The sequence below is a fragment of the Crotalus tigris genome, unplaced genomic scaffold, assembly GCF_016545835.1.
Source record: "Crotalus tigris isolate CLP2741 ecotype Arizona unplaced genomic scaffold, ASM1654583v1 scf7180000017582.600645, whole genome shotgun sequence".
Taxonomy (NCBI): Eukaryota; Metazoa; Chordata; class Lepidosauria; order Squamata; family Viperidae; genus Crotalus; species Crotalus tigris.
The window spans coordinates 424,643-496,731 of NW_024096492.1; the positions used below are offsets into that span (position 1 = coordinate 424,643).

Here is a 72,089-nt window from a genome sequence, read left to right on the forward strand (position 1 = left end):
TTACTTCAGAGGAAATTAGTTTTGCTATTAAACAGTTATTGGAAAGGCTCCGGGTACAGATGGATTAACGGCTAAGTATTATAAAATGTTATGTCAAGAAATGATAGAGCCATTAAAGGAACTTTTTAATGATATATTGTTGGGAGCTTCGATCCCTCCTTCTCGGCGGACGGCTTTTATATCATTAATTCCTAAGGAAGATCAGGATCTTACCGAACCTAAAAATTATAGACCTATATCTCTTTTAAATGTAGATTACATGATTTTTTCTAAAGTTCTGGCAAATAGATTAATGCAGGTTTTAAAGGATTTAATTCATAGTGATCAATCAGGATTTATAACAGGAAGGTATATGAAATACAATACAAGACAAATTATTAATTTAATTGAGTATTTCAGTGTTTCCCAAACTTGACAATTTTAAGGCATGTGGACTTCAACTCCCAGAATTCCACAGCCAGCATTGCTGACTGTGGAATTCTGGGAGTTGAAGTCCACATGCCTTAAAATTGTCAAGTTTGGGAAACACTGGAGTATTTGAATAAGAATAATCAGATTCCAGCAGCTTTTATATTTTTGGATGCTGAGAAAGCCTTTCACCAATTAGATTGGAAATTTTTATTTTTATTAATTGAAAAAATGAATTTTGGAGATAAGTTTTTACATGCTCTCAAAGCTATATATCATCAGCAGTCTGCTCAAATTATCATTAATGGTGGATTGACAGAGACTTTTAATATTGAAAAGGGTACAAGACAAGGCTGTCCACTATCTCCACTGTTATTTGTGCTGACAATGGAGATTTTGTTAATTCAAATTCGAAAGTCTACACTACTTAAGGGAATAAAAATAAATAACAATGATTATAGATTGAGAGCTTTTGCAGATGATCTAGTTCTAACTTTACAATAACCGATTCAATCGGTTACTCATTTATTAGAACTTATAACCCAATATGGAAAAGTTTCTGGTTTCAAAGTTTATAAGACTAAGATATTATCTAAGAATATGACTGAGAAGGATAATGAAACTTTAGCTAGACTTACAGGTTTTCAGATAGTGAAGAAGGTTAAATATTTGGGAGTGTATATAACTGCTTCTAATGGAAAATTATATAAGAATAATTATGAAGTATTATGGACAAAGGTACAAAAGGATTTAAATGATTGGAAAAAATTACAATTGTCGTTGTTGGGGAGAATTTCAGCTGTTAAAATGAATGTTCTACCAAAGTTTCTTTTTTTGTTTCAAATGATACCCATTTTAAAAAAGGATGCTAATTTGGATGAATACAGAAGAGTATTAATAAATTTATATGGGCTGGGAAGAAACCAAGGGTGAAGTTTAAGATCTTGCAAGATGTTCGTGAAAGAGGAGGGCTTAAAGGACCCAACTTAAAATTATATTATGATGCAGCTGCATTAACTTGGATAAGTGATTGGCTTAATTTAACAAATAAAAATATTCTTTTCTTGAAGGGTGGGACTTATTATATGGCTGGCATGCATATTTGATTTTTAATAAGAAAGTTGATTGGGCTTTTAAATCGCATATTTTAAGAAGTGCCCTACTTCGAGTCTGGAAGAAGTATTATTATAGATTAAATTATAAAATACCTATTTGGGGGATTCCTGAACATGCAATAGAGGGAATATCGAAGGGGATGAATTCTGGGAAAATTCCGTATAAAGAATTACTTATCTGGTTTAGCAATGACTGGCAATTAAAGTCCTTGGATGTATTAAGAAAAGAAAATACGTTACAGTCATGGTTTCAATATTTACAAATAGTGGATAGGTGGACTTTAGATAAGAAAGTGGGGATAACATTAGGAGATGAAAGTTTGATAACACAGATTAAAGATCAGAATAAGGCACATATAAAAAGAATTTATAATAGTTTAATAGAATTGGATTCGGAAACGGAATTGGTTAAAGATTGTATGGTAAAATGGGCTCAGAATATTCAGGAAGCAATCCCATTGGATTTATGGGAGATAATATGGATCAGAAATGTCAAATTTACACAGGCTCAAAATTTAAGAAAAAAATTTTACAAAATGTTTTATAGGTGGCACTTGGTTCCTAAAAAGTTATCTTGTATGTACCCTAATTTACAACCCAAATGTTGGAGGTGTGGTAGTTTTGATGCAACTTTTTTTCATATTTGGTGGACTTGTAAAAATATTAAGGCCTTTTGGATCATGATTTGGTGGAACATTCAAAATATTTTCAAAAGGAAGATAAAGTTTACTCCTCAACTATTTTTATTAGGGATTTTTGAGGATTTTGATGTTATACTGTTTTAATGTTGAATTTAATTACAGCAGCAAGGTTATTGATAGGTCAATATTGGAAGAAGGATTTGTTGCCTACATTAGAAGAATGGACATTTAAGGTTTCTAACTTAGCAGAAATGGCTAAAATTTCTGCTTATTTAAAGGATCATACACAAGAAAGATGTATTATGGTATGGAGAAGATGGATAGATTATATTAAGACTAAATATGGAACTGAAAAGTTCCACTTATTTTATGATTAAATAAGTATTATTAATAATATTTAAATTATTATTTTTATTATATAACAATTGATTATAAACTGATTTGTTTATGATATGTTATTAAGGTTTAAAGGGAGTTAAGGTTTAAGTATGATTTTAATTGTTATATAAATTGTTAAACTTGTTTAGCTTATGATTAATATATTTGTTAATTTAATTAGATTATGTTTAATATGTTTGAAATACCCTGTATTTGGCTCCGGGAAGTCGGGGGATGGGGGTTGGGGAGAGGGCAAATGGGTTTATTTTGTAACTTTCAATAAAACTTTTTAAATAAATAAAAAAAAAACAATGGGGCCATCAGCTTTCATCTGCTCCTCTCTGAAGTTTCCCTTCCGCCGGCAGTGAGGGAAAAGGGGGTGGAAATGTAATGCCTGGGATTGTCACTGGAAGGATGGTGGGGTGGGGTTGCTGGGAACCCCTTAAAAACTTGAACTGTAGGGCTTGGCCTCCAAGTCCTGTCTAGAACGCCTGCAACCATTTTCTCTTAATAAAGATGCCTGTTGGAAGAAATATTCCAATAGTTCTGTCTTCTTAAGATGTGCATTTAGTGTCTTGTGATTAACTTGAGCCAATAAAAACCCACTCATCCTTTTTAAAAAATTTTATTTATAAACAAAATCATCAAGAGTAAGTGCAGAAGAGAACATTGGCAGGATTCTTCCTGCTACCTGCTGTAGGCAGTGCTTACAGAAGTGATATTCTGCAACCAGGCAGTAATAGCAGAAACGGGTGGCCTGCCCCAAGGGGCTAAACTGGACAACCAAGACGGTGGCCGAGTCACACCATTCCAGCATATTGCAGTCATTGTTCGATCCTCCTTTCTGGAACTGGTTTATTGCCTGTGAATTTTCATTCTTTGTTTTAGAGGCTCTCTTGCCTTGTCTTCTGGCCCTTGTCTGGGAGAGAAAGAAGCAACCAGAGGAAGGAGCAGCGGCGTGTGTAATTTGGCAGAAAAAAATGGTACGAAAGGCCTGTACCTTTGCCTACCCCATCTCCCAGTTCAGGAATCAGGGCAGGCGAACAGCGATGGGCAACTGAGTCTCAGCATTCACTTGTGTGCATCCCAAAGGGCAAACTGCTACGGTTATTCTGGAGGAATGAAAAAAGCATTACACGCTTGCTTTCCAGACACAAAGCACATTTCAGTGGAGAACCTAGAGAAAAGCAGAATGTTGGGGCACCAGGTTATGACCTCCTCTTCCTCTTCTTCTCATTTGCCAGCAGCAAAACCTCTCTAACTACAGGACAATGGGGCCAACCTCTCAAGTGCCATAAAAATAAATACATTAATTATTTTCCAGCATACACGTAAAATGATTCCGGTTTCCCTACTGGAATTGGTGGAGAAATATGAAAAAGGAACCTATTTCAGCATCTCTTTGCTATCCCATGTGCCTGTCAGGTAGCTATCAAGGAAGGTCTGCCAGGGTGAAGTGGAAGGTATATTAAGTGGTACCACTGTAGAAGTGGAGACGTGCAATTGCCCAGGGGAAAAGTTAAAATGGTTGCCATCTCAAGGACAAGTAGAAAACGTTCAAGCTTGAGGGCAGGAGGTTGCTTAATTGTGTGCCCTGTGCCACTTCAGTATAAGACCACATGCCCCCCATCCTCCTGGCTCACTTGTAGTGCTGGAATGGTAAATAACACAAACACAGAGCCTCTGCTTGTGTCGAAATAAATATTAAGAATTGTCTGCTTATCAGCCAGCAATGTGAGTGTGTGGGGAACAAAGCCAGCTTGAGTCCTCAATACAGGAAGAGATTAACAGCACCTAGTGATCTGCAGGCAGGTAGTACAGCTCACTGGATAGGGCTCCTGCCAAAACTCACACCCCACCCCGCACCCAAGGGAGTGCATCATCTGGAGAGCAACAGCCCTCGGCTGGCTTCTTCTAATCTGTTTCTTCTGTATGGCACAGAAGAGTAACCTCTTGACGTCTTCTTCCTATTGCATGAAGAGGCTTCTCAAAGAGAGCCGCAAAAGAAGATGCTGTGATTAAAAAAGGAAGGACCAAACAGCTGAGTCTAATGCAAAGGTGGCCCTGCCACAGCTCCACACACAGGAGGCATCATCGCCTCGGTCAGGTATGGTCCCAGATGCCACCAGCGGAGAGCTGAAGAAACTTCTCCCTTTGTGAGAATCCGTCTGAAGCTTCATACAATGGTTCCTGATGCCTAGGACCTTCCTCCTGCAGGAAGCCACCTTTCTTTCACTGGTTAAGAAAGATGTCCTAGTAATTCTGTGACGCGGTGGCTGCAGAAGGGAGACACGTGTTACGTGCCCTCATGGAGAGCTGAGAGGGCCGTGATTGTGCCAAGAGGAGTCTTTTTCAGAACTTGCCCTGTTTCAACTTATCAATGTGGTAGGTGAGTTTCAGCGCCGGCCCCAGTTTCAAGCCCATGTACTTCATCATCATGTCATTACGCAACAAGAGTAAGGCCTTGCCATCAATCTCCTGTAGGCAAAGAGCAGAAAGAGCCATGTTTGTGCCATGTCAGAAGTAAAAAGAGGCTGGATTAGGGTGACTGCTGATCTATGAGATAATACATGACAGAGGTGCCTAATTTTGCAACATCAGTTGCATAGAAAAAAGAATTTCTTTGACATGCCTTGACATTATGAGTGACACTTAACAAAAGCCCTTCATTTGCATAAGCTTTACATGGAAATTAGAGGATTAGGGTTTGGCTTTTTTCTTAGCTACTTGGAGAAAGTCTTTAAAACTGGAATTCAGCCTTTTTATAATACTCATTGAGTAAAGCAGCTATTTACATCTCTGCACTGTATTACTCCGTCTCTTTACTTCAGTTCTTATGCTACAATTGATGTCAGATATATTCATCCTATATTGCCCAAATAATCTTGTTTACTGTTGGAAGGCACCAAAATTTTGCCTCCTGTGTCACTGAGAGATATTGATCTTCTCAGATGGAAAAAACCTCCACAGAATTATTAATAATGTGTTAAAAACTGCCTTATCAGCAGGAACCATATGTTGGGTGACAGCACTTCCATCAGGAGGAAAATACTACCTAGGCAAAGTCTGATGATCCCGAAGGCATATTTACATGTTTCCGGAAGAGATCTGCATGGGGTCCCAGCTGGGGGTCAGCGTCTCTTACAAACTGCATGACATCTTCTACTGTCCAGGCCGAGGGATCCCGGGTACCCAATCGTGAAGTGTCTCGAGAACTCAGGTATCTGTCAGAGCCTGGGGGCATAATGAAAAAATGTAAATAAATACTGGTGCTGCAAAAGCTCAGGGATCCATGCTATTGAAATAGCAGTTTCTGTGACACTCTTTAAAAAGAACAACCACTGTCAAGTTTAATGAATTACAAGTAGTCCTCTACTTATGACCACAATTGTGAAAAACAGTCATAAGTCACTTTTTTTCAGTGCCACTGTAGGTTTGAACAGTTACTAAATGAATTATTGTAAATGGAGGACTTCCTGTATTTGCACCAAATGCTTTTAGAGGGGTAGCAGGAGTGCCACTTCATGCCCAGGATTCATCAAGTCCCTGCCTTGCTATTAGTAGGACAAAGGTAAAGCTAGACTGCCTCACAGAAGAAGAGTTTTGAGGTCCCTTACCCCCAGCACCCAGTCTATGCCCAGCAGGGGCGCTGCACTGAGTGAGGCTGGAGGGCTGATGAAGGTGTCGGTATCCCTGAAGTCGGAAGTCCCTTGAGTTCCGGATGGGACTAGACACGCTAACGGCATTCAAGGCTGAGTCGATCGGGTCCAAGCGAGGCTCCAGAGGAGCAGGGAGACTGTCATTCAAGACAAAGGTTTCACCTGAAAGACATAAGCAACTGGTGAGAGAGGTGCAAGCAACAGTGACACTGTTGCAGTGTAAACAAACATCTTGAGTTGTAAGTCAACAACGTGGAACAAATTTACTCAGCTAGAAAGTTGGGGAGGAGGAATTATTTTCACCATTTTGTATCAGGTTCTTCGAGATAATTTTTCTCTACATAACTAAGTTCATTCATTCTCTTCATGTCCTAGAACAGAGGTCCCCAACCTTTTGGGCACCAGGGACCGGTTCTGTGGAGAGGTTTTTCTGCGGACGGGAGGGTGCATGGTTTTGTGTGCTGCCTGCATCCCGTGGATGGGGCTTTGTTTGTGTGGACCGGTTGCTGGCATGCCATGGCCCGGTACTGCTCCATGGCCCAGGGGTTGGGGACCCCTATCCTAGAAGTACTTCTGCATGGTAAACAGTACATATGTTCATTCTGGAGCACTTCTGACCAGACAATGCAGTGGAAAGGCTAAGTCTTTTCTTACTAAAAGAGACCATATTTTAGCATTCCCTAGGCATGTTATGGTAGGACTGCATTAAAATAAAGCACCAAGAATCCTGTAACCTTGGTCCTGCTTTTTCTTTTACTATGAAATAGGAACCTATCTAGACATTCCTTCATCTAAATTCTGTTGCTTTTTTGTACTTAGGTGCTAGTTCTTGGACAGAATAAACATGGAGTGTTGTCTGGCACCCATTCCTCATTTCATTCTGGCAGAAAAGTAAATTGAGGTTAAGGAAGAAACTTTCCAAAAACTCTGAATTTCTTATGTGCTGCTGTTCGTTCAATGCTACATGAAGGATGTACAGAAACGCTTGTGCCAGTAATGCTTCTCGATCATGTATGCTATCAAACCCTCACACCTTCTGTATGAGACTTGGATCTGCTGAGATATGGCATTATCTTTAAAATATTCCCAAAGGGGTGTCACACATTGGTCACCCAATGGAACCAGGATTTGTTCACAGTTCAGCTAATGAGATAAGTTCAAGTCATTTTTTTTTTTAAAAAAATCTCATCTTACTTGAACTACTCACCATAAGCCTTTAAACAAAGTAAAGAAGCCACAGTCCATACAAACTTTCCCTTTGTTGTACAGAATGCAAGAGTTAGAAGGGACTTCGGAGGTCTTCTAATCAAGGAGGAGATCCTATACCATTTCAGATAAATGGCTGTCCAATCTCTTCTTAAAAACCCCCAGTGTTGGAGTACCCACAACTTCTACAGCCAAGCCATTCCATTGACTAATTGTTCTCACTGTCAGGAAATTTCTCCTTAGTTCTAGGTTGCTTCTCTCCTTGATTAGTTTCCATCCCTTGCTTCTTGTCCTGCTTTCTGGTACTTTGGAAAATAGGTTAACCCCCCTCTTCTTTGTGGCAGCCCCTCAAATATTGGAAGACTGCTATCAGGTCAGCCCTATTCCTCCTTTTCATTAGACTAGACATACCCAATTCCTGCAACTTTCTTCATATGTTTTAGCCTCCAGTCCCCTAATGATCTTTATTACTCTTCTCTGCATTCTTTCCTCAACAACATTGTTCATCTTGCTGTCTGAATCACTGGAGAATTATCTTTTTGGTGACCAAAACTGGATGCAATATTCCAACTGTGGTCCTCCTTTTCTTGCACTTTCCCACTGAAAGCAAGGCAAATTACTGCAAGGATAAGAAAATACTATTTTCCCTTCTGAAATAGTTCTGAATGCTTATATGCCCATAGTCATATGGCAACATACGTCCATAAATGAGAGGAAACCTTTTTATTAAGAGACTATGGGCCATGAGTGGCAAAGATTACTTGTGTGACAGAAGCTGAGGGACTTTCAAAGAGGTAAAATGTTAAAAATGTTGATGGCTCACTTACTTGTCTTAATAAAGAAAAAAACAACATTAATTACAATAAGAGTTCAGCTAGTTCAGAATCCTGTTCCATCTAGCCATGAATCCTATTCCCAAGTACTGTATGTCCTTAGATGCTATCTGGGAAGCTCACTAGAATATGAAGACATTGTTATTGTCCTCAACAACTGGTATCCAAAGGTTATAAGAAACAGACGTTTCATGCAGTTATCATGGATAAGAAATAGTGACAAAAAGTCATGGGCAATAGGCCTAATTTTGCCTTTCAAACCTGTAGGCATAAACATCAGATGGGAACAGAACATTCATCTTCAGCCTATGACGCCTCTTGCAAGCAGGTCCTTCTTGTACTTGCACTGAGAAATAAGATTGTGCTAGAGAAGACCATTCATTCCATCTTCACATAAATGGTAGAACTGCTCACATACAGGAATCAAAGCATATTTTGTCCGCCTGAACACAACCGAATAATGTCTTGTATGGGAATGGGAGAGGCTGATATTTTATTTCAGGATATTGTGATTGCTAGAAGAGCCATGGTGGTGCAGTGGTTAGGAGGTAGTATTGCAGGCTAATTCTGCCAACTGCCAGCAGTTCGATTCTGACTGGCTTGACTCAGCCTTTCTGAGCCCGGTAAAATGAGGACCCAGATTGTTGACTCTGTAAACTGCTTAGAGAGGGTTGTAAAGCATTGTGAAGCAGTATATAAGACTAAGTGCTATTGCCCGAAAGTGTAGAAAAAACCCTCAATTCCAGTAATTTAAATTTATAGATGGCTTTTGTTCTCATAGTTATGCACAGATAATGGGGAGCATGTAGATTAAGAAGCCCGCCAAAGAAGTTAGAAGTAGTGAAGGAAATGCTGTGGACCACTGCTAGTACTTCTGCTTGACACAGAGGAGCAGAAGGCATGGTCAAGATGGCGATGTCTACAGTGCACAGCTGAGCCAGAAGCAGAACACAGACATGAGTTTCAACCTATGCTGCTTGTTAAAGGAATAATATCAGAAAGGCTGGGAAAAGAGGCTGTGCTCACCTTCCAAAGGGTGATGGTCATTCTTTGGTAACTTGGGGGACAGAGGAGCACTATATGGAGGGAAATCTTGGGAATACCTCTTTGTACCCCGGCCTGGTCCCTGCAGAGAGCCATGTAACGAAACACTCCTGTCTAGGAAGAGAGAACAAGCCCTGCTTAAGATCAGCACCTTCTCTGGGAAACAAATGTTCTGCCTCATAGCAGCAGAATTGCCATACTCTATGGACTGGTCATTGACTGCCATAATTCTTTTTCTTCTCTTATATAGTCTACCCCATGATCTATAAGTCCACCAGCAGAAGCAGCTGTATTGCTGTACTGAAGGATGATTTTGAAATCTCTGGGTGTTACCAATTATCTCATCATGTCTTCTGTTCTATGCAATAACTGAAGAATTTTATGAAAGAGACAGTGGCATTTCCAGGGCCGATAACGGCTTCATCAGATGTTTTTTTAAACATCTTTTTGTTCTCCTAAATGAAAAAATGGTGTATCATTTCCAGTACATCTTAATTCTTATACATGAAATGGGGAATCTATTGCATGCTCTTAACAGAGTTGAGCAATGACAAAATGCCTCTTTATAGTTAATTTAATCTCCTTAGTTGTTTTGTGCAATTGCTGATTTTAAGCTTTCTGCACATCATTATTCCTTGATTGTTTGCAGTGGTGCTTTTCAAATGATTCTTAAAAAGTATTTGCTCATCACAGGGAAATTTCAGGGCTCTTTGTTTGGCTGAAATGGGTAAGCTTCAGAATATGAAGTTAAATGCCAAGACAACTATTTGTGAAAATCATGTAAAGTTCAATATTAAAACACAAAAAACAGCTACAGGATATTCAACATTTCCTTGTTGATTATCAATGCGTACTTTTCTAACCCAAATTTCTTAAGACTGGCAGTTGCTGATTTTAAAACATATGGGACCATTACCCCAGGAAATTGATAAATTAGATTTAAAATTTACCAGTGGTTCTGTAAGTTCATTTAGCATCTTCTGTCAATTTCAGATGTACAAGAAACACAATCCCCATCTTTTTCATATTTTGTAATAAAAACAGTCATACTTGTTCTAATGTTATTTTATTTTCACTGGAATCATTGGCTGTTCTAATCAGAAATGATTCAGAAACATGTACATTTCAGTCTATGTAAGATGGATCAATAACAATATGATAAAAAGAAACAACTCAATAATATTATACAACCTACAGATAATGCCTGGGTATCTGATGATTGGATAACTTAACTGGTCAAATGTGATATCTCCAAGTCATTCTAGTAACATAATCCTCAAGTATTATGTCAAGTCCCGACTGGGAATTCACAGTTCAAACTCACTATGATTCTGGTGATCAATAAACATTGCAAAGTAAATTAACTCAGTAGATGTGTTTCTTGATAATATGCTTATCTGTAATGTGGACAGGGTTAGCAGGTTATGTCTGAAGGCCATGTTGTCATCTGTTGCTTATTTATTTCAGATAGATATATAGATAGATAAAGAGAGACATATATATATATCTGCAAGGCAAAAGAGATTGTAAAAAGTAAAACTGCAGTATAGCAGTTAAAAATGTCAAGGTGTAATCAATCAAATGTCTGTCTGAAAAACTCCCTGCATATACTCCCTTGACACTGCCTAGTATGTAAACTGCTCAGGTTCAAATCCCATAAAGGGTGTGGCTAACTGAAGAGAGCAGAATGAGCTTGAAATGGCCATCTTAATCTCCCAATTTAATTCTTTAACTCTTTGTCAGAAAAAGAAATTTGGATTTGTAATGTTTCGCAGTTGCAACTTGAGCCTGCTTAACGCCCCTAGTTGGGGGGGCTGCAAGGCAAAAGAGATTGTAAAAAGTAAAACTGCAGTATAGCAGTTAAAAGTGTCACAGTGTAATCAATCAGACATCTCTCTGAAAAACTCCCTGCGCACACGCGCGCGCACACACACACACATATATGTAGGTCTTTGGTTATTCGGGTTTTCTCCCGCATCAAATTGGAAGTGTCTTGGCGACGTTTCAACGAAGTCCCACTTGTCATCTTCAGGCTGGTGTTTTCTGCTTCTCGCTTGTAGGAGCAATGTGTGATCGTAGCTGTTTCTTCCTTTTAACTGCTAGTGGGGGTATGAACTGATTGGATGGGAGCTTGGCTGTGTTCTGATTGGGTGGAGGTGTGTTCCGATTGGTTAGGGGCTTGGCTGTGCTCTGATTGGATGGGAAGTTGGCTGTGCTCTGATTGGATGGGGGAGTGTTCTGTTTGGGTGGGGGCTTTGTTGTGCTCGGGTTAGTCTGAGTTGCAGGGGGATTTAAAATGGTGAGCTGCATTGCTGTTGTTTGGCTTCACGTTCATGGTTGTGCCTCATCTTCATGGTGGGTGTCAGTTTGCTTCATGTATGGATTGGAGGGGTTTAAAGTGGCTAATGATGCAGCTGTGGTCTGGCTTCTGGTTTGTGGTCATGCCTCATCATTGGTGTGGGTTTGGTTTTGCTTTTTGCGTGGATGTGTGGTGGTGACATCCTGTGTGATTTTCGTGAGTGTGGGTCTGGTGTCATTCTTTGTGTTATTGACTCGTTTGTCAATAAGGGCGGATTTCCAAATGGCTGGTAGGCGGGAGGTATCATCTCGTTTATTCATGCTGTGTGGGCGTTTTTCTATCTCGATGGCTTCTCTGATTATTCTGTTATTAAAGTGTTCAGTTTTGGCAATAGTTCTGGTCTTTTTAAAGTCAATTTCATGTCCTGTGGCTTTAAGGTGTTGGACCAGGGAAGAAGTTGATTCCTCTTTTTTGACTGAGTTCTTATGTTCTTCAATGCGTGCACTTATTCTTCTGTTGGTTTGTCCGATGTATGTGGTGGGAAAAGTGGTGCATGGGATTTCATATACTCCTTGATTTTCTAACTCAATTTTGTCTTTGGGGTTTCTTAGGATGGTGTATATTTTTCTGTTTGTGCAGAATGCTGTCTTGATGTTGTGTTTGTTGAGGATCTTGCTGATTCTGTCTGTGGTGCCTTTTATGTATGGGACGAGGGCTTTGCCGTTTTCTTGTTCTCTGTCTTGGATTTTAGTGGGGGTTTCTTTTTGGATTATTTGGTAATCTTATTTCTTTGGAATCCATTGGATGTTAGTACATTAGTGAGAGTGTGTAGTTCGGTTTTTAGGTGTTGTTCATCAGCTAAGCATTTTGTTCTGGAGATGAGTGTCTTGGCTACGGAGTTGATCTGTGCTGGGTGTGGTATGAGAGAGCGTGCAGATAGCGGTTTGTGTGTGTTTTCTTCTGGTAGATGGTGTGTCCTAGGGAGCCATTGGATTTTTTATAGACTAAGACATCGAGGAAGAGAAGTTGGTTATTAGCTTCTGTTTCCATGGTGAACTGTATTTTGGGGTATAGGCTTTTAAGGTGTGTGAGGAAGTTGTCTAATTTAATTTGGAGAGGTGTTGGAATTTTTAAGGGATAGGTTTCTTAAACCACTTCAAAATTCTAAGGAATCCAAAATGTTTACCCGCAAGAAGCCCAGGACTTCTTTAACTGTGAATTACAAGTTATTTTAGTATAAATAAAAATATGACTTGAGGGCTGATATGGAAATGTTGTAATCTTTGGATGCTGTTCTCTAGTCTAATATGACAGTGTATAAAGTGTAATTGACTATCAACCTGGACTATATTTTCCTATATCCATATGCATTCAGATCTTCTATAGAGCTGTAACAAGTTGGAGAAATATATACACTTTGAACAACCGTGATTTATTGCTGATCTTTGTGCTGGACTTCACCTGAACTGACTACAGTACTTCTATTTCATTTTGTGAAATCAGAAGAGTTTTTTTTAAAACGGAATTAGTAAGAGGGGAATAAGCTCTGAATATAATTCTACGTAGTTTTTGAGCTGACAAGAATAGTTTTATTACATACATTATTCTATGCCTATATTTACAGTATCTATCTTAAATTCAGATTTCTTAAAGCTTTTTCACTCTATCATGCTTAATTAAATAACGGAACAGTGATGCTTAGATTCAAAGTTAAAAGTCAAAGTATAAAGGGCAATGCTTAGCTTTGGCTAATTAAACTTTCACTGATGTCAGTGGGTTCACTCTAAATATGATAATGTCTGGATCCACCAATAGCTACTAAAACACTAGGAATTTGAAGATATTAGGGGTACTCAAATAGGGTAGTAAAATGATCTCTATAAGTTTGTTTTTACAGTGAAAGCCAATTCTCTCTCTGAATGGTTTTGTGTAGTTCAAAAACTACTACAAACCTGGGAAATAATCTAAATTATTCACTTCCTAGCCCAATACAGACTACAGGTAGTCCTATAATTACAATCACAATTGAGCCCAACATTTCTATTGCTAGACAGTTGCCCCATCTGATGACTTTTCTTGACACAGCTGTTAAGATTAAAGAATCGCTGCAGTTGTTAAGTTACCATGTTTTCCTGAAAGTAAGGCTTACCCTGAAAATAAGCCCTAGCCTGATTTTGGGGGGTAGACCTAATATATGCCCTATCCCAAAAATAAGCCCTAGTTTTGGGGTGAGGCACACACTTAAAAATCAAGATGTGGATCTACCCTATGTGCCTCACACCCACCACTTTGCAGCCAGGTCTCTCCTTGCCGGCCCACTTCTTCTGAGGCCTCTTCTTCAGCCAGCCCTGCATTTCTCAGTCACAGGCCTTTCCTGAAGGCCTCTGCAGCCAAGGACCTACGTTCTCAGCTGCAGTGGCCTTTCAGAAAGGCCTACCTGCAAAATACAGGATGGAATGCAGCTGCAGGATGAAGCTGATCCTTCGGTCCCAGAAGGAGTAGGCTTGCTGGGCGGGGCTGTTGGTGCCAGAGGTGAGTAAGGCATCCCCCAAAAATCTGCCTCTTTTTTTGGGGAAAAAAAAAGACCCGGTCTTATTTTTGGGGAAACACAGTAGTAACATGATTGTTAAATGAATCTGGCTTCCCCATTGACTTTGCTGATCAAAAGGTCACAAATGGTGATCACATGACCCCCAGGACACTGCAACTGTCATAAATATAAGTCAGTTGCCAAGCGTCTGAATTTTGATCACATGACCATGGGGTTGTCACTTTTTTCAGTGCCGTTGTAACTTTGAATGATCACTAAATGAACTGTAGTAAGTCGAGGACTGCCTGTATTAAATAGAAATGCATAGCTGGAGTACGCCAGACAAATTAGCCCAATTAAAATACTGCTGAAGGCTCTGTGGACATCATTGTTAGAATGAAAAAACAGCTAAGCTGCACAAAGCTGTCAGAGGACCAAGACAAAAGACCTGTATATAGTTATTATTCCTTGCTTCATTGCCTTTGCTAGTTATATATAATATCATTACACATCATCCATCTTACTTTTCCTTCTGCCATCCCATCATAAAGAGAAAAGAAAAAAAATGCATCCGTAAAAAAGAAATAAAAAGGGTCAGTTTTAAAGCAGCTTCCACAGGGTCTATCAAAGGTACTGGATGAATTCAGGGTTCTTTCAAAAACCCACATACCAAACCTTTGGCATTTCAAAGGGAATTCAAGGGAAAGCATTATTTTTCTGAAAGCTGTTCAAAAATAAGATAAAGTGAAACTTCAACTTAATGGAATCCCAACTTAATGGACTTTGGATGCAACCAATTTCCATCCAGAGATTCTCCTGAAATAACTGACAAATTTATGACATCTGAAGTAGTCTGTGCAAGGCACCGACATTTATGCTAATGTTGCAAATGACACAAATGAAATAATTGCAATGAATGATATAAATGTCCATTTCAACAGACATTTGGAGTAATCGGTACCCTCTTCCCCCAACTGGTCTATTCAATTAAGATTTTACTGTTACACTTTGCTTTTTAGCTTTCAAATCATATATCATTGTTACCCCCAACAACAAATCATGAACAATAGTAAGTCTGTCATTGTATTTTTTGTCTCAGATAACGTATTTAAAACATAGACTCTGAGGCACTTAAATAATATTATTAGAAGGAAAGACCCTATCAACATGTTCAGCTTTATATCAGGTAAAATAAAATGCATACAGATAGTTCTGGACTTACAACTGGTCACTTAGTGAACATTCAAAGTTATGATGGACTACTCCAAAGGTATTTATGACCTGGTTCTGAAGCTTGGACAGGCACTTCTCCCCCTTATAATTATGTGATCGCATGTCAGGTGCTCAGCAGCCAGGTTACATTGCAGCAGTCCATGGCCAAATCACCACGTTTTATAACATTTTTGTTGAAAACTAGTATTTACTACTGGTTTTCAGGAAAAAAATGCCCCAAAGTGAACAGTGGGTTCGCTTTATGACTACAATGTTTGCTTTAAGACTCCAGCAGTTACTTTGAGACATGGCATTTGCTTAACGACTGATGAAAAAAAGGTCATAAAATCAGGTCTGTCATGTGGGTGATCTGTTTTTATGACTGTTACGAATTACGACTGAAATGGGTCAGACGTTGAGAACTACCAGTATAAACTTTGCTCCAAGTTTTAAAAAGGCACACAAGAATAGGCAGGGGTAGGAATAGGTTCAAAATGATTAATGAATCTGTTTGGCGAAACTTTATTCCACCTGCAGAGATTAGCATGAAAACTCTCCAAGCCAATTCTTACCTGGCAGGTATTTGTCATGGTCATATTCTCTGGAATGATGCATATGGTGCTGAGTGAAGGGCTGGTTCCCAAAGAGGTTGTCACTTCGCAGGTTGTGGCACAGTTTCTCAAGGAAACGGAGGACGTAAGTAATGCTATTCACTGCTGGTAAGTTTAGAGTGTGCTGCTCATGATCAAACACAGCTGACAGAGGAAACCAACAAAGCCAAATATATAAAAAAGTTACAGAGATGACCAGCAAAGCTCAACCTCCCCCCCCCCGATGTCCACTTGTCATTCAATCTAATAAAATGCTTTCCAGATTTAATGACTATAACAGTGGTGGTCAACTGCATTGCCACTATTAGGACCTCATGGCTAGATTGTGGCTAGCAGACATGTTTCCTGGGAGATATTTTCCCAAAAAGTAGGACAGATCAATATGAGTGTTACCTGAAATAATCTCTCCTCCATGGCCTTGTTTAAGAAATGAGAAGACAGTTTTCTGGTGGTAAGCACAATCAATGCAAGCTTGGACTGCTTGCTGCAGGACTACGGACGCTCGAGCTGGACCAAAATGGTCAGGCAATTGCTGGATTTTCTTTTTGTCCAGATGAGGCCCAGGGCTACAGTTTTTATTCAAGTAGATGCAAACTAGTTGGGGGGGGGGACAGAGGGGAGAAAGGGCAAGCCAACACATAAGAAGTCTTCAATACTTAATTTGAAAAAACAGAGGACTGTAATAACACTTATCCTCTATTGGTTATTTCCTAATGCATGAACATTTGTAAACATAAAATGGCCTTTTTAAAACAATGTTTAGTCTGTGAGATTGCAACGAAGATACACTGTTCTTCATATGCTTATGAATTCATCTTGAAACACTGCCTCATAATTCCTGGAGAAATTGTACACTTAAACAGGTCAAGCACAAAGCACTCCAATATTTTTAGCCTGATGCCAGTTAATGAACAAAAGAATCACCTTGGGCAATCATTCTTTTGCCCTATTTTTTCTTCTATCATATGGAGTTGCTATCTAAAAATCTCCCTCATTAGGTTTGTCATTCATTTATAGATTTGTTCATTTATGTGATTCCTAATTCCATCCAGGTGCTAAATGACTCCAGGTGGCTTTCCAAGAGTATGAATTTGAAAATGTCAAGGTACTATAATAAACTATAAAATCAAGATAATAGAACAGCCACACCAGGGGAAGACAAAACTCAAAATACATTAAGATTGCCATGAGTTCACTAATCATCCCAGCAGAATGCCTGCAGGAAGAGCCAGTTTTTTTTCTCTCAGAAGAACTTTCAGAAGTAATAGGAAGCAGGTCCTTACCTGTAGGGGCCTGCATAGCAGAACTGGGAATAGTAGCTGCATCTTGTGGTACCGTACTTGTGTCAGGCTCAGGAGTGCTAGTTGTAGGGGAAGTGGGTGCTGGATTTAGTAACGTTCGCGGCTTTCTCTGAAGATCAAAAAAGTTTAATGGCTTTCAGTGGAAGAACAAAGTCTACTGGGTACAAGGAAGAAGTTGTTAAGAACTGATATTACTGCATCAAGGACAGGCTGTCAGGAACATAAAGAGGAAATGGTGTCTCTGACAAAAGTGTATGAAGCCTAATGAGCGATAAAAATATCTTGAGTCTACAGCAACCACCAAGGGGAGTGGCATAAAATTTGCGATTTATAGCAGTGACAAAGATTTTAAGCAGTTGGCTGTCTTTGCTTTCTGCTTTTCCACTACAGCAGTGGTCCCCAACCTTTGCGGGTGGCCTGGCTGGGGGGTGGGGGGGAGAAGGGAACTGGTCCGTGTGAGCAGGCGTGTAGTTCAACTTGCGCAAGCAGTGGGCCAGCGCACTTGTGCACATGCGCACTTGTACGCAGGCCCACGGTCCAATTGCAAAAAGCCCATAGCCCGATAGTGCGCCGTGGCCCGGGGATTGGAGACCCCTGCTCTATGGAGCTTGAAAGTAGCCTACAAAGAATCCTGACCAGTCCACAGCCTATTCAGATTTAGAATTAAAGCTCTTTCAAAAGTTTCAGTCCTGGAGAGTCGTCCTTATGATTTTAAGGTAGTAAGCAGGAATATAAGAAAAGTATATTGTATCTAGTCAAAGGGTTTTAATTAATTAATTAATTGCCAGTTTGGCCTAGTAGTGGTTAAGATGCTGGCCTAGAAACCAGGAGACCATGAGTTCTAGTCTTGCCTTAGGCATGAAAGCCGGCTGGGTCACTTTGGACCAATCACCAGGAGACTGTGAGTTCTAGTCCTTCAGTAGGAATGAAAGTCAGCTGGGTGACTTTGAACCAATCACTCTCTCAGTCCAACCCGCCTCACAGGATTGTTGTAGGAAAATTAGAAGGAGGAAGGAGTATTAGATATGTTTGCCAGCTTGATTTATTTATACAAAATAAAGTTGGGATAATCAGCAAGCAAACATTCTTCTTCCATCTTTGGACATACAATAATCTTGCTGCAGTGACCATATCAAGGAAGGAGGACTATGCTTGATAGTTCAGCCCCACACATTGACCACCTACCTTTCCACCAGGCTTTGGCCCCCTCTTTTTGGGGAATTTTAAAGGCTCCACTGCCTTGGAAAGGTTGGGGTTGGGATGGCTGGTCAGCACCTTGGGTGTCCGGCCTCTTTTACGACCAGGTTTGCGTCCTCTTTGTCCAGGCGGATGTTCCAGGATACTCTTTGTGCTGTTGTGTATGGTGCTTTTTTCAGAAATCACATCAGGGGCAGGGAATGGGATCTTTGGAATGACTACTGGCATAAAAGAGGAAGGAGAGGAGATGATCAAGGACCATCAAAGTTTCATTCAAAAGTCTGTCTGGAAGACCTAAGGCATGCAATCATTCTGCTGGTGTGCTTGTACTAAGGTTTAAACTAGGGGTGTCCAACTTTGGCAGCTTTAAGACCGGTGGACTTCATTAAAGCCATCTCTAGGGGGCTAAGTCTCTGAATAATATTCAATAGTTTCAGTCAGCAGGAGGGTGCATATCTACTATGAGTGTATGAAATCCACAAAACCAGCGTTTCTCAGCCTGGGCAACTTTAAGAGTGTGGACTTCAGCTCCCAGAATTCCCCAGCCAGCACTGCTGGGGATTTAAACAATTTTATTTTTATTCATCAAATTTATATGGTTGCCCATCTCATACAAGGTGACTCTGGGCAGGGTACAATACAACCAATTATCCAAACCGATTGTCATCACTGATACCATCTAGATAAAGTAATGACAGTGGGCAAGCACATATTTTTAACATGCTGCCATTTAACTTGTTTTATATATTCTATTTTCACTTTTCTGTTGTTGTTTTTTTAATCATTGAAAGCTTTGCTAAACAGCAGTCTGGATAGCTTTTAAAACAAGCCACACAAAGAAAATGTGTAAAATGGAAAGGACTTCATTTCAGAAGATGCCAGTGGGTGGGGCACAGAGTCATCTAGGTCAACATACTTACGCACAAGAGCTAACTGTTCATACATTTCCCATTCATACTCAAATGCAAGTATGTTCCTGAAGCCATAATACTCAAAAACAAAGGCTACAGAATGACTCTAGTTCCCGCATTACATATTCTGCTACTATACAATACAGTAAGGTACCAAGTTTTCTGTTCAACTCTCAAAACAGGCAGAGAACTGGGATTACTAGAAATACAACTCCCGAGAAATGGTGAAGTCTGGACAGACAAATCTATAGTTATGTTGGGGTTTATCTTCTGGTATTTCAACCAAATGACAAGGAGGAACAGAGGTACACGTCTTTTGACAGAGACATCATTTTTACCAATTTCTGCCTGAAGCTATTCTCCCTTCCAGCCTGAAATATCAAAGCTGACTAAACCCTTAATTTGATCACAAATATTTGGAAAAAATGGTTGACAGGTACAGGAAGAATGTCAGGTGCCATTTAACACATAGCTATAGTAACTTTAAAAACAATTAACTTTTGTATGCTTGCTGAGCATAATAAAGTTGTTTGAACGGGTGACTGCATCAACCAGAACAAAGAAAACTGGGATGGATGCCTTTAGTTGTGCTCCAGTGCTGTAACTTCCATTGCACAGCAATGAAAAAAGTGCATCCTTTTAAAAGTCTCCTTTGCTTGGCAAGACCTTCCTGTGTCTCTGCCAGCTGGAATGGTGCCAGGGTTGAAACTCTACTCTTCACATTCCAGATCTCTTGATAATGCTGAAAATTGCCTCTAGCTCACAGTTTGTCCAAAGACAATTAACTCTTATGATCCTGTCTCCCAGCTGCTAAGAATGCCAGATAATTCAGGTTCATTAGTGTTGACTAACTTTAGCGGAGGTCACTGTGAATCCAAACTGTACCGCTTGATCCAGAGCGGCGCATGTTGCAGTTAAAAATTCAATACGTGTTGATGTTTGCCACTAACTTTTAACGTTTCTTTTTAACTACGGGTAGTCCTCAACCTATGGCCATAATCGAACCCAACATTTTTGTTGCTAAGCAAGACAATTGTTAAGTGAGTTTTGCCCCCTTTTATGATCTTTCTTGCCACAGTTGTTAATCACTGCAGTTGTTAAGTTAGTAACACGGTTGTTATGTGAATCTGGCTTCCCCATTGACTTTGCTTGTCAGAAGGTCATAAAAAAGGGGATCCCATGAACCTGGGATGCCATGACCGTCATAAATATGAGCCAGTTACAAAGCATCTGAATTTTGATCATGTGACCACGGGAATGCTACAGCGATTGTAAATGTGTAAAATGGTCATAAGCCACTTTTTTCAGTGCCGTTGTAACTTCAAATGGTCACCAAATGAACTGTTGTAAATCGAGGACCACCTGTATTTCCCCATCATTTCTGCAGAATTTATTGATGCTCCACAACAAAAGTTAGTCTGTTGAGCAGCCCTGCTGATAAAGGCATCCTCATTTATAATTAACCATTTATTTTGCTCTCTGTGATAGAAGACTCACAACAGGGCAACAAGCAGCACCCAATCATTGTGTAATCCCCAAAATCAAGATATCAAAAAGATTAATAGAAGGGTTCTATCCATTTGAAAAGAACTACATGGCATGCCTTGCCAGCCAAGAGGTGAAGAGGCATATGAAGGGATCAACAGCTGAGGCAAAATCAGTTGCTAGTAGCTCACTCTAAAAAATAGGAACTGAGGATCTGGCCTGCCAGTTTCTCACTCCCTGAAAAAAAAAGTCTGAAAATCAGATACAGATGAGAGAGAAGAATGATTCTTAATCCAAATTTTTTTAAAGGTAATTGAGTGTTCCTGAGGTATTGATATATGTCCGTAAAAATTGTTATCAACATGTTGGGCTAATTATCAAATACTTTAAAAATGTTGATAGGTAACTGATAGAGAGAAGAGCAAAAACCAAACTATAGGTTAATACTTTTGTCCTTCTTCATTTAGAAATCAATGTTGGGATTTTCTGAATTTCTCCATCAGCCCCCTGAGATGCTGATTCATAATTATGCTGATGGTGACTAAAACATGTATAGGATCATTGACATTTAGGCAAGAATACCAGAAATTTGAGCTTTGGTTTAAATGGAGAGTAGCTTATTACATATGTGAAGCTGGCAGCTTCTGTAAACTCAAGATTATCAAACAGATAATCTGCTCCCTCTAGTGCTAAAGAAGCTAAAATGCTCCAGAGTTTTTGCTGCCAACCAGCCAAACTCTAGTCCTAAAAAAAAATCAGCATATACTTTTTCCAACTATTTTCAAAGCTTGGCGTGCTTGAACAGTAGTAACCAAAGAAGGAAAATTTGCAGACTACAGATATCCCTGGAATAACTGACTTCAGGTCTCCCACAGAGTTGGGATACATCTCCCATTATTCTCAGCTAGCATGCCCAACAGGGATTGTGTAAACTAATTAGGAGGACATCGGATTAGAGAAAAACCATAGAAATAGAGGATACCATTGTATGATATCACTGCCCATTTAGACTTCTACTGTTCAACTGAAGTTGAACTTGGGATCTTTAGCATATAAAGCACATGTTCCACCACTAAGCTACACTCTAACTATAGATCATCTCTTGCATGGCTGGGAATGGATGGAACTGATTTATAAATTAATACAAAGAATGAATTTGAAGCATTACAAGACTGTTTTTTACCATATAAACAGAACTACTGGAGATATTTATTTATTTATCTGAATTTACAAGCCACCAAACTCCAAAAGTTTCCAAAGTTTTGCTTTCTAAAACGCTATCAAAACTTGCCATTTTGTTCAGTGGGCAACTCTAAGTCATACAGGCAGGGTCTCTGCTAAATCTTACAGTGACCTGAACAGAAGTGGAAGATTATCAGCACTGATAAAAGCAGCACAGCACACCAGCAAATTGTGATAAGGTAATGCATCATCCATTACAACCCTTTATACTTTTTTGTGGGTGTGAGTGTGGGTGTGGGAAAAATATGTTTCCAATCTTGAGAAAAGAATGCTTTGGGCCCTTTATTGTTGCACTTTGTCCTAGCCAATAATTCCAGAAAAACCAGAAGAATTATTCTGCACCTGCTTCTAAACTTGGTGTACATTCAAGGAATCAAGGAGGATGCGTGACTGCACTGTTACGGTTGCTTTAAGAGTTGCCAGCACTCAGATAAGAGTTGCAATGCATTATTATTATATGGGGATCTAGCAACAGTCAATCTGAACAGAAATGATAGGAAGCACTAACACATGGAAACTGTTGTTACTGATGCTATCTGGAGCAGGGCCTTGACTTCAAAGCATCTAATGAGGTGAGTACCAATGGAGACCAAGGCCAAAAGAGGAAAGGATGCAGAAGAGGATAGGCAGTTCTTCAGTGGATTCTTTCACACGACCAAAATGTAGTGTGGCGCAGCGGTTAAAGTGAAGTATTGCAAGCAAACTCTGCCCAGCCTGGAGTTTGATCCTGATGGGGTTCAAGGTTGACTCACCCTTCCATCTTTCAGAGGTCAGTAAAAAGAGGACCCAGATTGCTGGGGCCAATATGCAAACAATGCTTCCATACTGTAAACTGCCTAGAGACTGCCATAAAACACTATGGGGCAGTATATTAAGCCTAAATGCTATTGCTATCTTCACTCTAAGCAACCTTCTATAGTCTAAAGGTCTGTAAGCCAGCTTTCCAAATTCTAAATAGTTCCCTGGGAAGTTACAAATCATCTAATGCTAGGCAAGAGAAAACAGTAAACTGGCCTGCAATAATAGGGACTTTTCAAAAGATAGATAAATGAGCAAACAAACATGTTCTTTACCAAGATTAGCTTAGTTTAACAACAATTTAGAGTGCAATAAACTATGTTCTATGGAAGGGGCGTTGGTCTTACCTGAACGCCTTTTCTCAGTACGGAGATGGATAATCCACCGATGGGTTTTCTCTGTCTGCCTGCTCTTGAGACCAAGTAGCCAAAACTTGACACGCCCCCACTTCCTGTGGAGTCCATTCTTAACGAGGGCGAATTGGCTGATGATTGACGAGGTATTGGCTCTCAGCTCCCTACTAGCGGCCTGCTGGCCTTGGGGTGGGTGTGGATTATCCATCTCCGTACTGAGAAAAGGCGTTCAGGTAAGACCAACGCCCCTTCTCCAGTACAGGAGATGGATAATCCACCGATGGGACGTACCAAAGCCTCACTGTCCCAAGGGGTGGGAAACAGATAAGGCCGGTAGATTGATCTCTGAGACAACTTGCTGGAGGACCCTCCTACCAAAGGAGGCGTCCGCCGATGCAAAGCGGTCTATCTTGTAGTGTCGTATAAACGGGGAAGGCGAGGACCATGTCGCGGCCCTGCAAACTTCCTCGATTGACGCCTGGGTAGCCCATGCCGCCGAAGTTGCAGCGCTTCGGGTGGAATGGGCCGTGAGATGACTTGGGGGCGGCAGGGATGATACATTGTAAGCTTCTGCGATACAGCTTCGGATCCACCTTCCAATGGTGCCCGCGGAAACTTTCCGCCCCAAGGTGCCCGCTTGGAAGGACAGAAATAGGGCCTCCGATTTGCGGAACGGTTCTGTACGCTTTATATAATGCCGCAAGGCTCTGCGGACGTCTGGACGTCCAATGTATGCCACTGCTGCTCCCGGTCATGTGTTGGATTTGGACAGAAGTTTGGGAGAATTACTTCCTGTGTCCTGTGAAAGAGTGAATTCACCTTCGGTATGAAGGAAGGATCTAACCTAAGGACCACCCTGTCCTTGTGGAAAATGCATAGGTCGTTTCTGACTGACAGTGCGGCCAGTTCCGAAATTCGTCTGGCCGATGTGATGGCAATCAGGAACGCCACCTTTAGCGACAGGTGTCGCAAGGAAACGGTCGCCAATGGTTCAAATGGTGACCGAATGAGCGCGTGAAGGACTCGCGGTAGTTCCCAGGACGGGTACCTGTGAACTACTGGAGGTCTGGTGTTATAGGCACCCTTGATAAAGGCGCGGATCCTGGGGTGGTGAGCTAAGGGAACCGAATCCGTGCAGGTGAGGAGGGTGGACAAGGCCGCCACTTGCCTGCGGATGGTCGCGGGGGCGAGGCCTCTGTCTAGTCCCTCCAAGAGGTAATCTACTATCTGAGGAATGTAGAGTTTGTGTAAGTCAAACTGCCGTTCCCTGCACCAAAGGCAAAAATTTTTCCAAGTGGAGTCGTAAATGCGGTTTGTTGCCGGACGGCGTGAAGCTTGAATTGGTAATGGCCCCGGGAGAGAATAGTTCCTGTGCCATTATCCGGCGCTCAAGTGCCAGGCGGTCAGTTGTAACCATTGGGGTTCCGGGTGACTGATGGTTCCCTGGTGTAGGGACACTTGATGAGGGGGAATGTTCCATGGGGGCGACTGAGACAGGTCGGCGAACCATGGTCTCTGTGGCCAATATGGTGCTACTAGGATCACTTCTGCCCGCTCCTGAATCAGCTTGCGGATGACCGCCGGTATGAGTGGTAGTGGGGGAAAGGCATAAAGCAGACCCTGAGGCCACTGAGTTCTCAGGGCGTCCGTCCCCTCTGCTCGCGGGTTGAAGTAATGAGAGTAAAATCTGGGGAGCTGGGCATTGTCTGATGATGCGAACAGATCGAGGATCGGGTACCCGAACTTGCGGGAGATGTCTAGGAACAAGTTCGGGTGTAGCCCCCACTCCGAAGGGTCCACTGTGGTGCGGCTTAGGAAGTCCGCTTGCTGGTTGTTGACCCCCGATATGTGTTCCGCTTTTAGTGACTTCAGATTGGGCTCTACCCAGCTGAATAGGAGTCGTGACTCTGTCATCAGGGTTTTTGATCTGGTCCCCCCCTGCCGATTGATGTGCGCCTTGGCTGCTACGTTGTCTGTTAGGACTAGAACGTGGTGGCCTCTGATTCTGTCTTTGAATTGTTGCAAGGCTAGGTGGATAGCCCTGAGTTCTAGCCAGTTGATGTTGTTTCTCAGATCCGCGGCGGACCAACGTCCCTGTACAAACTGGGAGTCCAGATGGGCTCCCCAACCATACAGACTGGCGTCTGTAGTGATGGCAACTCTGACTGGTTCCTTGAAGGGTGACCCCTTGGTCACGGCCCGAGAGCACCACCAGCGTAGCGCCCTGCGGATTTGTGGCGTGACCCTGACTAGGTGGTTGGATGCGTTGGTGTTCTGCCGTTGGTAAGGGAGCAGAACCCACTGTAGTTCCCGTAGGTGGAGCCTGGCCCAGGGTACAATGGCTATGGCCGATACCATCTTGCCCAATAATTGGGAAAGTGTTAGTATCGGAACTGAACGCTGCCTGTGAACCCAGCGAGCCAGTTCCCTGATGCCGGCCACCCGGTCTTGGGAGAGATAGACCATACAGTTGGTTGTGTCTATCGTGGCCCCCAGATGCAGCAGCCTGGACGAGGGAACTGTCTGGCTCTTCTGAAAGTTTACTGAGAATCCGTGTAATTGGAGGACGCGAATGATGGTCCTTACGTCCGCCTGAGCTGTCTGTAGGGATGTTGCTTGGATTAGTATGTCGTCTAGGTAACATTGGACGCGTATTGGGATTTTTCTCTGTTTGGCGGCTACCACTGCTAGTATCTTGGTAAATACCCTGGGTGCCGAAGATAGGCCGAAGGGGAGAGCTCTGTATTGGAAGTGTTTTCCCCCGTAACAGAAACGTAGGAACCGGCGGTGGTTTGGGTGGATGGGGATGTGAAGGTAGGCTTCCGTGAGGTCTATCGATGCCAGGAAGTCTCCTTCTCTGATGCTTCCCAGGATGGACTGAAGGGATTGCATCTTGAATTTTTTGTATGTGATGTAGCGGTTGAGGTTTTTGAGGTCCAGGATTGCCCTCCATCCTCCTGAAGTCTTTGGAACCACGAAGAGGATGGAGTAAAATCCTCTGCCTCTGTATTCCGCTGGGACCGGTTCTATGGCTTGAATGTCCAACAGGTGTTGGATGGCCTCCTGCATGAGTTTGCGTTTGGTGGGGTTCCTGGAGACCGAGCAGTTGATGAGTCGGTCTGGGGGTGTGACCAGGAACTCCAGGGACAGCCCAGACTGGATGGTTTGTAGTACCCAGTTGTCCGTGGAGGTCTGCTCCCACTGGTGGAAGAAGTGAGCTAGTCTTCCTCCAATGGGTAGGTCTATGTAGGAGTCATTTTGTCTTCCAGTACGGACGACCCGTTCCACGAAAGGGTCGTCTCGACTGGTTTTGTTGTTTGGGATGGAACCACGGTCTGTCGTAGGGGCGGCCGTATGGTTTGTTCTGCCTGGGAGTGAATTGCTTGGGTGCCTGACTGATAGGTGTGGTTGTCGGTTGGCGAAAGGACTGCCTACGAAAGTAAGGTGTAGTACGTTTGTCTGACCTTTTGTTCAAGTGTGCCATGACCTTCCGCTTGTCTTTGTTCTCTACAAGATATGGGTCCAAGGCCTCCCCAAACAGACCGTTGCTTGAGTAAGGGGCGGTCGCTAGCCGCCACTTAGCCTTGGTGTCAGCTTGCCAGTGTTTTAGCCATAGCATTCTCCTGGCAATTATGTTGGATGCTATGGATCTGGATGAAAAAATGGCCGATTGGAGCGTTGCGTCTGCAGCGTATTCCGTGGCTGCTACCATCTTAGCCAGGTCCTGGTGTGTTCGTATGTCCTCCATAGGAACTATGGTTTGTAGTTGTTGCAACCAGATGAGGGTGGCCCGGACAAAAAAGGAGGCCGAGGTGGCTGCTTTGATGGCCCATGCCGCTGTCTGGTGGGTTTTGCGAAAGGCTTGTTCCCACTTTTTGTCATCTGCCTTAAGGGCCTCCACTAGGTCCCCAGCCATGGCTGTCTGGGAGACCAAGGGGGTCCAGGCTTCATCTACTTTAGGAATTTCTAAGGCCTCATTGAGGTCTGTGGCAGTGCTGTATAATTTTTTGTCCGTACCACTCACTGATGGGAAGGAAGCGGGAGAGTCCCATGGCTTCTTGATCCCTTTCAGGAAAATGGCGGGGCAAGGTATATGGTGTTGCGTTGTCACCTTTTCTACGAATACGGGTCTGGATGTGGTGGCCGGTGTCGCTTGCGGCTGAGAAAACTGATCCATCCCCATGTCCGCAATGGCTGTGGCCTTGCGTAGTATCGTGAGGAAGCGGTTGTGATTAAATAATCCCCCTGAGGGGGGCTCAGGGGGAAGCTCCTCATCCTCTGACATAGAGATCCCAGGTTGATCCTCCTCTTGTGGTGAAGAATAACCACTCATGGAGGACTGGGCCGGGGAGGCGGGTTCCTGAATGCCTGAGGACTCTGAGGGGAGTTCCGAGTGTGGCATGGCTGAGGTGGAGGGCCCCTGGTCGTGGTGGGCGGAGCGCTGTGCTAGGGCTCGGTCCACCACTTTGGTTAATAGGGCCTCTAGCCGTCCATCTGCCCAGATGTCCCCTATGTCATTACCTTTGGGTGTGGTGGCCGCAGGTGGAGAGGTGGACTCAGTGGTTGTGCCTGCCACCGTGGTTGTTTGTTGGGCTGATGTGGATGGCAAATCCAGTGGTTGCGGTGTTCCCGGAATGGACCACACGCTCTGGGTTGATGTGGATGGACCCAATGGTAATTCCATCTCGGTGGCCGCCATTTGAACCAATTCCAATTGGGCCTGCCTCTGCGCTCTGGAGAACTCCTTCTCCAGGGCCTGGTGCCTACGGCTGGCTTGCTTTTCCGCCAACTTGGAGGGCCTCTTGAGCGAGTGTTTTGTCTTTGCTTTGCACTTGCCTGCCGCCTTCTGGTCAGAAGGTGTGTTGCAGCCGTAATTGGGAGATGGAGGGGTCGTGCTCATGGATTGAGGCAACGAGGGTCCCTCCATTCCGCTTGAGCAGTCCCAGAAAAACTGAGAAGACGCTCAGGCAGGCAAGTATTGGCGGGAGCGAAATTGGAACAAGTACCAGGACTGTTCCCCTGATCACCCGACCACAACAAAAATATTCTCTCTGGGCTAAGGTCACGGTAGCTGAGGGAGGTACCGAAGGCACGTTTGGAACCACTCTTTGGGTTCCGCCCGGAGGCCTTAGGTGACCAGGCAACGTGCACCAGTAGAAAAAAGAAAAGGGAGGCAAAAAATATCAGTGGCGACCTCAAAAGGGTCTGTAGGCCTGACTTAATACACAACAAGGTATCAAATGGCGGTCACCTAGAGCGGAATTTATTCTTATTAATATTATTACTATTATACTAATAATAGGAACAACAACAACAACAATAATAATATAATAACAACAACAACAACAACAATAATGGTGATGATGATAATATTGTGTGTTCTGCCTTTAGGCCTGTTGGCCTTGCAGTCGCTTAATTTTTAGCTTTAATTAATTTTTTAATTGATTTATTTATTTTTATTATTATTATATTTTGTCCTATTATTATGTGTGTATATCGGAGGTGGAGCGCTGGCTGTGCGCTCCTATTCCGCCTCTATCAGTGCTTCCAGATATGATGTGGAGCTTCCTTAAGCTCCGTTTGCCTTCCTTTGGCAAGAGATGGTGGCCGCGGCTCGTTTCTCTCTGAAAACGGGCTTCGCGGATCCCAGGAGGGTTCTTTAGCCCCCATTTCTTAGTTGGGGCTTACTCCCTTCCTGTGCTTCGGCTTTTTAAAAAGGAGGGTGGCTGCGGCTCGTTTCCCTCTGAAAATGAGCTCCGCGGCCTTCCGGAAGCTGCTTGTGCCCGGGGATTTAAATTTGGCGTGCTGGTGACGTTTTAAGGGAATCCCAGTCAGGGATTGCCTTTGTTGCCTGAAAGTGGCAACTAAAATGGCACCCGCGGTTGCCCTGGGCTGCTAGGGAATCTCCGACGATCCGAATTCAAGTTTGAATCCGGACCTGGAGATTGTTATTTTTTCCCCAATTTGAGGAAAAAATCCCTTGGAAGGTTGGGGAGAAAAGCTCAGCAAGTGGTCTCTGCTGATGCCTTCTTCCCCCCTTTTCCACCTCCAGAGCCCTGGGGCTGGCTGGGATCCATGGGGAGTTCCCCCCCCACACCCCCTTTTCCAATTTTAATATAAGATCAGGGATGATCCCAAGGAAAAATTAGTGGTTGGGGAAAAGGTTCAGCAAGTAGTCTCTGCTGATGCCTTCTTCCCCCCCTTTCCACCCCCAGAGCCCTGGGGCTGGCTGATATCTGTGGGGAAGTTACCCTCCCCACCAATCCCCTTTTTAATTTTAGGTTTGAGATCAGGACTGATCTCTAGAAAATTTTGTGGTTAAATTCCTATAGGTGGCAATTTTTTTGGAAGGGGAAGCCAATTATCAAGGGATAATCAATCAATGGATTTCTTTGTCTAACCTGATAAGCTGAGAGCCACGCCAAAACGAGTCTTCTCGAGCAGAGACCAAGTTAAGAATGGGCTCCACAGGAAGTGGGGGCGTGTCAAGTTTTGGCTACTTGGTCTCAAGAGCAGGCAGACAGAGAAAACCCATCGGTGGATTATCCATCTCCTGTACTGGAGAATGCCAGGGTTCCCTGGACAACCTGAAGATGTTCTGCTGTCAAAAGCATTGAAGGTATTACTAGTCTCTCTGTCACCATTTTTTTTTTTTTTTACAAAACATGGATTTATAGCAATCATTAAAACCAGGAGTGTTTACTAAAATAGGCTGAACATTACAACTCTAAAATTTTCTTAATAATGCTTAATTCAGATACTGATGAAGTATGCTATTGAGATTTGTAACCAATGCAATAAATACATGGAAAAATAAAATAAAAATAAAAAATAAAAATAATAGAGAAAAGCTGATTTACTCCAAAGCATTAATGCTTTATTGGAGATATATATTCATTCTTGTGCTATTCTTCCACCATCATCATTTTCTCCAGGGCTGTTAATTTATTGGATTTATACCCTGCCTTTCTATTCTCACAAACCTTTAAGGCAAAATCAAAAACGAAAAAAGAATGCAAAAAGTAAAAATACATCAGAATGCTGGTAAATTCTCTGATCAGTGAGAATTTCTACAAAACTGGAGCCATTCTCCCTTGCCCTCCCTGTTCCCCAATCCTAGCTGACTATATTACAAAACACCCTGGCATATAAAGCTGACAGAGAAACACACTTATACATCAGTCAGGACTCTGAGACACGTGGCAGGTTGGAACTTCCAGCCAAGATTAAGTTATGGGTAATAGAGAGGTTTTACTCAATGATCTGGTAATAAACAATTGTTAAGTTGGAGGAGCCACCATCTCTGTTGTTTTGTCTTCCTTGGTTAGGTTTACACCTGAAAGGAAGAGATGTCATTGGCTACCCTCCTTTTCCTACAACCCTCTGATTTTCCTCCGCCCAGGCCATTTTCAATGCCTCCTTCTCTTATTTTTCTGATCAATCTCATAGAGATATGAGATATAGATGGATGAATGGTGGTAGACACTGTGATGGTGCACTTACCTTTTGTTCCAGGGGGCTGTAAATTGTCACCAGTCAATGAGCACCAGCCAACAGGAAAGATGTCACGAGAATCATAGCGGCACCAGTAATCAAAGGCTCCCCTCCAGCCATCAAAAGTGATAAGGACTTCAGAACCCCGTACCTCACCAATAGTGGCTGGGCAGATGAAATGCGGGTTCTTCCTGTCTACAGCCTCAAGTTTCATCCCCATCTTAAAGAAATTCTGGGATGGAGACGGTGGCTCCTAGGGGAGAAAGACCAAGTAAACATCTTAAAGTCAACTGTAGGTCCAGACTTATTTGGTCACATTTCTCAAAATACTCTTGCACAAGATCTCATAAAAGGTCAAGACTCTGTATCAGAATGACTCCAATGCTTCATTGCTCAATTTCAGATGCATTGTGATATTGTTTTTTTTTTAAATGATTGGGTTCTACATCTGAGCAAGAATAGCCAGATTCACTTTTTTTTAACTTACTTAATTTCAAGAAAGCGGAAGCATGGGAGGGCTATATTTGGGAAGTTCTTATCTGCAGTTCACCCAAAGGGTATTTTTTTATAGTTCAAACCAAGTTATCTTGAATTAGTTAATGGTGGAAGAACAGAGGTGTGCTGAAAGTATCAAGTGCCCTATTTAAAAAGCACCGTGGAGAACAAAAATATGACAGTATAAGAAGAGGAAAAGCATTCTGCTCTGTGGGCAGTATCTGTTGGACCTGGACAGCATTAAAGTAAGGGGGTTAAAGATACATCCTGATTTTTAAAATCTGATTTTTAAAACCAGGTTTGAACATAACGACTAAACAGAGACACTGCAAGTCCAGACTTCTTGAAATAGCCAGCCAACCCTCCCTCTTCTAACATTCTTTCCCTTTTCCTGTTGTCAGACTGAATTACATTTCTCCCAAGTGTCAAGGTTGCTTTCAGACATCTGCAATAATTCTTACTAAAACCTGGCACACTCAAAAGAAATCTAGGACCCAACTTGATTATATAAATTTCCTTTCCTGCAGTTAAAGCAACCCCCCAAAAAGATAAAAAGCGGTTTCTACCAGTCATCTATATAAGCATAACAGTCTAAAATCTTGGCTCCCACCCTCACCCCCACTCCCCCAATCTTTGGATCTCAATTGTTTGGTAGCTATTCTGTTCAAGTATATCTCTTGCACCCATCTTAATCCTTAAATGGATTTTTCTATATTCAGCTTTCCCTCTTGTTAGACTTTAATCTTAACACAAACACCTTCACACAGAAGGAATCCTGACTTAATTGATTCCGTTTTATTGCCTATAGAGACTCAGTTTTCCCAAGATTTATCTCTTCAGCCTACAGATATTACTCACAGAATCTCATCCAGAAATTCCAGCATACAAATTCCAAATACAATTCAAGATGCTCATTGTACATAAAGCAAGTAACATGGGGTCAGGTTACTTGAAGGACTGCTTCTCCCTGGTAGTTTCTGCCCATCCCATCAGACTTCACAATGGACAAGCTCTGGCCCCCAATGAAGTATGTCTTCTCTATCATGGTACTTGTCCTGGGAAACAGCCCCTCCTGCCTGAAATATGGACAACCAGTCAGTCTTCTGAAAGCACTGGACCAGGGGGATTTTGAGCTGTCCTGTGGGTGCTGCCTAATCTGCTAAGTGCTAGTGAGATTTTTTTAAAGGGCCTTGACTTCGTATTTTTTAATGTAATGGATTGTGATTATGTTCGGTTCTTATCTGTTCTATTTTTATGTGTGCCTTGGCAGATGGGCAACTGTATAAATATATTAAACAAATATTGTTTTTTCAACAAGTGGTGTATCAAGCAGAAGTAGCCAGATTTATTTATCAAAAGAAATGGAACCATGTGGTTTCAGAGTATCAGAAAGGCTGCATGCTACAGTACCTTATGGAAAATTCGAATGGGAGCCATTTCTGCTCCATTCAGAGTCTTCAGAAGAAACATAGGCCAAGAGGAAGCATTCAGACGAAAACCTGAAGTAGAGATGGAGGCTGTTAAAATAGTAGCTGTAATTGAGGACATCCTAGCAGTCACCCTTCCATTATGAAAGCACCAACACAGAATTCACTAATACCCCCAGGAACAATGTTTAGCAAATATTTCCACAATGCATTAATCTATGAACTTGTAAAGGAAGTGCAGAATTTACAGACATGAGAAATAGAATGGAATAATCCTGATAAGAAAACTTTAGTACAATATGGAAAGTTCCTCATTGTCATGGCAATAAACAAAGAAAGCCAAAGGAAGTGGTGCCGATGTAGTTCAATAAAACAGAACGATTATCCTTCAATTTTAACTTATTTTACTACTGATTCCAATAACATCAGTCTACTTAGATAAACAGTTAAGAATTCTATGAAAAAACCTTTCCAGTTCAGTTAGTCATCAAATGTTCAAGGAATACCCAATCATTCATCTCTTGAACTACACTCTATCAAAAGCCTTCAAAATATTTAAATTCAGTTTAAACCTACTTTCAGACTAGCTATCCTAGTTACTTGTGATAAGGAAAAATGACATAAGAATGACCAGATTAAGATATTTTGCAGTACAGCAAACAAAAGGAAATTCTCAAGATGGCTAAGCAGTCCTCAGCTAGTATGAACTGACTTGCTTACAACTTGGCGAGCAATTCCTTGGAATCCAGCACAGACAGCATAGGGGAAAGCAAAATTAACCTCAGCAAATTTAGGAATCGATACAGAATATGCTTTTCAGGAAGACAAAGCACGACTCCTGTAGATTTTAGTCTCAGGAATCTTCTGTTAGATATGGCAAGAGGCACCAGGTGCTTGTGGTTTATGGGAGTCCTGAGGGATTTTGTTCTCTTCAGCATTAGCAGAAGAGGCCAGGAGCTTTTCTGAAAATGGTGAGTCATTTATATAAAAAAGATAGTGTCAATGGGATTTCCTCTACTAACACCCACCAGAACCAAAAGGAGGGCCTCCTGGATTAGCAGACACCATATTTGTAAAAAAAATCATATACCAGGGATACCATTACTGGTATTGAAGAAAGTAGTAATTCTCTTTGGGGCCAAAGAAGGCTTCAACTCACCTAAAGGAGGCTGGAGCATCCCGCCATTTTTTTCACAGTTGCCAATGGGCTGGATTTCTGCAGAATCTATCAGACGCCAGAAGTCATTCTTGTTGTCGCTGCCATCAAGGCGTAATCGGAGACGGGCACCTGTCAGCCCCACCACAGTGGCGATACAAGTTGATGTGGTGTTTCTGGGATCTTGGGCTTCTAACTTCATGCCGATCTTGAATTCATTGCTAGGCGGGGTATAAGACTGAGAAGAACAAGGCTTTTGGTCACACTTCCTCCTTTAGGCAGCCCATTTTATACTCTCCCCAAACTCATCTTCCTCCCTTCTCATTCCCTACATTGTTGCTGGCATCTGAACACCAATAAAATTTTTTCGGCTGTGATTCACAGTCAGTATGCAAAGAGAAATCAACAGGAATAAGAAACAGGGGGAAGAGAGGAGAATCCAACCATCAACAGAAGATTAATTCTCTTCAACTGAAGACATTAAAATCTAAACTTTTCCCCTTCCTTTTGTTCATCAATATCTTTTGAGGTAAAACAGGCAGAATTTCATATTCTAACCAAACTATCCATCTTTATTACTACTAAACCCCTTTCACGCTTACCTTCTTCATTAAACACCCTTGAGGTCATAGAAAGCTCCCTTATGCAAGTCAGGCCATTTACCCAATTCCTACGATATTGTCTACTTTGATACCTGATCCCACTGAACTGAATATGCTAGGAATTATACCCAGTACCTTTACATGCAGATTACATCTGATACTTTCTGCAGTACTCCAGAATCTTTGCTTCTTGCACTTTCACTTTGCAAGTGATATTAAATCAATGGGCATGGTAAGAAATATACATTGATTTTTTTTGGCAATTATTCACTTTCGTCACTCCAGTGCATTCCCTCTATGCAAAAGTGGCTTTTATTTTAAAATTCTAGTCAAAGACAATACCCAGCAAGTCACATCTGAGCTCAGATATGATGACAATAATCCTGTTTAATTTACATTTAATCTAAAACAATTACTTACATTAAGTCTAAAACAATCATAATGTATTATGAATGCATTTGCAATGGTCTAGGTCGGGGTCTGCAAACTTGACAACTTTAAGACTTGTGGACTTCAGCACCCAGAATGCCTCCCATTCTGGGAGCTGAAGTCCACAAGTCTTAAAACTGTCAAGGTTGCAGACCCCTGGTCTAGGTCCTTCCAAACTAGTTCCTCGCATTGTCAGTTTTTTTTTCTGTCTCTTTCCCTCTAATAGATTTCAGTGCTAAAAAGAAATGAAAGCAGTGTGGAAAAAGAGAAGAGGGAAAGGTCACAAGTGAGAAGCAACACTGAATGAATTTCCCTTTCCTGGAATTATTTTGTAAGAAAAACACAGGACATGTCTTATCTGGAAGTACAGATAGTCCTTGACTTACAACCATTTGTTTAGTGACCGTTTGAAATTACAACAGCGCTGAAAAAGTGACTTATAACTGGTGCTGACGTTTACAGCCACGGCAGCATCTCCGTCGTCACGTGGTCAAAATTCAGGTGTGTAGCAACCAGCATGTGTGTATGATGGTTACAGTGTCCTGGAGTCACATGAATGCCATTTGCAACCTTCCCAAAGTCAAGGGTGGCAGCTTGATTGGCTGTATGATTCACTTAACAACTGCAGTGATTCATTTAACAATTGTGGCAAAACAGATTGTAAAATAGACTGTGACTCATCCTTTGGTTAGCAATGGAAATTCTGGTCTCAGTTGTTGTAAGTCAAGGATTACCTATACCCTTAGGTACACACAGCCCATGTTAAATCAGCAATACCTGTGAACTAAGGTTCCTGAACTATTTTCATCAACTCTAGAACTCATAGTGCACCTTTTTTTTCAGTTCTGTTCTATTATAGAATTTACAACCGGGTACCTGCTTTGTTTGTTCTTCTCCCACCAACAGAAGGCAGAGGAGTCTATTCCATACTTGTATATGAGCCGACTAGAAGCAGACCCATTCATCCCAACTCTTTTAGAACATGGAATGCTCCATTACCTGCTTGAAGCAATGGGCAGGAGCTGGGATGGAACATGTCTCTTTCAAGTATTTATCCCAGGCAAAATGACCTGAAGAGAAGATGGAGAACAAAGGTTGGCTGTGATGAAAGGTTTGAAGGCAAGTCTGAAAAAGCTTCTCTGTCTTCAATAAACAAATTGGAGCTGAGCTGGTTACCGAGGATCCTTTTTGCCTCCTTGCAGAAAACAAAAACAACTCTTTTTCAAAAATTCTTGTCTGGATGGAGGTCTGATAAATGCTAAATTACCTGGGCATAAAAGGATCAGCCCAGGAAGAGAACGTTCAACTAAGCCAAAGTTTAAATCTAATTTAACTTTTTGTTTATGTACTGCCCTTATAGCATGCTCAAGGGTCATTTTCTTAGGGACACACAGCAGTACATGGAACATGGAATCAGAGTATATGCATTTATATTCTTCTTCCTTTATTCTTCATGCCTTTGGAATCCCAGTATTACTGCATGTAGTTAAATAGATTGTTGCTTACTTATTTTTAACATTCCATCCCACTCTTAGCTAACAAGCCTCCCAAAGCCACTTGTAAATATCAGAAGTAAAGGAGTTTCTGCCACAGACAGCTTCATCATCCAAACAAAGAATTCAAGATAGGGTTGAATTACATGTTATGAAGTTTAAGACGTTGCAATGCAAATGGCAGCCATGAGTCAAGTTCCCTTCTCTAATGTCTACTTCAATATACTGACATTTTACTCAGTTTTTGTTTCATTATAACACGATTTCCCTATCCATTCGCTCATCATTCTCAAGAATATATTTATATTACTGGTGTCAGGATACAGGGTATTATGAATTCAAGGAGGAGGAGGAGAGAACACACAAACCTGACATTTTGGCAATATTTTCATGTTATCTAAAACAGGCACTTCCATTTTTAGCTGGTAGGCTGAAGAATATAGTAATATTCTTCAAACAGTTCTGTACTGTCTTCTTAAAATGAACTGGCCAACTTAATATACTAATAAAAGGAAACTGTTAAAGATTGCAGAGCTGGATCTCAATACAACACAGCTACTGTGTTCACAAAACATACTAAGTCAGCATTTTCCAACAATGTGATTATAAACTTTAGAGAGACATTTGATTCAGTTAGAGGACGCTGACATTAGAAGCCAGATATGACCATGATGATGCCATGCCCTGAGTTCTACAAGATTTTCAGTCTGGCAAAAGATGGTCATTTATAACAGAATAACAGAGTTGGGAGGGACCTTGGAAGTCTTCTAGTCCAACCCCCCCTGCTTAAGCAGGAAAATCTATACCATATCTTAGATCACATAATCTTATATGATTGTCTTACTTAATATAATGTAATAATAATATAAAATATACTTATGTATAATTATATTATATTATTGTCTTTCTTAAACGGTTGCCTTATCTTCAATCATATAATCTCAGATCATGTGACTTCTGTCTGCTTTGAATTAGACTAACATGATTATTACATCAAGATTTGAAAATAGCAACAATAAGCCTTGAATGTGGATTGTGCATACACAGTCTGAGAGGGCACTGGGCTGAAAATGATTTTGTAAAGCGATATAGGATCAAAAGGGTTGCATAACCTTATACTAAACTAAGATAAAAAGGGATTGGATAGTTTGGGTATTTTGTGATTTAGACCATCACATTAAACCCTAACATGATTTGATTGGGTACAGGTTATTGTATGGATAATCCTATTATATTTGATTCTTTAATTTAGTGTTTACTATGGTGTATAAGCTTAGCCAATATGAAAAGTCAAGAACTATACTTTTAACAATATCCATCTCAAATATAGAACTTCACATTTTAATTACCACATGAGTTTTTAATATGGCAAAACTAAAAGGTTTCTCAGCTTATAAGAGAATTAACAAAACATCATTTATAGTTTTATAGTTTTTCATGCAACAATTAGCTTTGTTACATTTTGATAATCATCCAACTGTTTTCAGTGGCAACCTGCCCTCTTTTCTCTAAGGGTCTGCTCATATTGCCAGCTCCATATGGCTCATACTATGGGAATGCATCAGAATTAACTCTAAAGAAAAGATGCAAACAAACTCATACAAACAGCACACACACTATATATATAACATATACAAGCCAATTAAATAAGCATACCCAGCCTAATCATGTCTCCATAGTAAACAAAATAAAAAGGCAATTTTCTTCCCTACTATTGGTCCCAAATACTAGATATTAGTCACAAAAAAGCCATCTCTCTAAGAATCCAATCCTCTTTTTGACGCTATCTGGACTAATGATCACCACTTCATTGAAGGCAACCAGCTGAACAAGTACGGCCTGCACAAGAGGTCACCATTAGAACATTTGATAAGAGGGATACATTCTTCTCACATATAAGCCCTGGAACCTTTAAAAGGCCAGTCCAAGTGTTGCTGATAACTTGAATTTCACTACTACAGCATTCCTGATAGATGGCTCCCCAGCCTCTGTTTTTTTTTAAAAAAATACTCATTTTATAGATACCAAGAGGAACAATTATATACTACAGATTAACTTGCCGCTATATGCTCTTATATGGGAATTAGATGAGACTTTTCACATCTAAGAACAAAAAAAAAGGTCAATAACTATGAGCCAGTGAAAAAAACTCCTCATCTTGGATTGGTTCACATATATCATGTTCATCAAAATGGCAGCAACTTAAGAGTTGCTCATAGAGTCACAGGGCTGGAAGGAACCTTGGAGGTCTTCTGGTCCAACCCCTGTCCAAGACAGGAGAACTTTTGCCAACCTGGACAAATGGTTGTCCAATCTTTTCTTGAAAACCTCCAGAGATGGAGCATCCACCACACTGGGAAGCAAGCCGTTCCATTGATTAATCGTTCTCATTGCCAATTACATTTGTAGAAATATGCTATCTCAAATGTATCACCTTAGAGTTGAGCTTGTGTGCTTACTATACATACATTGAGTACTGGGTCCATCAAAGATATTGCACTCATTAGTTATATGCATCCTTATTGCAGATCACAGACTGCATTTTTGCAAACTGCTTGCCCAAAACAAACTCCTATGATTATGATTTCTTTATCAGCACAGAGAGCAAGATTCTTCAAGTAGAAGCATCTGTTCTAATAAAGCTGCAGAGGTCCCTGGCAATTTTTCCTGAACTTATTTAAAAGAGCTAAGGAAAGTCTCTACTTGAAACTCTGGAGCTAGAATTAATTTTAATTAATCAAATTAAGTAAGTATAGGGCAGGTTTGTGGACACTTTAAATGAGATCATTTCATTGATTTGTCATTCTCTTTTCTGAAGAATTACATCCTAATTCTCCAACAAAAAAAGACAGAAACATTCATACCTTGATATTGAGAAGGGGGCTCAGACAGATGTCCATACTTGTGCTTTTTGCCATCTTTCCAATCTATTGCTAAGATCATTATAAGCAAGTAAAAAGAAAATAACCCCACATTAATCACACTACAAGTTTTATAACTTTTCTCATGTAAGCAAATATGCCACATATTGCCCACTAGGGCTTAGACAAGCTCAAAGAATTTTTAACCTTCAGTGTGAGACATCTTTCCTCTACTAAGCAAATCAACTTAACTTTCATTTTGCCCTCAGTCTAAGGGAAAAAGGATACAGTTTCTTCATTCCTTCAGATTATCCTTTTCCTGTTTATGTATTTTTTTGTTTAAAAAAATGTATAAGTCTGCCTATCTTATACATGATAATCCAAATAGTGGAAACATGAGCAGAGAAATGAGCAACTAAATTGGGGATCCTGAAGACCTATTTCATCATCTTCTAAAACTCTCAAGCACCACCACAAAACAGACATGTCCAAGGCTGTGTGTCAAAACCTGCAGGACGATGGGACAGAATCATGACAGAAGTTATATTGCTTTTGTGTGTGTGATGTTGCCACGTAGGCTAAAGAGGTGAGGTTTTGATTGCAATACTGTGTCTGACATCTTGCAGATGTATCTCACCCACTGCCCCATGGATTAGGGTTAGGCTGCCAAACCAGGAGTCAGCAATCCAATACCTGGATATCATGGCACCTTTGGTCTACAGCCCCCATAATTAAATGAAAAACACATATTTATTCATTTTCAGTTAAGTGCCAAATGAGACTACAACTGCAGGCCAGATACATTATGCCAAAACTGCGCCCACCTCATTGCCGGACAAAGGAGAAAAAGTCACAATATGTTATGACATGTCACGCAATGTTGCGAGTTTGACACTCCTGTCTTAGAGTGTTTTCATCTGAAAATTCAAATACTCTCTAAACATTGTTTGGGAACTGTTGGCCTATTGACTGCAGCAACTATTTCCTGGCTTTCAAAAGGTGAAACTGTATTTGCAGCTGTCACTGATTTTGAGAGAAACAATCCCTGATTATGACAAATGTTCAAAAGTGAGAAAAGAGAAGCTGCTGCCAAAAAACCTTGTAACAATGACAACTACTATATATCCTCCAATGGCTTGAGAGAGAGAGAGAGAGAGAGAGGGGGGGGGAGGGAGGGAGAGGGAGGGAGACATGCACTGAAAACAAGCTGCCTGGTTAAAAACACAGGTGCTGTTCTGAATTGTATTATAGAGTAGTCATAACCAGAGACCATAGCAGCAGTTTCAGCTGGAGGATTTGTAGTCCATGAAAATTATGATAAACTGAGCATGAGGCTTAAATCTGTAGAAGCCAGGCTCTGCCTTAACTAATCAAGCAGCATCTTTACTATCCAGGGCTCCAGTGGCTTCTCCACATGCTCACCTGGATTGCTCTTTGCCTTCATAGGCTCTCATTTTTAAGGGGCAAGAAGAGGGCAGAGAGAGGCTACCAATCCTGAGGGAGGAGCCCTCAGAGACACAAAGCAATTCAAAGCAGAAGGAAGTTAAAAGTGAAGGAGCAGCAAGCAGCATCATAAACCAGGCAAGCTAGAAATTTGTTCCAAAAGGAATTCTACTTTCTTATAGTAAATGAAGAATGACAGCAGTGAAGCGTGGAACCTGTCCTCTTCACTACAATCTCATTTTATTCTGGGTAAATTTAGCAGAAAGCTACACACACAAAAAAACTTGGTTTAATTAGAAACCTCTTCCCCCCCCCCAAATGATTACTTGTGGGGTCAGGGGGAGGCAAAAGAGAGCAGCAAGCAAACAGAGTTTTAAAGAAAACCTGCCTGGCATGCATATGTCACAACCCAAGCATAATTTATCTTGGAGTTGGAGAAGATTACAGCTGCTAGAGGAAAGTATTGTGAGGTAGCCTGGATTGTTGGTTTCATGCCTCATTAAAAGGCAAGGAGGCATCTGCCAAAGCAGTCCTGGCTTGCACCATGCTGGGATTATTAGCATATGGTGCCAAAGAGGCAGTATATAGACTCAAAAGAGCTCCCTTCAGCCTGTTCACAGAATGGCGAGCTAGGACTGCCTTAAAAATGTCATGAGAGGCAAAAATGTCATTGCTGAGCAGGAAGACAGGGAGTTTGCGGGGTATGTGTGTGTGTGAAATCCAAAAGGTTGCCAGCCACTACACATCCTAGGCAAAATAAGTGAATTGTCAGCATCACTAGCAGAGTGTCAACAAAAGGCAAGAAAGAAGAAAGGGATACAAATAAACTTGAAGTGGTTTTCTAGCTTGCTGGGATTTAACGTAACCCAATGTCCTTCTTGTCTGGATGTTTGCTTAAAAGCATACATTCCCTTCACCAATGGCTTTATTAATATCTCATTTCATTTTACTGAAATAATTAGCAAACTGAATGTTATGACTTACCTTTCTGAGGGCTTGGCTTCCGCATTCTATTGCCTGATACAAGGCCTCACTCTGCAACTGACTTAGGGTTACTAATCTGAAGATGACTGGAAGTAAAAAGAGAATACACACGAACTGTCTCGAGAAGTGGTCAAGAATTTTAAACAACTGTACTGCAAATCAAGTTCTCTTTAATTCCAAACTTCAAATCAAATATTCTTTGTAAACATCTGCATTTTAGCTCCAAGGCTTATAAATGAATCAACTATTTGTAGCCATTCAATTTTGGTTTTTTGCAGTGTATTTTTTGTAGGGGAAACTGCCTTAGCTGCTTTGGGATTGCACTCCCTTTGAAGGAACAGGTTTATAATTCATAGATTTAAAAAAAAAACATCTTTTTTTTCCCCCTCTTTTGTCCAGTGGTGACCGTGGCTGAGAATCCCATTTATCAGCCTCACAGTATATGCAATTTGTGACCTCACCAGAAGACAGCAGGGGATTTTCAGTCATACTTCTAGACTAGACTATGGTAAAGCAGACTGTGTATAATCTCAACTCTGAAATGCCCTTTAACCTGAAACATACATGTTTGGATGTCTTATGCAAAAAATTATATACTTTTATTTTGATGTATGATAATCTAATTTGATTATGTTTTAATGTATACTTTTAAAATCCTTGCAACTCAATTGGATTTCCCTTTATTTGTCTTTAATGATCAGAACAGAATTCTTTATTCTGTTACCAAGAATATGGTCACTAAGTTCAAAAGATTTTTTCAGAACACGTGTCCAGGAAGATCCTATTAAAAACCTTTTGGAAAATAACCAGGATTTATACCTATCACTATCCCATATTCCCAGGAACTTCAGGCTCCAGCAAGCCCTTCTGAGTTGCTCCCATGCAGACTTCTTCCCGATGGCTGGCCTCCACTTAAAATTGCAAAATAGCAAGGAAGGCTAGAACAGGCCAAAACACTTCTGGCAAGCATCCCGGTCAAGCCTGGAGCTAACAGACATGCCACGAGGCAGGGAGCAAATGTAATTTTCCTGGCTACTCAAAGTCTCTTGGCTACAGCTTCTGCAAGGACAGAGAGGGGAGACCGTTGGGAAGACGGAAAGAAGGATCTTAGTCAGCAGAAGATGACTATACATTCTAAAAAAGGAAAACAAACTTGGCTCCTTTCTCTCTGTTGATGTTAAAGATTAAGATCATGGGGAAAATTCAGGACTAATGAGCTTTAATAAATTCCACTAGAGCAATTAGTATGTGTACTTGGAAAGACCATCTCTTTGACCCTCTCTTCTCTTCACTGTCAATACCAATACCACATTAGGAGAAGCACTGCTTTATGTCTGCTCACAACATGCTCAATGGGACAACAGTGAATAGTTCCAGCAATTCGTTAATCAGAACAGTTCCCTAGATACAGTTACCACAAAGAACTAGGAGCCTCATGCAATCTCTGGCAGAGTCAGATGCTCCAACAGTAGAGTAGCTGAGTGTGTGTGTATACATATTATTCTGAATGGGAGAAGACTAGCATACTAGCACAGTCAAAGAGGCCTATCAGTGTTGGAGGGTGAGGGGAACCACACAGCATGAAGAGATTTCTGGACTGCTTGCTCTTATAGACACAAGAGCAAAACAGAGGAGGAACCAACTTTTTTGAAAGAGTACAGCAGAGCCAACTACAGCAGTGGAAAGAGAGAGAGAATAACCCCCAAGAAAGTGTGAGAATTCAATTTATTCTGATCCCTAGAAGATGCTAAAGTTGTTAATTATTTTCACTAGTAGATTAGAAATAACTGGGGAAGTAAAAGCTGTGGATTCTCAGTAGGAGATGTTCCTTTGTCTGTACAGATCTATATAGACCTTGTTCTGAGGAAGAAAAAAAACATTTTCTTCATGCCTGAATATCAAATATTCACTAAACATTCTCAAAATACTGTAAGAATATCTATCTTTTGTTAAGCATTAGCAGAATTAAGGGAGAATGGACCCATTATTTCATTTGGGCAAATTTATATATATATTTTCAGCACTTTAAAGTGGGTCTCAAATAAAATATAACCAGGAATTATATTTATGAAATGCTGTTTTAGCTTGTGTTTTACATTTGTTACATTTTGTTATTTTGTTAATAGACTTTTCACTGTTCCTCATAAGCTGGTTCAAAGAAAGACAGGATTTATATTTTCTAAATAAATAAAAATTGACATTAAGACGTATTTATTGTAACTGCCTGGTTTCAAGAGAATCAGTTTGGTTTTGTGGTTAAGATACCAGACTAGAAACTGGAAGGCTCTGTGTTCTAATCCCACTTTAGGTATGAAAGTCAGCTGAGTGACTTTGGGCCAATCACTAGGACATGGTGAGTTCTGGTTCTGCCTAAGGCATAAAAGCTGGCCTGGGTGACTTTGGGCCCGTCATTCTCTCTCAACCAAACCCACCGCACAGGATTGTTGTTGTGGGCTGTATGTGGAAAAAAAAAAGATAGATTGATAACAATAATAAGAGATAGCATTGCTGATTTTAAAAAAATGCAATCACAAAAAAATCTTAACTGATTTATCAGCTAGAAGATATTTGCGGAATATTCTGTGTTTGATTACAAGACTTTAAAGTGATAGACCTGCCAAAATATTTCATCTCTAAATTTGACAGAAAGCAGAAGGGTTTTCTAACATCTGAAGCATCTCAGGACAAATCCATCAAAAATATATACCAACCAGATAGGCAGCCTTCAGCAACATTGCAAATGGCCAGTCTTAGGAGAGGAAGCCACACCCACTTCCTGTGACATGGAGAGAAAGGGGAAAGAATTCACAATCAATAGAAAGTGTTAAGTCTCGCTTTTAGCAATTCAAATCATTCTCCTTTTCACTTTGCTTTTGGGATAAGAAAACATCTTTGGAAGTCCCCAGTATTAAATCCTATCTATGATATAAATACTGAGTTTGCAGTGCAATGTTGAATCTGCAGACTGTCAGCAAAGCCACTAGAAGGCACAAAAGCATCTACTGTATATTAAAGTGAGATGTTAAATATCTTGGAGCTAGCTCATGGCTTAAAGTAATCTGCTCCCCCACCAAAAAAAAAAACACCTTTTACTTTTACTGAATAGCCCATTCTTTTCCACAAAGAATTTAATACCCACCTCCAGCCAATTTCCCATTGCAACAGCTATAGGTTATTTTTGAAAACATCAGTCACATATTATCTCAAGCTGTGTGACAGATGTTATATCTAGCTAGGCTTAAACCGAGCACCTTTAAGTGCCACTTAATCAAGGGGGATTCTTAGGGGTCATTCAATTAATGTTTCAACTATTCATGAATGCAAGAACATAAAACAGAACACAGGGAGATGGGGAAGGAATGCCTGACTTTTGGCAGATCTAATCCAGCCTTCTTTTCTGAATAGGAGACAGTCCAAATCTTCTCTGCTGTTTTCTCACCAACAAGTGCAGAACCCATTAATGATTACAACCATAGACAATTCCCCCTCTACTGGTTTCTCTTTTTAGAAACAAGCCTCATTTGCCATGACTTACATTTATTGAATAATGCATTGTACCAAAATATAGTTTTGCCGATACTAAAACTTGGTGACGAATAGAATAGAATAGAAGCTGGAAGGGACCTTGGAGGTCTTCTAGTCCAAGGATGCTCAAGCATCTCAGACAGGTGATTTTACAGTCTCTTTTTAAAAACTTCCAGCGATAGAGTGCCCACGATTTCTGATAGTTCTTATATTATGAGAAAGAAAGGTAATGTTCTCTCTAGTACAGCGGTTCTCAACCTATGGGTCGCGACCCCATTTGGGGTCGATCGACCATTTCTCGGGGGTCGCCAAACAAGGCAATCCGCCATTTTTCCCCCTCGGGGGGTGGCGCTGCGCCGGGCATGGGGGGCGCTGCGCCGGGCATGGGGGGCGCCGGGCATGGGGGCGCTGCCGCGCATGCGCGGCACGTTTGTGTGACAGGGGTCGCCGTCACACAAACGTTGAGAAGCACTGCTCTAGTAAGTCTCTGCAGCATGCATAATATACATCAAGGATGGACAATCTATTAACTTCAAGATTTTTTTGAAATACAATCCCTGTAATTTAACCACTGGCCAGACTGCCATGGAAATGCAATCCAAAACTTTTGGAGAATGGTATACACAGGTGACAATTTTGCAACACTGCAATGTTCACTTGTAGTCTGTTTCAGACTTAAACTCCCCATAATACCCATTCCAAGTTAATTTGAGTTTGAGCACTCACAACCTTATATTAAGGAGAGTTATTACTTTTGGTTTTATTGTACAGGGACAAGTAAACTACTTTGTGAGCTTAACTTCAAGAACAAAACAACCAAAACTGACACAAATCTGCAGAATCACCTCAGTCTAAACTGAATACTAGAAGCGGATTCCTCAGCACTGTTTCATTTAATCCAGGGATCAACTTTTATATCTCTTTCAAATGTGAAATTAAATTATATAAGGAACAAGAGACATTTTAATAGGAAAGGCTTTAGGTAGTTTTATTTCAGTGACTGTAACCACAGCTATCTTCCAGTATTTAGGCTCAGAAGGGAAGTCTTGCATCTCAGAATCTGTATCTTGTTCAAGATTTGCTTTTTCTTTTGAAAAATGAACCACAACTGAAAATCACAGCTTTTCATGATGAAAAGATAGATTTTCCATTGTCTTGTTTAAACTGCCATTTCTTAAAGCAATTTCATTTTGAACTGTGCTTAGTGGTCTGGAAAACAAATTGTTCATTTTCTTCTTTCACAGCATGATAGAGTTCCACATTTTTAAAAATTTATTTATCTCTCCTTATGGAATTTAAGGCAACCTACATAAGGTTTCCAGATAATCTCCCATCCATTTGCCAACCAGATTAAAACCTCCTTCAGCAAGGCAGCTGCATCAGGTACCTCCAAACTATTCATAATTTTAAAAAATTCTATTTAGAGCAAGTGGAAAAAGCTGAGGGAAGATTTTGAGGAAAAAAATGGCCAGACAAGGAAAAAGGATCTCTTCTTTATGCAAAATGGTAAAACAATTGAGACTGAAATTTCATTATATCCTTTTTTATAGATATATTTGGCACGTTAACTATATATTCACTATACATCACTAAATCAGAAAAAGGTTCAGCTGCAATAGCACTTCAGCTTTAAGCCTCTGAACTACAAAATGGATGATTGTCCATCCAATTGTATGGCCTTAATTTAAATAATAGGGAATTGTTTCAGGAAGAATAGCTTTAGGCCTCTTCTAATATTTATGTTTAGCCAACACTAATCCTTTTGTTGAGAGATTACGTGTACCCTGTTCCTGACAGGTAAGCCAAATGTACAGTGGAATGAATAACCATCAAGACAGAGCAAATTAAAGGCCAAGTAAGTTTTAAGAATCAAAGGGGCTACTAAAACAAGCCTATCAAGGGAATATACCACAGACCAATGTAGTAGAGCTCTTATCATAGTCTATATGACATACCTTGGACTTAAAATAGCTTGTGAAAAGTAAACCCTTTCTATGTGGATCAGCTTAGAAACTTTATTTTGTACATCAGTCTATTTCTAAACAAAATACTGCCATCAATCAGTGACATTTTTTGGCTGAAATTCAAATATGTAGCCACACTTAAAATTAAGCATCAGGAAAAAAACAAAGTTTAAATTCCCAAAAGTAACCATCACATGGGCTTCAAAACCATAACAAAAGCATGCTTGCATGTCAATCCAAAACATATGCACATATATATGTAAACAAAATGGCTGAGTGCATACAACATATTTAAACAATTCTGTTGCAAACTAGCACCCGCATTCATACACCATGCTAAGCTTGGCTGGCTGTAAACTGATTGGTTTTTTGTGAATTAGTGTGTTTTGTTAACCCAGACCATTTGGTTAGTTGACAGTTGAAAATGTTATGCAAAGCCACAAAATGGATTATTTGGTTTGTGAACTAGCCAATCCAAGTTAAATCTGCAGAACAGTATGTGTGTTTGTGTGTGTGTGTGTGTCTGAGAGAGAAAGAAAGAAAGAGAGAGAGAGAGAGAGAGAGAGAGAGAGAGAGAGAGAGAGAGAGAGAGAGAATTCTAGTTACTGAAAAAAGTATCAGTATTACTATATTTATTATGGCTGCCCACTCCAGACAATTCTGGGTGGCTTACAGTTGCCAAATGCCTCCCAAGAGGGAGATAATTTGCTTAACAATAAAGCTGAATCTTTTTAAAAACAAAGTTAAAATCATATTTGCTCTATTTATACTTAGGACTTCTTTGTATTCTGAAGCCCGCTTTCCTCAGTAAATGCCAGTCCATCATTTTATATCACAAGAAAGCAACCCCAAAGCATGCATCTGACTATCCCAAATTGCTTTTGGGGAGACAATTAGTTAGAGAGGGTTTCTGATGAATCAGTGAGTACCCAGAGCCAGGTAGAGGAAAAGAGAGGAACCAGAGGAAATCTTTATCACCAAGGAACAAATCAAGAGGGGGAAAAAATAAGTCAAGAAATCTCCTATTAGGAAGAGAAAACAACCTTCAGACAAATTGTCCAACTCCTGATTTCTGCAGCAGACAGAAAGGAAGGCCAGCTGCAGCATGAAAAATAACTCCCCTTCCTGCTTTCATGTCACACACCCTGCTTTCCAGCTGCCCCTCACCATTTAGCAACCCTGGTCCCCCTCCCCCCCAATCGGGACCCTAAATCATCCACCCCAACTGCATCCCAGGACAGCCTGCTCACACGTGCCTCCATTTGGGGGGGGGGCTCCTTCCCCAAAGAGCGCCCTCCAGATGGAGCTACCCCTTCAGACCCTCTCTGGGGTCTCCCCTGGGTAGCCTTCTCTTTCCTCCCCGCACAGGAAAGGAGGCTGTGGTGTCTCAGGCCGGAGGATGCTCGCTCCACAGAAGGGCAGACCAGGAGGAAGGCTCAGCTTACTCTAAGACGAGGCGAAGGAGCCAGACCAGACCCCCCGCCCGAGGAAGCGAGAGGCTGCCCCTTGGGCAGGGTTACCCACCATCCCCTCTTGGTCCCCATCTCTCAAGAGAGGGAAGCGCCCACATCGGAGGCCCATCCGCGGCGCTCGGGGAGGGAGCCAAGCCCGCCGAAGAGAACGGGCTGGCCGCTGTCACTCAGCCAGGATGGCCCGGGCTGCCCCAGGAGGGTCGGGCCTGCACGGGGCGGAGGCGTCCCGCACCTGGCGGCCAGGCCTCCTCCGCCCCCTGGCTCGTCCTCCCCGCGCGGTGGCCTCCCGCCCGCTGGCTCACCTGCGGCCGAGCGCCGGGCTGCTTCAGTCCCTCGCCGCCGTTATCGTCGCTGCCGCCGCCATGTTCCGAAGCGCAGGGAGGTGGGGAAGGGGAGGGACGGGGAAGGAAGCCGCCTGCCCGGCCCGACGCCGCCCCCTGCCGCCTGAGGAGGCGCCGGGGAGGCCGGCCGGAGGGATGCCAGGCCCAGGCCGCGGCGGGGCAGCCGAACTACGAAAGGGCCCAAGCGGCGAAGTGGGATGGGCTCGTCTCCCCGTTTCCCTCACTTTGGAAGCGCGGGGACGGGAACGTGTGGAAGGAGCGACCCGGGGTGGCTGCCCCGCCATTGTTCGCGAGGGCTCGGGGGAAGGCCGGGTCCTTTCAGTTGGGCCCTCCTTTTTATTGTAGCGTTATAAATCTTGATCCAAATCTTATTAAAGTACAGATTTCAGCGCAGGAGTGTGTGTTTGTGTGTGTGTGTGTGTGTGTGTGTGTGTGTGTATATATGTTTGGGTTCTGGCCCCCCTCTTACTGTAATGTTATAACTCTTGAGCCATGGGATATTTTAAGTTTAGGGTTTTTTTATTTTAATGTTACAGGTTGAACCACTGTATTACTTTAATGAAGTTTTCAATGCGGTAATATTTAAATTTGGTGTCCCTTCTTTTATTGAAAAGTTATAAGTAAATCTTGACCCATTGCATTGTTTCAGGGCAGATTTTAACATTTAAGTTTGGTGGTGTTTCTTTCCCCTTTTATTGTAATGTTATAAACCCCAAATCATTGTATTATTTCAACATCAGATTTCAGTACAGGAATATTCAAATTTGGTGGGTTGTTTTTTTTTTTTTTGAGGGGGGAGAGATCTGTAGATAGATTTTGATCTTGCATCTGTTGCCTTCCTTGTGTTTTTCATGATACTCCTTCCTCCTTCTGTTTTCCCACCAACAACAGTCGTGTGAGGTAGGTTGGGCTGAAAGAGTGACTGGCCCAAAATCACAAAGCCTGCTTTCATGTCTAAGGCTGGACTTGAATTCATTGTCTCCCAGTTTCTTCCTTGGTCCTTAATTACTAGACCTATGATAAGCCTAACATAAATTTGGGCCATCCCTGTGGCTGTCCATGATGTGTGGTCTAGAATCAGCTAACGATGCTTGTATGTACTGTACATCAACCTGAATATAGCTAACTCTTCCTTTAGCTGTGCTCTGAATCAGGATAGAATTAATGTTTTGCAAAAGTGACTGGCATCAAATTTTAGCCTTTATGTCTGCACATAGGGCTTTGGAAGGATACCAGGATTATGGTATTCCCTGCACCAAGCTCAAAAATGAGCCCGGGAAGTCCAACCCTCTGTTCAGTGCAGGACCAGCTCGCGTTACTGAACACAGAACAAGAGATGGATGATTTGGCTCTCTGGGAATTTGAAGAAAAAGTTATAGTTTTCAAGGTGTTGTATTTTTACTAAGTGATGGTTATAACATTGTCTTGGCAATAACTGACCTACTTGAGAGATGTTTGAAGTATTGATGTTAAAAATAAATCAAGATTTCATATAGAAATATGAAATATATAGCATACATAACACTTCCTCCTTGCATTCCTGTGAAGTAGGTTGGGCTGAGAGAGAATAACTGGTCCAAAGTAAAAACTATAGAATATAGAGAATTAACAATGTCAACTGCAGTTAATTTTCTTTAAATAGCATTTACATTAAATATAATTTGATGTTTGTCTGGTCCTGTCCACCTTCTGAATCCATCAGAAAGGCATTAAAAAGATACCATCAGAAAGATACCACTAGGCCTAAAACCTACTTAAGTCAATGAGAAACCATCAAATCACTTTCTATCACAACTGTGGAAGATTCCTCATGATTTATGCAAGCACATAGTTTTATAAGAATCATCCACTTTGACCTGCGTGGGTGGGGTGTGGGTGTGGGTGTGTTCCATTGTGGATCTGGCTTGTAGGAAGAAGGCATTAATAAACCACTTTTTTTTCAACTGTTGAAAAAAACATGGAGATCCCTATGTAATTATCACTATGATCTGCTTAGGTCAAAGACCCATAATCAGAAGAGCAAATTCATTTAATCACAAAAGAAACAGAAAAGAGCAAATTAAAAAAAGAATAATAATACAATTAAAATTAATCAAGCGACATAAAATACTAAAAAACTCAAGCTAGTGCACCCAGGAGCAGATGTAATCACTTATTAATGAGACAAAGCCAGACTACAAGCCCCCTTACAGTGATTTCAGTTGAGCAAAACTTGGCTACTCTTCTTGAAATTTCAGTCGATTGTTGTGAAATTCTCACTTGACCCGTGCAGATGGTTAACTAGCAGAAGCATTAATATGTCAAAGCTTCTGTTTTGTAGGAGAGGTATCCCAATAGTGCATGGAAGACTGGTTCAATTGTCTGCTTTGGACAGGGGCAGTGACAATCTTCCAAGCCCATGTTCTGTCTATTTTCTACTACTGGAAGGGCAGGGCTTTGAACACAATATCTTGATATGCTTTAAAGAGTATTGTGCATTAAATGTGAGGCTCAAGAAGCTTAAAATGGAAGGGAAATCTTCCTTATGCAGACGATCTGACAAAGAAAGGGAAGTCTATGTGCCATGTGTATATCTTGGTGCTGTTTGGGCTAGCACTTCCTAAGGAAAAGAGCATTTAGCAACAGCTGGGAAATCTGTTCCAGTCCTTTATTGCTCAGCCTCCATCTGTGCCTATAACTGTTGAGGGCCTGCGAATACATGCATGTGTGTGCGTGTGTGTATGGAGAGACACGTTTCGGTGCAAAGAAGTAGGTTGAGTACCATTCTCCAACTCAGGTCTATTCCCAGCTTCTTTCTGCTGTCTTTTTGTGAGGCCCATGAAAAAAAAAAAGAAAAGGATGTACACATTGAATTTTGTTCAGAGTCCCCCAAGAATTTGTCTGCAGCAGGGAGAAAATTATTCTGTTTATGTATCTTGAGTCCAAGTGCTCCATATGGAAATATGCAATCACTGAGATTTACAGCTTGGTTGTCTCAGAGGCTTGCAAGTGAGTAAAAGTATTATACAAATAACCCTTGTCCCAAAGGAACAGAATTACAAGTAGCAAAAGAAAAGAGGTAGCTTGTGTTTGTGTGTGTGGTGATGCTGGTGGTGGTGGTAAACAAAAGAAAATGGAGAAAAAATAGAGAAAAAATAAAGTAGTAGAATTAAAGTAGTTCCAGGTATTTCAGACAGCCATGAAGTCAAACAGCATTTATAATTCTTTTTGTTTCACCCTCAGAAAATGTTTTCTGCTCTCCTAGGAATATATATTTTAATGGCAAGCATAGATGTCCCTCATGCAGCAATTTTCTCTCACTTCCCAAAGATGTGTTAATTTTCTGCATTTGTGGCCCCACTGCTAAATTAAAACTTGCAGCAAGACAAAAATTAGTTCTTAAAAATTAGCAACTCCCCCACCCCTGGTAGAGGTTTAGGTTCCTTAGGCGAAGGTACAGAAATAACTAAGTCAGGTGTTCTGGACTGACAGTCCTTCGTGTCAGGTTTCACTCCTGTCGAAGTTTATTCAACATTAAAAAAGCAGAAGGGAGCTGGAAGGGCCCTTGGAGGTCTTCTAGTCAAAATCCCTGCTTCAGCAGGAGACCTTATACCATTTCAGACAAGTGCCTATCCAGTCTTTTCTTTAAAGCCTCCAGTAATGAGACACCCACAACTTCTGAAGGCAAGCTGTTCCACAGGGATAAGGCAACCTTGGCTCTTTTATGACTCGTGGACTTCAACTCCCAGAATTCCTGAGCCAGCATGGCTGGCTCAGGAATTCTGGGAGTTGAAGTCCACGAGTCATAAAAGCCAAGGTTGCCTATCCCTGCATTAGTTAATTGTCCTCACTGTTAGGAAGTTTCTCTTTAATTCCAGGTTGCTTCTCTCCTTGATTAGTTTCCATCCATTGTTTCTAGTCCTGCCTGCTGGTGCTTTGGAAAATAAGTTGACCCCCTCTTCTTTGTGGCTACTTCTCAAATGTTTGTATTTGAGAGGCTGCCACAAATGCAACTATTTGTAGTTGCATTTGTATTTCTTTTTTTTTTCCTGTTCAAGGCATTGAATTTCAACCCCAATTTGCTGTAATTACAGATGATCCTAGAAAGTAACACGGGAAAACATGCATAGAATTTCATTGAAGTGTCATCAGAAGACGCCAAGAAATTAATCTTTAGGCACCTTTGAAATGGATTTATCATTCATTGCAAGATCCATTCAAACATCAGAAGAGACCATATTGTACAAAACTCTCCTGAAATCATTATGCAACCCTATTGGAATTATTAATAAAGTTAGAAATCTTTCATATCTTACAAAACAAGAATTAAGATAGGTAGGGAATTTGAAGGTCAGGCATTTCTCCAAATTTTGGGAATTGCAATTTTATGCATCTGGAAATAGATCTCTGGAAAGGTAATTCTCTGCTATCATGCCAACAAAGAAGAAGAGTGGATTAAAATCATTGCTGTTAAATAAAATGAGTTGATGAGTTGCAATTACAATGGATGCATTCCTTGTAAGGTGGTATTTTCATCCCATCTGAATACCGTGTTTATTTGGTTTCTTAATTGGCTGAAACATGGACTACAAATGTAGTCCTTGATTGTTAGAATCAGAAACTGAGAAAAGTCCAAACAGTAGAACTCTATAACTGACTACTCAGTTTCTGCTTTTTTGACTTTGTGGTAGGCTCATGAGCATAATCAGGACCAGAAGGTGAGTTGTTCTTTTCTACCTGCTGTAGATTATGTTTTGAAATTGTCCTTGCAACAGTGTTCTTTTGTTGTTAATTAAGAGTAACCATCATTTCCTCCGAGATGGGGCAATAACATGTCCCATTGAAATTTCCTTCAAATGCATTTATACAGTTAATGGCACCCTGCAAAGATCCTGGTGTGGAACGCAATGCCTGTTTTGTTCAAAATAGTTCTTTGGCTTTAATGAATTAGTGTGCACGCTGCATTTGCCACCTGGATAAAGTTCATCATATTGGAAGTTATGGATGACTCAGAAATAAGATCAAACTCTCTCAAGGATACATATTTCTCTACCACACAGTGTATTTGTTAATTCACCTGTTCTAGATGGGTTTTTTCTTAAGATTGCTGTAGTTTCAGGCTTTTGTCGTAGGAGGATTAGTTCATGTTTGATATCTTGTGGAACTCAAGGATGCAAATTCCAAAACAAGAACTGGCAACCAGTGGTATTCCACTTTTGGTTAAATACTATTCCCATAATGTCTAATCAAAATGGCCAATCGTGTGCAGGATAAAATTAAAATTAAGACACCCAGAGTCACTTTGATAGTGAATTGAGTGGCATATAAAATTAACAAATAAATGAATAAAAATATAATATCTGAAGGATTGCAAATGCTCCACTGCTAGTCTGCATTTAATAAAGCCAACAAATATGCCTATGTCCTTATAAAGATGGTTCTTTCTTCCTGTGGAAATTGCAATTAGATATTTGACGAAGCACTTTTTCAAAGGAGAAACATCTCTGGACAACCGCCCTTTTCTCCTGCAGAGTTTGTGTTTGCTGCTGAATGTCAGCCTGTGGTTTAATTTAATGTTATTTCACAGCACAATCCTGCTGTAGAATGAAGGTGAGTGTGACAGCTGACTAAATGAATTTGTGCAGCATGAAAAGGTGGAACAAATCTTTTGCTGCCTGAGTTTATTAGCACATTTCATGTCTCAGTTTCCCAATCTTCCCTCTCAAGCAATAAGAAAATTTTCAGCGACGCAAGGAGCTTCCTACATGGAAAATGGGATGCAGGGCCGTCTGTTCCAATAGACCAGTGATGGTGAACCTTTTAGAGACCGAGTGCCCAAACTGCAACCCAAAACCCACTTATGCATCGTTGAGTGCTGGGTGGGTGTGGCCCATTGGCTGGGTGTGGCCAATTGGGTGGACATGGTCCATTGGGTGGGCGTGGCTGCAGTGGTAATGGCAGACTGGGTGGGACTAAAAAGTTCAATCAATCAATTCCAACTTTGCAAGATCTTTTTTTTCCCCAGGAGAAGTTGAAATTGACTGATTGAACCTTTTTCTTTTTGCACATGGCGGCGGAGGCCTAAAGCAAAAAGGTTTTATAAAACCCAGCTGAAGGCTTAGGACTGGGGCGACAGCGTGTGCCCACAGAGAGGGCTCTGAGTGCCACCTCTGGCACCCATGCCATAGGTTCGCCACCACTGCAATAGACTGTTCTGCTAATACTCGGACTTGTCCTTTCCCTCCTCAAGAGAAATGCTACTTGTGAACATCATGCCATGTGCTCTTCCTTGCTATAAGCAATTTGCTTCTGTCTTTCTAATTAAAAACAAAACAAACCATGAAGAGTTAAAATCAATGTAAGCCATAGTGTATCAAAAAGAGGAAGGGAGAGATTTTTTTTTTTTACAGTACAGCTGTGTTGAAAATTCATGCATTCTTATAAATTGTTGGATTTTTTTCAACTTTCCAGTTCAATAGCAAAACAAAGAAAAACTCCTTAAGATTTTTTTCCTCTCTGAGAAAAAAAGAGAAAATTCCTCTCCAATTCTTACATTCCATGTTCCTATTATTTTCTTCTCTGAGAAGAAGAAAATAATAGGAACATGGAATGTAAGAATTGGAAGGGAGCTTGGAGATCTTCTGTTCTATTTCAACCCCTGGACATGCAGGGATCCATCTCTGCACTCTCTTTTGCAGCGGGCTCTTCAGTTTTTATTTGAACTGGCCACGGTAAGTTGTCCCATTCTGTGAGGAGAATCTACCACCTATCAAATCATTCCATTTCACTGTCGAACAGCTCATGCTATTAGGAATACTATTTCCTTCTAAGTTCATTTTTTGTTCTGTCTTCTACCATGTGTTTTATAGGAAGAAAGTTGTCAGGTCTCCAAATTACAAGTACCCAGCACTTCCAACCATTCACCACAGATACTTTTGGATGTACTACAATTTCCTTCCTAAAATGCATAGGTCAGAAGAGGACACAATATACTAGATGCATTCTGCCTAATGCAGAATAGAGAGGAACAGTGGGTGACACTGATCTGTGTGATGTGTGCACACAGCATTAATGCAGGTAAGGAAAGCAGATACTTGAAGCTAGTGCTATCCCAAAGAATGTCTATGTTGCAGTATGTTAGTCAAGGCTTTTGGTCATTTATGACAAATCTGGATCAACATGACTCCAATGAAATTTTTAGGAATTAATTCTCATTCATTATCAGTCTTCTGTGGTGTCAGATCTTGCATTTCCCATATGGACATTATGAAACTTATATTTGTCCATCTTTTATCACAACTAACAGAAGACGTGGCTGGTGACACCATACATCGAGTTCTGGGTCCGGTTCCAGAAGGATATTAATAGAGTTAAGTGAAGAGCAGCAAAGTTATAACAGGAACCTGAATCCATACCACATGAAGATAAATTGGAAGAACATGGGAAGAACATGAAGAAAAGAGGACTTGGGGAAAACACAAGAGTTGTGTTCAAGTATATAAGGGAAGCTTCAAGGAATTTTTCTACAACCACAGAAGCCAGGACCACAAATAATGGGTATAAATTGCAGCTACCAAAATTTTGCTTAAAATATAAAGGAAAACTACTTGATATTGAGATGTGTACAACAGGGAAGCAATTTACTTATGGAAACTGTAGGTTTTTCATCTCTGGTTTCATCTCTGAGTTTTAAGAAGAGACTGGACAGCCACTCTCCAAGATGGCTTAATTGATTTTCCTATGCATTGCAAACAATTGGATAAAATGATTCTCTTTGAACTCTACCATTATATGATTATTTTATGAGATATCTTGCTGCAGAAATTTAGGCTAGATTGCCAGTTGCAAATACCCTAAAGCAGGATGTGGTAGCAGAGTTCCATGTACAGTATAGCAGTTTCATTTGCTGTCGCTGTCCCTTTCCTAGTGCTGAAATGAGATTCTTCTGATACTCTGGTTGTCTTTTGTAAGTATGTAGAATAAAAGAGACACCTTAGCCCTTTTTTCCATGCAGGAAAATGACATGAGTGAGCTATGACAAGTACTTGGTTAATTTTTTTCATCTGTTTGATTTAGAGAGTTATTTTGATTTGGAGAGTAGATCCTATATGACAGAACTGTGGTGCTGGATGTGACACATTTTTCACCACCATTGTCACCTTTATAATAATAATAATAATAATAGTAGTAAAGTTGGAAGGGATCTTGGAGGTCATCTAGTCCAACCCCCTGCTTGGGCAGGAAACCCTACACCATTTCAGACAAGTGGCTGTCCAGTCTCTTCTTAAAAACTTCCAGTGTTGGAGCATTTACTGCTTCTGGAGGCAGGCTGTTCCACCGATTAATTGTTCTCACTGTCAGGAAGTTTCTCCTTAGTTCTAGGTTGCTTCTCTCCTTGATTAGTTTCCACCCGTTGCTTCTTGTCCTGCCTTCAGGTGCTTTGGAAAATAGCTTAATTCCCTCTTCTTTATGGCAGCCCCTGAGATATTGGAATACTGCTATCATGTCCCCCCTTGTCCTTCTCTTCGTTAAACTAGACATACCCAATTCTGCAACCGTTCCTTATATGTTTTAGCCTCCAGTCCCCTAATCATCTTTGTTGCTCTTCTCTGTACTCTTTCTAGAGTCTCAACATCTTTTTTACATCGTGGTGACCAAAACTGGATGCAGTATTCCAAGTGTGGCCTTACCAAGGCATTGAAGAGTGGTATTAATACTTCACGTGATCTTGATTCTATCCCTCTGTTAATGCAGCCTAGCACTGTGTTGGCCTTTTTGGCAGCTGCAGCACACTGCTGGCTCATATTTAGGTGATTGTCTACTAGGACTCCGAGGTCCCTCTCACAGTTACTACTATTGAGCATGGTGCCACCTATGCTGTACTTGTGCATTTGGTTTTTCTTGCCTAAATGTAGAACCTTGCTTTTTTCACCATTGAATTTCATTTTGTTAGTTAGTGCCCAGTGTTCAAGTCTGTCCAGATCCTTCTGTATCTTAAGCCTGTCTTCTGGAGTGTTGGCTATTCCTGCCAGCTTGGTGTCGTCTGCAAATTTGATGAGTTCCCCATCTATCCCTTCATCCAAATCGTTGATGAAGATGTTGAAGAGTACTGGGCCCAGAACAGAGCCCTGGGGCACCCCACTACACACTTCCCTCCATATAGATGCAGTTCCATTGAGGACCACTCGCTGAGTACGGCCGGTCAGCCAGCTACGGATCCATCTGGTGGTGGTTCTGTCTACCCCACATTTTTCTATCTTGTCAAGTAGTAGGTTGTGATCTACTTTATCAAATGCCTTACTGAAGTCCAAGTAAATTATGTCCACAGCATTCCTCTGATCCACTAATTTTGTCACTTGGTCAAAGAATGCAATAAGATTTGTCTGGCATGATCTATTTTTGACAAACCCATGTTGGCTTTTAGTAATGACTTTGTTTGCCTCTAGGTGTTCGTTGATTCGTTGTTTGATTATCTTTTCCAGGATCTTCCCAGGTATTGAGGTCAGGCTGATAGGTCTGTAATTTCCTGGATCCATTTTTTTTCCTTTTTTGAGGATGGGAACTACATCAGCTCTTTTCCAGTCCTCTGGTAGTTCCCCTGTGTTCCAGGATCTTTGAAAAATATAGTTCAGTGGCTCCGATATCACATCTGCCAGTTCCTTGAGAACTCTGGGGTGTAATCCATCTGGTCCTGGCGATTTGAACTCATCTAAGCTGGACAAGCGCTCACTAACCATTATGATTATAGAATCATTATGATTTTGATGTCTATTATGCTGCTGTTTTTATTCTTTTAAATTGTTGTATTTTGTATTTTATTTTATTAAGTTACTTGTATATGAGATAGAATATAATCTTTGATACTCTAGAAATGTAATAAAAATGCTGTTTCCAAACCAGTTCAATGAGGCAGCAGCTCCTTTCTGACTAATGTTAGTTGGTCTTATTAACTTTCTAGAAATCAGGATTTAACACAGATCCCCAGTCTTCAATCCATGATCTATTTTGCATGTTAAATTAGTGGAAGCCCCATTAAGTAGACCAGACCAAAAATCAACTCCACAGGAAGACTAGAATTATACTTTATTGAGAAATGTTACAATAGCAGAATCTTGCAGTCCTTATACCATATAGCTATAAGGTGTTTATAGCTTGGTGATTTAGGGAGATGTCTTCTTGAACTGTTTCTCAATGTTATCTCATTGCTCTGGCTTTTAAAAAAATATCTCAGCCCCTTTTGCCTAAGTAATGATTTCTGCATATTTCTCTCAAGATTATCACCCTTATTCTCTATATCAAATCAGTTTAAGAATGGCTTATTGATTAAGTTGTGATTGGCTTCAGATATTAGATGCCATCATAAATTGTTAGAGAATTTTAATTTCTCTGTTGGTGAAAAATAAATCAGAAGCTCTCACAATTGACTGCATTTAGCTGATTCAAAATAACTTCTTTATATTTATATCAAAATATTTACAATACCATACATTCTTCTTTACAGCAACATAGCTCAATTGAAGACTTCTTACAGAGAGATACAGAGACAAACCTGAGACTGGAAAATCCAGCTCCTAACTCAATACTCAGTAGCACTTTCTCCACATTGGCTGACTGAGTTACCACATGACTCTTCCTGCTCATGAATATTCCAACACTCCTCCCTTCATGACAGGAATAGACATCAGATCTACTGACTTAATACATTCTCCATAGTGAACACCACTCAATGGTTTAGTCATCATGTCTGCCAAATTATCCTCAGAAAAACAATGATGTAAACTAATCAATTTTCCTTTTACAGATTCCCTGACATTACAATACTTAATGTCTACATGTTTACTTCTGTTCTTCACCCTGTCACCAGTTGCCATTTTTATACAGGCAGCATTGTCTTCAAATACCTTTACAGAATCTTTTACATTAATATTTAAATCTTGCAACAACTGTACATACTTATTTGGCAATACCTTTTTCTTATATACCCACTTACAACCCACAGCTTTGGTTCCCTGTGGCAAAGTCACTGATTTAAATACTTCATGGTCTCCCATGGATTTCATCTCTTTATCCATGGCCTCCTTCCATCTTTCTTGTTCAGCTTTTGGTGATGCCAGCACTTCTTTATAATTTCTTGGCTCATACCACACATTGCAAACCTTTACCTTGCTGACAGAATACCTGTCAGGCGGAATTCCTTTGTTACATCGCTCTGACCTATGTGGTATTAACTGCTCCTGTGACTCAATTCTTTCTGATTTCATGTCTTGTTCAGCCTCTCCTCCCTGAACATTGACATCTTCAATAATCATTTTTTATCATTAGATGAGTTATTGTCATTAAATAGATCACCGTCATTAAGTGAGACATACCCAGAATTTGCATTAATTCTGTCCCAATTTTGTTCTACAAAATTAGCAGACCTTGAAATTACAATTCTTTTACTTTCATCGCTAAAGCGATATCCTTTTGACCCTGGCTCATAGCCCACAAACCTGAGCTTTCTTGCCTTTTGCTGTCCCTTTCTTCTGATTGCCTTAGGAATATGTACCCATGCAGTACTTCCAAAAATTCTCAAATGTGCCAGTGATGGCTTTCTCCCATATAGAATGGCATATGGAGTATTATTAATGGAGGAACTCCACAGCCTGTTAACTATATAATTGCAGTCAATATGGCTTCTCCCCAATATGACCTGCTCATACCAGAATCCTCTAATAATGAATCTTTCATTGTTTGCAAAACACCATTCCTTCTTTCAGCTACACCGTTCTCTGCTGCTGTGTAAGGATTTGTACGTCTGTGTCTTATCCCCAACTGCCCCAACCATTGTTGGAATTTAGTTGACATAAATTCAGTACCTCTGTCAATTTGCAACTGACACACTTGTTGTCTGTACCTCCTCTCTACAAAACTTACCCACTGTTTGAATTGTTGTAGCACCTCTGTCTTTGCTCTAAGCAAGTAGCAAAATGAATACCTGCTATAATCATCAACAATTACCAGTGCATATTTTGCTGCTCCCAAATTGGCTTGCATAGGTCCCACCAGATCTGCATGGACCAGCTCTAGAACTCTTTTTGTTTGTCTTGTGCTACATTTACTAACTGGGAATGCCTTTGACTTCGATGCTTTGCATACTGCACAGTCCAAATATGTTTTGCATCCCTTCAAATTTAGCCCTTCTGCAAACTGTTGCATTTGCTGCAAAACTTTAAAGCTTGCATGGCCAAGTCTTCTATATAGAAGATGAACACATGAATCATGCTTTGCAACATTCTTAAATATATGGGAACATTGAACCTTTTGTCCCTGCAATACATATAGATTATTTTCCTTTATGCCTTCTGCACAAATATTCCCATTCCTCTTGATGAGAGACTTCCCATTTACAAAAATGATCTCAAAACCTTGTTTGTCTAAATTAGACATACTTAACAAATTATGTTCCATCTCAGGTACACAAAGCACATTGGTAAACGTTGATTCCAAATATGGAATTTTTACATTGCCTTTTCCGTTGACTTTTGCTTTCTGGCCATTTGCGAAAGCCACAGTTTCTTGTGCTACTGGAACAAACCTGCAAAATAATTCAGAGTCATTAACAATTGTTTGACTTGCCCCACTATCTGTTAGCCACTGTCTCTGTTGTTGCTATAGCAAACTTTTGCAACACCAAACTGTTCCTTTTGCAAATCAGTCCTTTTTGGTTGCACAAATGTCCTTTGCTGCAAATTGTTCCTTTGCAAACAGTTCCTTTTCAGATGTGTCTTTGCTCCACAAATGTAGCAATTCTTTTCTTGCTTAGCTCTCTGCCTGCAAAATGTTTCTTCTTCAGAGACTTGCAGTCTAGACCTCAGGAATTTCACCTCCTCTGGCTGCTTCTAAAATGGCACTTTTCTTGTTCATTAAGCAAACATGCCTTTAAAGCCTCAAACTTTAAGTCTTGCTCTTCTTTACACTCAAATATGGCAGAAACTGTGTCCCAGGTTTTATCTAAACTGTTCAACACCAATAAAACCCTTCTGGGACTCAGGGAATTTAATCCCACGTTGTTCTAAGTCCAAAAATAAACTTTACATTTTATTTAAATGCTGTTCCACAGATTCACCTGGTTGCAAACAGGCCCTGTAAAGTTTTCTTGACAATTGCACTATATTGCATGCAGAAACATTCACGTGTACAGGTCTCAACTTCAACCAAATCTCCTTTGCAGTCTTTAAATTTACAACATTTAGAAATTGTTCATCATCTAAATTCAAGATGAGATAAGCCATTGCTTGATCATGACTCTTCTGATCAGCAGCTGCAAATACTTGTGGTGGATTTTCTACAATATACCACAGCTCTTTAGCTTTCAGCAAACATTCCATTTTTGCAGCCCACACAATGTAATTCTTCTGGCCCAAACAAGGCACAGAGCTTTCCTTAAATTCCATTGCAGCCATTCTGCTAATTCTGCCTTGTTCTTAAACTTTCTAAACACAGACAATTTCTTCCAGCTTTAAATTACAATGCAGTCCTTAGTAAGCTCTGGGCCCATAACCTGTTAGAGAATTTTAATTTCTCTGTTGGTGAAAAATAAATCAGAAGCTCTCACAGTTGACTGCATTTAGCTGATTCAAAATAACTTCTTTATATTTATATCAAAATATTTACAACACCATACATTCTTCTTTACAGCAACATAGCTCAATTGACGACTTTTTACAGAGAGATACAGAGACAAACCTGAGACTGGAAAATCCAGCTCCTAACTCAATACTCTTTTGCACAGACTCAGTAGCACTTTCTCCACATTGGCTGATTGAGTTACCACATGACTCTTCCTGCTCATGAATATTCCAACATAAATCATACTTTACAAATCACAGTGACTGGATTCTTAAAACATACTAACCCAAAGCAAAACAAATCATACAATGGCTTTTTAGGATGTCTGAGCCTAGTCTGGCAGCTTTTTCCCCCTGAGCTTTTATGAGTGTTGAAGTATGTTTGAAATGAACTAGGGAACTTGGCTTCAGCCTATAGAACTACCCCCAAATATGTCTTTGTTGCATGTTTAAGGAATAGCACCTACATGCCATTAGCCTGATATGGTACCCATATATTTTGTATTTGGAATTCTGTGCTCAAATATAATAAAACCTTTTTTGAGGCACCTCTCCCCCAAAGGAGGTCTATAGGATCAGTGAGCATTTTATGAGCAGCTGTGAATGGCTTTTCAGAGCTTCTGAATCATAGATCAAGTCAGTTACAGTTTTTCCCCCACTACATGCTTCAGCCCTGCTCCAGAGCCTGATACGCAGAGGGGTAACACTGCCAAAGTAAATGTGCATAACACGATAAAGAGCAGAACGCACGGTTTCCTTGGCAACTGAATCTTTCAGGTAATTTGAGCACTTTGGTACTTCAAAGAATAAGATGTATATATATTTCTCCAGTGGAGGGTGCTAGATGTTTACTTGATATAGAATCTTCCTTATCCTCTCCTATAAAACTGGAAAGCAAGTCCAGTTATTATAAAGAAATGTCTACCAGGGATCTTTAGTGCAGCTATTCAAACTGGCTTTCAAGGTTGAGTTTTAACTTACTGCAGTTCTATAGAGTGGATGAAACCTGCAAATAATTGCTGTTAATTAATCTGGCACGAGTCATTTAATTCTAGGCTTGGTGATTACTTAAACAAATTCAATCCTATGTGTTTATTTCTATTGTGCTTCCTATCAATTGGTAGCTGGGATAGTTTATATAAAAAAGAAAACCAACATTGGCATTAAAAACATATTATTCTAAACATCTTTTTAAGAAGAGGGAAAGCAAAGTTACACTTCTATCAAGACTGTCATCTGTATCAGCCTCCTCCAATCAATTGTCTTTCCCAAATAAAGAAATGAAGTTCTGTCATTTGCCAGCCAGCATAGACTTACTGAATTCCCACACCATAGTAATCCCCAACTTCTTTAACCATTCAGTAGCAAATTCACTACGGTCAGCTGGGTTTCCACAACATGCCAAGATAAACTACAGTTTTCTAATCACAATGGCTAAGTTCCTAAAACATGCTAAACCCCAAATCCCACTAACCTGATCTGATAACTGTATTTTGTATTTGGAATTCTGTGCTCAAATGTAATAAAATCTTTTTTTGAGAACCTGGCATCTGGGGGGGGCTGTCTAAATGTTTTGTGCATCCTATGAAGACCTGTGGATGGCTTTCAAAGCCTCTGAGTCATTTCACCCCTAGAATCTAGTTGATGTCCTTCAACACCCCCTGATCATGGGGTGAAATTTGGTGTCAAAATAGCTGAATTTTAGGGGCACATTTTCATATCTTTTGGGAGAGCTGGAAGGATGATGGAGCCTAACCCATCCCAAACAAGCATAAAGCTAAACAGTATGTATTTAGCAGTAGGTAACCTGATTCCTTTTGGTGATACTATAGCAGGGCTTTTCAACCAGTGATATGTGGCACCTGGCAGGTGGCATGTGAACCTACCCAGCCTAGACAAATGTACCAGGGGGAGGGGATAAGCCAAAGCGGTGCAGTGCAGGCCTTGCCTTGAGAGAGTCCTTGGGAGCTGCAGGGCTGCTGGGGCAAGACGAAGGCCCCAGGATTGGCACTTCTGGCACACCTGGAAGAGAAAGGAGGAGGGGGCCAGAGACAGGACAGGATATAAAAGGAGGCAGGTTCGGCAGAAGAGTGAGAGAGAGAGAGAAAAAAAGACATGGGAGAAAGAATCAGAAGAGAAAGGGCTTTTGTCAGAGAAGGAGAGAGAGAGAGAGAGAGAGAGAGAGAGAGAGAGAGAGAGAGAGAGAGAGAGAGAGAGAGAGGGCTTTTGGAGAGACGTGTGTGTGTGTGTGTGTGTGTGTGTGTGTGTGTGTGTGTGTGTGAGAGAGAGGGAGGGGAAAAGGCTTCTGGGGGGAGGTGTGTGTGTGTGTGTGTGTGTGTGTGAGAGGGACTTTTGTGAGCGAAGAGTGAGGAGAAAGAGAGGAGAGGGAGAGAGGAAGAAGGGCTGACCAGCCACCTGACCACAAAGGTAGTGGTGCATATTAATAAATATGGAGAAATTCATCATACATTTGTCAGTGCAAAGGGAAAGTGATTCAACAAAGGAACCGCCACCGAAGAAATTCCTTTCCTTTTTTTTTAGTTGGTCACTGGATCCCTGACCATTTTTTTTGCAGGCTCTCACTTCTTATTAGCATTATTTTCCCACGCACTTTTCCATTTTGTCAGAAACCAATAGCAAAATAGAGACTTCTCCACAGGAAAAAAATATAGTTTGAAGTGTCCATCTGGTTCTGCTCTCGCTCACAAATCCAAACTCTCTCTGATGATGATCGAGTGAGTCTCCTATTGAAAAGAAGTCGCACATTTTTTTTTTAATGCAGCATATATTGCAAATGTCCCCATCTCAGCATTTCAGGGGTCCTTTACTCCTTTCAAAGCCAGTGCTAACACTGTTGGGAGACGCCCTCCATTTCATATACTTTATACCATTAAGATTGAACTCTGGTTCACTTATCAATGGGACATTCTGCCATCTCAGCAGAAAAAGTGACAAGGCAGCAAAAGTCCCTAAGGAACCTACTAAGGCTTTCTTCCAATGGCCTGTATTGCAGGAGAATGTTTTAAGGCAGCTTTAGAAAGATATGGTATGGAGCAGGATGGCCTCAAATATCTGCCACCTGAAACTGGAAGAAGGTCTAGGGTTTTTCATATTGCTCCTCATAAATAGTAGCACAGCTATGACCTTTTAAAGGCTCTCTTCTTTAGCTTGTTTCCTACAGAGTACTTCTGTCTTCTCTGCTCCCATAGGACAAGGACAGAAAAATCAGAGATTCCAACTTCCTTAATGAACTTGAGTTGATCTTTTGGAGTTTAAGCATTTGTCTTAATGAGTTGGGTTCAACTCAGATGGATTTGCTCTGCTAGATGCAAACCCAATGAATAAATCACAGGAATCCAGGCAGGAGTCCAAAAATTTTCCCTACAGCAAAGTCATAATAATATTTGCTTGATTTTGACTACTAGAGGAATACAACCATTGTGCTTTAGTCAACAAACCACAACTTAGTGTGAAGTGTGAAGCAGCCTCTACTGAGATTGGCTTTCCCAGATTTCATGCAGGGAAGGCTTCCCAGATTTCTGCAAAAAAGCTAAGAACTGGAGATAGGGAACATCATGCAAAATATGAGAATTATCATTAAAGTTTTGCTCTGGCCACCTTGCAATTAGATTAACACTATTTGGTAAGGTGACGAATCATCCTCCTTTAGGGAGGACAGTCCTTCTTTTGTACTCATTTAAATAATAATTAATAGGCATGTAAGCATAATTACAATATAAAATGTTATTGTTACAAATGTTTTTTATTATGCATTTATCACATTATAGTGTATTCTGTATTGTTGCAATGAATAAAATGTTTTATTTACGATATTTTTTCTTCAATTTATTTGTGTCCTCCTTCTCATTGTAAAAAAAATTGGTCACCTTATATTTGGGGGCTGATATAATATACATGGACACATTCCTTTCGGTTGCTTCCTGGTGGAGATCTCCTACTCATACTATCTAACCCTATTTTTATATTTTTTCCTTAAGAATAAGAGGGGGAAGGTAGGAACCTGGGAGGTACAGAAGTGAAGTCCAAATCATCTCCCCCCCCACCTACCCATTCCAGTAACATTTTATGAAAGGGGCAGAGTACCAGCAGAAGCCAGCGCATTCTGGCTGTATTCTGGTAACACACTGAATTATATCAGTTCAGATAAGATATTACATTCTCAACATACTCCTACCTTAGATTTTGTAAAATTCTTTTGTGGTTTAGGGTATTGTTAAGCCCAGAAATGACTTAATTTCAAAACCAAATGAAGACGGTTGTGTGAACTCAGCCTTTCTCTGTGTCCCATATGTGCAGCAGAGCAGCTGTACACAGATCTAACAAACTTGGGTGCTTTTCCCCGCAGAAAAAATATAACTTATTGTAATAGTACAACTTTGCCTATAGAGGGATCCAGTGACCAACCAAATTCGAAGAGCACAAGTCTGGTAACTGAATGAAATGAAAAAGTCAAAGTCTTTATTCTCATTTCAAATTCCTTTGCCCGAAAGCATGAGAAAGCTTCATTGGGGTTCAACTTTACAAGAGTCTGACAAGGACAGTTCTTATATCAGATGGGTGAAATAAACTAGCATTCCTTGACTTTGGATTCAGGTAAAATATCATTGTAGAAGCCTCCCTAAATTTTGCAATTTCAATTCTCAAATTCAATAGAAAGATGAGATGTAAATCAAACAGTCAATTGATCAACTACTCCATTTTGAAGCAGAGGAATGTTTATGATTTGAGTTTTATTTTTCTGGCTAAATTTCTTTTAAAGAATTAAGGGGAAAAATTTCTTGCCAAGCTATCGAAAAGCTACTCATTTTGGCAATTAAATGGAATCTTGTCGAATTGGTGGAAATGGTTTTAATATTGGAAATGGGGAAGAGAGTAAATAGAGAGAAGTGTTGAATAAATGTCCTGCTAACTACTTCCTGATCTTAAATGAGTTGATCTCTAGCATAAAACAGGAATATAATTTTGATGAGGTCAAGGACTGTCCCCCAATATGAAGAGCATGCTTAGGACCGCATTGTACAAGGAGGCCTGGTTACATACTTTTTAAAGCAGCAACAGAGGTTAAACATATTAAATAAAAATATTATTCAATTTTACATTATTGCTCAAATCACAACATGCACACATTTGCCACGAATCTTATCAATATCCTTTAATGAGGTTTATGTATTCGTTTATTAGCTTCACATCCTGTCTTTCCTTCAGGAGTTCAGGGGAGCTAAGGTTGCACCTTTTGTAAGTGGAGGTACTGCACACACACACAAAAAACCAAACCAAATAAAACAAAAAACAAAAAACAAAACCAAGAGGAACTTTGGTCTGACTAGAAAGCAAGGTTGAAGAATGGCAGAACAGCTTTTAAACAGAATGTCAGCATCTCAGCACCCACTTTTCTATGGGTGGGGGATTCTAGGAGTTGAAGTCCATATATCTTAAAGTTGCTGAGGTTGAAAAACACCAATCTAGAATATTAGAAATATCTGGTTAATCCTTGTCAGCACAGCACAATTGATTGATTTATGCTCCACTTTATTTATATAACACACAGTCTACTTTATGTTATGTATGCAGCTCTTGGCATGCCAGATAAAACTAACTGCAATAGCCATCATCCCCAGTCAGACTTATTGTGTCTCATGGGATTTGCCATTTGGATAGCACTAGTTTTTGCAGTATTATATACACCCAACCTTCTACAATATGGGTGGATGAATATGAATGATTGTCAAAGGGGGTATGTGCATAATTGTTAACTAGGATTATTACTAACAGTTCACTGTTGAACCTTTGTGGGTTCATACATTTTGTTGATTCATCAGGTACTCTGCTAGTCATTCCCAACTATAGGAGGCAGCGCTCATCTCCGATTCAAGATCTTGATTCTGCACTGTTGGAAGACGTTTATGTGGTCATGTGTCTAGGATGACATCATGAAGCACCGTTTCCTCCCCACCAAAGTGGTAGCTATTTATCTACTTGCATTTGCATTGCTAGATGGGCAGGAACTGTGGCGAGGATGGGAGCTCACCCTGTCCCGTGACACTCAGGTCTCAAACCTGAGCTGTCGGCTTTCCAACTGATAAGGCCAGTGTCTTAACCACTGAGCCATCGCAGCACCCATATAAATTAAGGAGGATTAAGAAGAAGCAGTAGGTGTGAACTTAAATGGACTCCAGAAGATGGTAGAGGACAGGAAGACCTGGAGGAACATTGTCCATGGGGTCGCGATGGGTGGGACACGACTTCGCAATTAACAACAACAACAAGAAGAAACTTCCTGACAGTGAGGGCAATCAACCCGTGGAACAGCTTACCCCCAGAAATCATGGGTGCTCCATTGCTGGAAGTTTTTAAAAAGAGACTGGACAATCACCTGTCTGAGATGGTATAGGTCCTCCTGCTTGAGCAGGGAGCTGGACTAGAAGACCTCCAAGGTCCCTTCCAGCTCTATTCTATTCTATTCTATTCTATTCTATTCTATTCTATTCTATTCTATTCTATTCTATTCTATTCTAAATGGGACCAGTCATATATCAGTAGGAAGTTCTTGAAGGATCAACCTGGGCGTATGAACTGCCTGAGAGACACCTTATCTTGGAAAAGATGCCTACAGAGCAAGTGGCCAGGGTTATGTATGCCTGGGACAGCAGGGCCTCCCTCCTCTCCTGATGCTAGAGCAGAATTCTGAATGCCAGCTGCAAGCATTTGAAGAGGACCATCTGGGAAGCTCTGGCTAGCCCCAGATTTATTATGAGGCTAATGAGCACTGCAGAAAACCAAAGGGTGAGCATGTGTGATCAGTGCCACTGGCAGGGGCAAGCCATGAGGGTACTGATTCCTGTACATGTCAGTGATGGAAATGATCCTCACTTGGCTCTTGGTCACACAGAGGGGAGGGCAAGGCTTACATATCTGCTATTGAAATAAAAATAAAAATCCAGGAACAAATTAGTTATCATGTCTTGGGGAATTCTGAGGTCTAATGACCAGCTATTTCTAGATAAAATCTGATTCTTCCACAGGTGGCTTAGAGTGCTTGGGAAGAACAGGCACCATTTTGCAGACAAGCCCATCATGAAAAGAGTGCAAATCTCAGCAGAGAGACTTGCGGCTCTCACTTCACATGTTAGATGTTGGAACAGGTCCTTAATTCACACACACAATTTATATGTGGATTGGTGTTGAAAAGAAGGTGAGAGCAAAGAGGTAATCTCCAGAGGTGTGGTGCAAGTAGATGCATGCATTACATTTCAACTGTGGGGAATAATTCTTTAAAACTGGGGAAATTAGCTTCAACAATGATGACCCCTAATAAATGCAGTCTTTATTGAGAATAAACACACATGCCTCAACTTACAAACATTTATTTAATGAAGTTACAATGCCGTTGATTAGTCCTCCCACTTACAGCCATTACAACATCCCCATGGTCATATGATCATAATTTGGGTCCTTGGCAACGGGCATGTATTTATGACATTGCAGTGGCCTGGGGTCATGTGATTGTCATTTGCCACTTCCTAGCTGGCTTCTGACAAGCAGTCAGTGGAAGAAGCTGGATTTGCTTATTGGCTGCCTGATTCTTTTAACAACAGCAGCAGCATTTAAAACAAAACAGAATATCATCAGAATAGGAAGGGACCTTGGAGGTCTTCTAGTCCAACCCCCTGCTCAAGCAGGAGACGCTATACTATTTCAGGCAAATGGATGTCCAATCTCTTCTTAAAAGCCTCCATCTGCTCTCATTGTTGGAAAATTCCACCTTAGTTCTAGGTTGCTTCTCTCCCTGCTTAGTTTCCATCTGTCGCTTCTTGTCCTGCCTTCAGGTGCTTTGGAGGATAGGTTGACCCCCTCTTCATTGTGGCAGCCCCTCAAGTACTGGAACACTGCTATCATGTCACTCCTAATCCAAATATACCCAATTCCTGCAAATGTTCATTATACATTTTAGTTTCCAACCCCCTGATCCTCTTTGTTGCTCTTCTCTGCACTCTTTCCAGAGTCTCAATATCTTTTTATATCATGGTGACCAAAACTGGATGCAGTATTCCAAGTGTGGCCTTACTGAGGCCTTATAAAAAGTGGTAACACTTCATGTGATCTTGATTCTATCCCTCTGTTAATGCTGCCTAGGATTGCATTGGCTTTTTTAGCGGCTGCAACACACTGCTGGTTCATATTTAAGTGAAACAAACATATTTTTGCTTAACAAAACGATTTTAAAAAGGTTCTAAAATCAGGTAAGTCTGACTTCACAACTGCATTGCTTAGTATTGGAAATTATGGTCCCAATTATGCTCATAAGTCGAGAAACTGTATACATATTTATACAAGTGATCAACCTGCTAGTTTATGAACAGATCTAATAGTCATAATACCCGCCACTTCTACTGGATGATTATGAATGCTAGTATTATGAGAGAGGGAGAAAAATGAAATTCTAGGCTTGTCAGGTGGCGCAGCAGTTAGAGTGCAGTACTGCAGGCCACTTTAGCTGACTGTGTTCAGCAGGTCAGCGGTTCAAATCTCACCGGCTCAAGGTTGACTCAGCCTTCCATCCTTCCGGGGTAGGTAAAATGAGGACCCAGATTGTTGGGGGCAATGTAAATATATATATACATTGCTTACTGGTGTACACCGCTTAGAGAGTGCTTGCACTTAAAGCGGTATATAAGTCTCATAAATAAATATATAAGTCTCATAAATAAAATATTAATATCATTCATTATCTTTTTATCCCTTTTCTCTAATAAGTTAATTAGAATCTACCACAGCAATTGTGTATGTGAATTGTAGAAGTAGATGCACTTATATTCATACCTATTGTATGACACATTGAAGCAGAAACTATATTTTGGCTTGGCTGATGTGTCAATCTGTTAATCCCACTAGGTAGGCTGGACTCCAAAATCAATTCCATAAGAAGTTTAAAACTTATTTTATCAAGATTGGCTCCAATCAACAGAATCTTACAAATCTCATTGTGCTGTACCTTTTCCCCCTTCAGTGAATTGGGGAGGTATCTATCTGAGTCATTTCCAAGCATTATCTGGACAATCTGAACTTAAAAAATGTTTCATCCCTTGTTGCCCTGGCAACAGAGTTTGCATATCTCCTTCAAAGTCATCTTCCTTACAGTCTATAAAACCCAACCCATGTGGTTAGTTTCTGGTTCAAGATATTGTGCAAACTCATAAAACTAAATTTAATAAAATTAAATTAACCATGGGTAAACTTGTTGTGTGAATAGTTAAACTGTAATCCTTGGAGCAAACTTCCTTGCTTCCATATATGTTTGGCATATATTATATACATTTGAATATTTAATATATTAATACACTATAAATATTTTACATAAAGCAAATATATATATACTTTAGGGCATACTCTGTGAAATAAAGTAAACTCTGGTAAAAATATTTAAGGATTTCCTCTTTTGGGAAAGTGGAGATCACCCAGCATTATAGTAGGTTGCTTTTCCCAAGTTCAGGTTTGCAAAGGCAATTCAGATTTTAGTGCCAGACTTTACTGGCTGGATCATACATCATGCTAAGTTATAATACGGTTTGT

At 40.7% G+C, this 72,089-nt stretch overlaps 1 protein-coding gene across 6 annotated transcripts; it reads right to left on the reverse strand.

Annotated features, from left to right (window-relative positions):
• Positions 1–3,151: 3,151 nt before the first annotated feature.
• Positions 3,152–49,298, reverse strand: SCMH1 (Scm polycomb group protein homolog 1). 6 transcript variants are annotated; one of them, XM_039360879.1, is made up of 16 exons: positions 48,871–49,298; positions 44,319–44,383; positions 41,608–41,693; positions 39,184–39,252; positions 35,826–35,896; positions 33,799–34,033; positions 32,623–32,711; positions 30,727–30,970; positions 18,423–18,652; positions 17,220–17,346; positions 16,330–16,530; positions 15,898–16,080; positions 9,267–9,398; positions 6,160–6,363; positions 5,634–5,776; positions 3,152–5,020 (listed from the first exon to the last, which is right to left on the reverse strand). In XM_039360879.1, the coding sequence occupies exons 3-16, from the start codon at positions 41,630–41,632 to the stop codon at positions 4,895–4,897; spliced, it is 2,079 nt and encodes a 692-aa protein (XP_039216813.1). In that variant the 5' UTR covers positions 41,633–41,693; positions 44,319–44,383; positions 48,871–49,298; the 3' UTR covers positions 3,152–4,894. The 6 variants fall into 6 exon arrangements, with proteins under 6 accessions (XP_039216813.1, XP_039216804.1, XP_039216818.1 ...); XM_039360870.1 differs by having other exon boundaries at positions 18,423–18,655; positions 48,871–49,295; XM_039360884.1 differs by lacking the exon at positions 39,184–39,252 and having other exon boundaries at positions 18,423–18,655; positions 48,871–49,295.
• Between the last annotated feature and the right edge of the window lie 22,791 nt (positions 49,299–72,089).

Coding starts and splice junctions, on each gene's coding strand:
- SCMH1 (XM_039360870.1), bottom strand. CDS start 41,632: ATGCGGAAGCCAAGCCCTCAGAAAG. Junction 16,531..17,219: donor TGCTATGCAGGCCCCTACAG/GTAAGGACCTGC, acceptor CCCCCCAACTAG/TTTGCATCTACTTGAATAAA. Junction 16,081..16,329: donor TGGAGGAGAGATTATTTCAG/GTAACACTCATA, acceptor TTCCTCTGTCAG/CTGTGTTTGATCATGAGCAG.